The sequence below is a fragment of the Lactuca saligna genome, chromosome 3 (genome assembly GCF_052625555.1).
Source record: "Lactuca saligna cultivar CGN05327 chromosome 3, ASM5262555v1, whole genome shotgun sequence".
In the NCBI taxonomy this organism is placed as follows: Eukaryota; Viridiplantae; Streptophyta; class Magnoliopsida; order Asterales; family Asteraceae; genus Lactuca; species Lactuca saligna.
The window spans coordinates 212,249,156-212,321,244 of NC_136419.1; the positions used below are offsets into that span (position 1 = coordinate 212,249,156).

A 72,089-nucleotide genomic window follows, 5' to 3' on the forward strand; every position below is an offset into this window, starting at 1 on the left:
CAGCCAAATCTGAACACGAGGCAGAGGCGATGGTTGGATGTGTTGAAGGATTATGACTGTGAGATCCTTTATCACCCGAGGAAAGCCAACGTAGTGGCCGACGCCTTGAGCCACAAGGCAGTAGCGGCCCTGATCAGAGACATTTGTTTGAGGATGACGGTGATTGCTCCATTATTGGAGCAAATTAAGGAGGCACGGGTAGAAGGCCTCAAGGAGGAGAGACAGAAGTGTGAAAGAATCGTGGGCCAGGTAGCTTCTTTTGACTATGATAGTAGAGGATTGTTGACCCTTCACGGTAGAGTTTGGGTGTCGTACTGGGGAGGAGTATGAAAAGTGTTGATGGATGAGGCCCATAAGTCTCGATTTTCCATTCATCCAGGGGCTACGAAGATGTATAGAGATCTTCGACCCTATTATTGGTGGCCCTGCATGAAGCGGGATGTCGCCTGGTATGTGGAGAGGTGCCTGACCTGCATGAAGGTTAAGGCAGAACACCAGAGACCTAACGGCAAGATGCAACCGTTAGACATTTCGGTGTGGAAATGGGAAGACATTAGCATGGATTTCATTACAAAGCTTCCCAGGACTGCGCGTGGAGTGGATTCTATATGGGTTATTGTGGATCGGTTGACGAAGAGTGCACATGTTATACCGATCCAGTAGAGCATATCAGGAGAAAAGTTAGTTGACATTTATGTGAGGGAGGTGGTGGCACGTCATGGAGTGCTTGTTTCAGTGGTGTTAGACCGAGATGTCCGTTTCACTTCCAGATTCTAGAAGCGGTTTCACGACGAGATGGGTACTCATCTCCATTTTAGCACCGCTTTCCATCCTCAGACGGACGGACAAAGCGAGAGAACGATTCAGACCATTGAGGACATGCTGCGGGAATGTGTTATAGACTTCGGTGGCAGTTGGGATACGTACCTTCCGTTAGCGGAATTTTCGTATAACAACAGTTACCACGCGAGTATCGATCGACCTCCTTTCGAAATGCTCTATGGGAGGAAGTGTAGGACCCCAATTTGTTGGGGTGAGGTCGGTCAGCGAGTCATTGGGAGCACCGAGGTGGTGCTCAAGACGACAGAATTGATCTAGCAGGTTCGTGGCAGACTGCAGACTACTCAGAGTTGGCAGAAGAGTTACGCCGATAGGAGGCATTTAGATTTGGAGTTTCAGGTGGGCGATATGGTCCTCCTGAAGGTATCGCCCTGGAAGGGTGTTATCAGGTTTTCGGAAGAGGGGCAAGCTGGGCCCCAGGTTCATTGGTCCTTTTAGGGTTTTGGCCCGGGTGGGTTGGGTTGCTTATCGGTTGGATCTTCCATAAGAGCTTAGCTATATCCACAACACTTTCCATGTTTCTCAGCTGAGGAAGTGTTTGGTGGACGAGTCAACAATAGAGCCTATTGACGATATTCATGTTAATAGCAGCCTGAATTATGTTGAGAAGCCAGTTGCGGTCTTGGATCGAAAGGTGAAGACCTTGAGGAACAAGGTAATTCAGTTGGTAAAGGTACAGTGGCAGCACCGGAAGGGTTCTGAGTGGACGTGGGAATCCGAGGAGGAGATGCGGGGGCATTACCCCGAGTTGATCTTAGATTCAGCAGTAGCAGACATCGAGGACGAAGTCTGAGACAAGTGGGGGAGGCTTGTAACACCCCAATTCTGGTATGATATTTACATTGTTATTTATTGTTATATTTCTTCAAGTGTTAAGGGGAACTCGACGAGTCAGTAGCCGGACTCGTCGAGTTGGGTCGCGATTTCGAGCACGTTTAAGTTGGCGACTCGGCGAGTCCATATCCCGGACTCGGCGAGTCCGCCAGTCTGGATGAAGCCCTAATTTCAAGGGTTTGCACCCTATATAAACAACTTTTGGGGGCCTCAAGTCGGCCCCCATCACCCCTCAGAGCATCATACTCGAACCCTAGATCCCTCTATGCATTTTGTGTGATTTTGGTGTGTTCTTTGAAGATTTTGAGAGATAAAGGAAGGTAAATCAAGAAGAGAAGAAGGAGATTCTAGATCCTTGAGGAATTTTAGAAGAAAGTAAGGTATATCTTGGCCCTTTTCTGTTTCTATGCTTAAATCTCCTTTGAGAAGCCATTCTTGAACCATTTCTTAGCTTAGTAGTAGCATAGAGGACTCATGGAGTTGATTAACCTTCACATCTAGCTAGATTTGATTTCAAGGAGCTTAGATCTAGCACCTTTATGGATTCATTTTGCATGAAAGCTCTAGATCTGCTATTATAGTGTGCTTTTAACCTTAAAACCTTCATTTGATGTTATTTACATGTAAAGATGGAAACTTTACATGTAAATCAAGTCCCAAGAACCCAGATCTATTAATGGCATGGACTAGTTTCAAGCAGAATCGAGTGTATAGTATTTGCATGCATACGACTCGGCGAGTCGAGTCACGAGTCCCTTGTGTTTCCTTTTTCGAGTTATGCCGAGTGGAACCAGTGAGTGAGAAGTGGACTCGGTGAGCTAGAGGGTTAGACTCATTCGTGGAAGAACTCGACGAGTCAATGCCAAGACTCAGCGAGTCCAAGGCCATCTTCATACTTCAAGAACAGACTCGACGAGTTGTTCATACAACTCGCCGAGTCATATCTAGAATGATCATCTGAGGAAGGAGAACTCGGCGAGTTGTTCATACAACTCGGCGAGTCAGATGCAGATTGACAGAGTGTTAGTAGCGAAGAGGAACTCACCGAGTTTGCACCAAGACTCGACGAGTAGTAGCGAGAGGAATCAAGGAAGTAAGAGTAAGGACTCGACGAGTTGGCGGCACAAATCGACGAGTCAGGTCAACTGAATGTTGACTTTGTTAGTTAGGTTGACTTGGACCAGGGGTAGGAGAGTCATTTTACCCTCAGTATTATTATTATCAGTAATTGATTGATGGTACTCATGGATATTGTAGCCGGGGTGAAACCGGAGACGCAACAAACAGATTCCGGAGCAGTCCTTTCTGCATCTAGGCAACGAGGTGAGTTTCCTTCCAGTAGGAACGGGTCTACGGCCACAATGCCGGCCCGTTTAGTTAGCAGTAGTTTCCGGACTTCGGTCTGATGCAGTTGTTAGTGTGTTTGATGCCTTCGTGCTCACACAGGATTTGTGTGTTATATGTTATGGGCTACGGCATGATGTAGTATGCAGTATATGAGTTTATGATCATGTGTGTTATGCTAGTTAATATGTGTTTATGCTATGCTATGATCTGTTAGTTTCAGACTTCGGTCCGATGCAGTCAGTTCTGGATTTTGGTCCGATGCAGCTAGTTTCGGACATCGGTCCGATGTAGGGGACAAGGTCTCAGTCAATTCCGGACTATGGTCCGATGTAGTTTCCGGGCTTCGGCCCAATGTAGTGGGATAGGCCCAGTACGTGTTTATATGTTATTGTATGGTATGTGGTAGTTTGGGGGAGCTCACTAAGCTTTGTGCTTACAGTTTTAGTTTTGGTTTCAGGTACTTCCGGAATTAAGGGGAAGAGCTCAGGATGATGGCATTACACACACCACAACTTCAGTCTTTATCCTGGGAGTTTATTTTGATTTGTAATTTGATTTGATACAGTTGTTTCACGACATTTTATTATGAGTTGAGATATTTGACACATGGTCTTTATGATATGACAAACAGTATATGATTTTTATTACTATTTAAACAAAAAATTTTGGGTCGTATTTTGGGATGTTACAGGGTAATTGTCGATCGTTTGAAAAAATTCACTCACTTCCTTCCGTTTAAAGAATCATTCAAGATGGAAAGACTTACGCGAATCTACATCCAAGAGATAGTCCGACTGCATGGTGTACTTGTGTCCATTATCTCCGATCGAGATAGCAGGTTTACCTTATGGTTTTGGCAGTCCCTTCAGAAAGCTCTTGGAACTAAGTTGGATATGAGTACAGCTTATCTTCCTTAACCAGACGGACATAATGAGAGAAAAATCCAAACCCTATAAGACATGTTGAGAGCATGTGTCATTGATTTCGAAAGTCATGGGACACCCATTTCCCCTTAATCGAGTTCTCATATAAGAACAGCTACCACACCAGTATCAAGGCTGACCTGTTCGAAGCCCTCTACGGTCGTAAGTGCAGATCCCCTCTATGCTGGGCCGAGGTAGGGGACACGCAGCTTGCCAGGAGTTGAGTCCCATACAGTTCTCTCACTGGTCCTGAAATCATCCATGAAACCTCCGAGAAGATCATCCAAATCCGAGAACGACTGAAAGCTTCACGAGATAGACAAAAGAGTTACACGGATAATCGACGAAAACCCTTGGAATTCCAGGTTTAGAGATCGTGTCCTGTTAAGGTCTCGCCCTGGAAAGGAATGACACACTTTGGAAAGCGTGGAAAACATAACCTGAGGTACATAGGACCTTTTGAGATCCTCGCTAGGATCGGTCCCGTAGCGTACAAACTCCGACTACCTCAAGAACCTGGCAACATCCACCCTGTATTCCACGTCTCTAACCTAAAGTAGTGCCTATCCGATGAAACCCTCGTGATCCCTCTTGATGAGATCAAGATCAATGAAAATGTGAACTTTGTGGAAGAACCAATCAAAATGATTGATCGAGAGATCAAACATACGAAACAAAGCCGCATCCCGATAGTGAAGGTTCGTTGGAATGCCAAGTAGGGACCCGAATTCACTTAGGAGCATGAAGACTCGATGAAACAAAAATATCCGCATGTCTTTCCAAATCCATGATTTGTATCTTAATTCTAAATTTCGGGACGAAATTCCCTCTAACGGGGGTATAATGTGACAACCTGGAATTTATTCCTACCTGTAACCCGTTTCCGTTAATAAAACCCGTTTGTATTTCAATTTTTCCGTTAACAATTTGAATTAGGTTAATTGAATTAAGACTTTTATTATGTCTTCATGAGTGTCCAAACGCATTAGAAACATGTGAAAACACCCTCAATATTGATTTGGAATACTTTTAGTTACGACCACGTCGGGTTACGACAAGTTAATTGGGTACGACCATAAGCCCTGTCTAACGTCGGTATTGGGTACATTTCCACCAAGTCTCAAACTCAAACCCTATATAAGGTTGAGTGGACTTCATTTGAAGCTTCTTCACTCTCTCTCACTACTCTCTCTACAAGCCAAACTTTGATCCAAAACCACCCGTTTCAAGCTCCAAATTGGTAAGTGATTTATCCTAGTTTAAAGTTTAGCTTGTTTAACATTCAAATTTGTTTTTAAATCATCCAAAAGTGTCAAAAACTTGTGTTTATGGCCCAGGAACAACCTCAAACCGCAAACACCCATAAATGGGGTTTTGAAGCCCTAAAACCCTTCCAAATCACTTATTGTGCTTACCTACGACTTAGGGACTTACATGTACGAGATTAGAACACCAAAAACTTGTTATTTGGGGAGTAAACATGAGTTGACAGCCCAAGATCATTCTTGGACCGTAAACCCTCCTTCATAGGCCGTAAACACCATTTAAGGTGTTAAATTGCCCCTTAAACACCTCCTATGGCTTGGAATAATGTCTAGCACCAACCACCATCGAAGTAGGGACCTTAAAACATCAAGGAAACCATGTCCTTAGGAGATTACGGCCGTAAACCCCCCAAGGAATGGTCCCTTGGCCAAAAACTCCCCTAAAGAGGTCAAATGGTGCCCTAACTTCCTTGCATGGCTTGTATATTGGACTAGAAACATATGTGCTTAACCTAGGACCATCAAAACACAAAAGGAAAGGGCAAGTAAGAGTTTACGACCATAAAATATATGTTTACAGTCGTAAACTCCCCATAATGGTCCATTTGATGATTTAATCACTTCCTATGCCCTAGAACTAAACCTAACCTAAATCCACAAGTGTTGTATGACCTTTTAACATCCATGAATACACCACCCATGATTTTACAGCCTTAAACTCATGGGGATATGGTCTATGGGCCATAATCCCTTCCAAGAGTTTACTCTTGAAGAGTAAACTCCATATCTAGGCCCTACACCCCCTTAGATGCAACATGTATCACTCCTAACACTTGAATTAAAGTGTTTTCGCATCTCGGAGTGTATTATCTTAATTAATTAATAGTTTAAAGTCTAATTAGATACAATTATTTATCTCCTCATGTTACATAGGAACCTCACGCGTGTTCAAGCCTTAAACTGATACTTAGCATCCTAACCGACACATTTCTCGTATGGTGAGTTCATACCCTTACACTTTTCCAAGTTTTTCATGTTTTCAGCGGGGGGGGGGGGGGGGGGGAATACAACCAAATCATAAAGGTTTTCAAAACTTAAAACTGATGTAATTATATGATTTTCTGACAAACTTTTAAATACTTAATCCCTTTTGTAATATGCGGAGCATAAGGGAGATTTTCTGAATATAATTACATGGTATTCAAACGATGTTGGAACTTATCAAATCATCCAAATTATAACTTATCAAATCTTTCAAATTATTATGGGAATAATTTGGGATCATCATCACTTGTTTTATGGATTCAAATTTCGTGCAAAGTCAATAATATAAACTAATCTGATTTAGTTTATCTATGTTTAATCTAGAGTATCTTGTTAAATAAATATCTCGTATTTGATTATTTATTTCTTTACCTTGTACCAAGTTATTTCGAAACTCGAGAACGATCTATTGTCCCGTGAATTAGTGATACTAGTTTGTGAGATTTGTCTGCATTATACCCTTCAGGGTACCAGTAAATGCTCTTCGGAAGTATAACCAGAGTCTCTTGGAGGGAGAACATGAAATTTGTGGATAGATCTATTCGGGACTGACAATCCCACACCTTAACTGCTAGCTACAGTTAGGCGGGCACGCCTGGGGTGACAAATTTTGGAATCGAACGACGCTTGAAGAACGTCAACGAGGTCACGGGGTCAAATTAGTATGGTTATATGACTCACAATCCGTATTAAATTAACTAACTTTATTCACGGATTCATTTCTTTCTTCTATAATTGTATTTTTTAAAACTACCTACTTATTAGTCTTATATACGTGTTAAAACTAATGTACTTTTCAAGGATAACCAGGCTTCAGGAAACTTCACTTAAACGCTACAAATATGGTAGATATTTGTACACTACAATCCGAATCGATAATCAACCACCAATTTTTAAGGAAAATAAGGGTTTTTCTGGGATAACTTAATTTCTCTTAACCAGACTGTTTAACAAATAGATAACTAAACTTCTGTTATAAGAAAATATGGGATTTTCTTAGATAACAACTTTTTCAGTAAACCAAAGGAAACTTGTTCTTTTACCAGAAATAAACTACTTATGAACTCACCAGCTTTATGCTGATATTTTTAAAACTGCTTGTATTCTCAGGTCCTCGTTAGACAGGTATCTTGCGATCTTTTAGAGAAGACGGAGCATTTTAGTAGTCTCGTCTTACTTTTGTTATACTATTGTATATATAAATCATGTATTATCTTTGCTTTCAAACAAATGTAAATATTCTTATGTAATGTATTGGTTGTGTTTACTATGCTTGCTATGTATATTGGTTGTGATACTTTACATGACGTACTCCACCCCGGAACGTTTCCGCCTTTGGTTTCGGGGTGTGACAGTAAATACCCCATTTGTCATCATTATTACCATTAGCAACAACATGTAGCCGCTATTACGCCGCCGATAATAATTTGTCGCTAAAATGAAATAATCGTCAGTGTTGTTGTCGTCGATAATATATGTCACCGGAAAGAAATCCATCACCAGAATAGTAGATTGACATTAATACATGTCGTCGGAAATACGCTTTGTCGTCATTAATGTTGTCGCCAGTAATTCTAACATTTTTTAATAAATCCACTGATATATGTTAATAAAAATACATAAATTGCATAAAATATAGAATCTACATTTTCAACACAAAATACATAATAGGAATCCATGACATACATTGTCAACCCAAAATACTTGACATACTTAAGAAAAATCTAACGATAAAGGATTTAGTCATTAACAAATACACAACATAATAAAAATAAGCTGACATAATCCTTGTAATTGTCTTCGGCCCAATCGGTCTCCTCATCATCAACATCGGTATCATCTCCATCTCCACCGCACATTTTTTTTTTGACATTGATCGAAACCAATTAAACAGTTTTCTTGCAATATGTCGTGTTTTTAATAATAGCATCAACGGGATCTTCCACCTACAAAATAAATATGCACATTAGTAATAAGAATTGTCAACATAGTAAAATACCAATAAATTCAAACCAAACAAGGTAACAAACTTCCTATTAAAATTTCCAATTACAAAAGATATCATCAAACCAAACTACATATACATATCACAATTACCAAAGATATAAAAAGACCACACTACCAAATTATCAATATAACTCCTGATTTTGGAAATTTAGGTAATTTTTCCATCTAATATGAGGACTTGGAGTGTTTTGAGTTCATATAGAGGTTGGAACTTCAAATCTAGACCATGTAAGGTCCCTAGAGTCCAAAAGTCTTTAGTTTATTCAGCCACAATAGAGCTTTTGAGTGAAAAATCCTTAATAGAGCATGTTTTTGGCATTTTAAGCCCTAAGTGTCATGCATGGATGTAAAGCTCGTGACTTGAAATCGTCTTAATGAGAAATGAGTCTAAATGAGAAATGATTTTGAATGGACTCGCCGAGTCGATAAGACGACTCGACGAGTCGGTTAGGGTTAGTACCGATGGGCTTGATCATGCGATGACTCGGCGAGTTGGGGGTCAACTCGACAAGCTGAACTGGACCTTCACAAGAATTGTGAGGAAATGAGTGAACTCGACGAGTCACATGGGTGCACTCGGGGAATCGGGTCAAACATGGTCTGATGTCTTGAGTTGATTTCTGTTAACCTTAGGGTTTGGTTATTCATGAGTAATGGAGACCATAAAGGGGTAAAATGGTCTTTTACCCACTTCTAGAGTTAGAGAGAGATATATATATAGAGAGAGAGAGAGTAAGCTTTGGTTTATGTAGCAACCTGTTATTTCAAATTTCTGTATTAGTATAGATGAACTTGTAACTAGTTCTTTTTAAAGTAATAGAGATAAATTTTTAAATACTAAGTACATTTACATAATCAACCATCAAAAATGAAATGTTAAATAAACTTATCTGGTATCAATAAAGTGGTAGAAATCGTATCAAGGATTTAAAAAATATAAAGAACTCCCAAATTTGAGTTATAACAAAGGAGTTATGACTAATCGAAGATCCGCAGCAAAACCGGCAAAACACTTTAAGCGTAAAAATTAAGTTTTCAATAAAATAATTTCTAGCCTTAACTATGTAAGGGTTGTTAGGTTGTAAAGAGTCGAAGTCTAATTTGTACTCTTCGTAAGTTTTGATATCTATTTTACTAAGACATTTTATACGAAGCTTTAATGTCTCGTCCTTAGTATATTTTTTTGTACGCTTTTACTTTCCTATGAATAGGAGTCTTTACTAGAGTTAGAGTAGGTCTTTTACAGTCTTGTCTAGTTTTGTAGTCTGTAAAACCAAATCATAATTTTGAGTAGAAACGAGATCTTATTTACATTGGTGTTCAATCTTTCATACAAATCTTGATTACTTACTCTAATTAATATTCAAACTCGATTCATAGATTCTACAATAGGTATCAGAGCAGGAATCATATCTCTGATCTGATTTTTATCATTTCAAAAGTTTTTAAATCAATTTTTTGGTTTAAAAGTTTCCGCACTTTTTGAAAAGTGAAAAGTTCATTGGATCTAAATTTGTGTTTCGATTCTGCACTTGAATTGTTGAATCGAGTGATCTCCTAGTTGTTTCAATTTGAATCAACTAATTTGCTGTTAAAAATCTCAATTTTTCTTCAAAATTCTCAAAGTTTTCTTCCATACAATAATGGCGTCATTCAATCTTAATTCCATGGCTTCATTCTCTCATTTGTTGGGATCTTCAACAAAAATTCCAATGCTAATTCCTGAGTATTACGATTTGTGGGCTGATCGTACGGAGGATTATCTCAATGGTTTAGATGAAGAACTGTGGACTTGTATTTATGGTAATATCAATCCTCCATCAAATGTTCAACCACTTGGAGTGTCTTCTACAAGTTCTGGAGTTGAGAATCAAACTGAAAGTATGAAAAGGATGGAGAAGAAATGCATGAGAGAGCTGAGAGGAGCTTTGCCTCTACTTGTTTACAACTATGTGAGGAGTTGTAAAACTGCAAAGGAAATCAGGAACAATCTAAAGGAGAAATTTCAAGGAAGTGAGAAGACAAGGGTTAATTCTATGAAACAATGTTTGGTGGAATTGAAAGACTTCAAACAGAAAGAAAGTGAAACAATAGAGGCTTATTACGATCGTTTGAATGAATTGATCTATTGATGCAATCGATATGGAATCACCAGATCAATCATGTAGTTCAGTCTCATCTTTTTTATGGGTATGAGAAAGGAGTGGCGAAATGTCATCTTGATGGTCAAAAATCAACAAAGCTTTGATACGTAAACTTTGAATGATGTGTACAATCAGTTAAAATCAAACGAAAATGAAGTGAATGAAATTGATAAAGGAAGGAAGGCGAGCTTGGGAGGTCCATTGGCTTTGGTTTCAAAAATGACTGAGAAAGAAGTTCATGAGAAAAGTGATTATGATGGAGAAGATGGATTCATCATGAATTCTTATGATGAAGCAATAGCATTTTATTCAAACAATCGCATCAAAAAGTTCTTCAAAAAGCCATTCAATTCAAAGATCAAGTCATCTGAGATTAAAGGAAGTTTTGTGAATAAAACTGCGAGTGATGAGAAGAAGAAGGAAGAGAAGAAGGATGCGAAGAATGTTAAGGGAAAGATTCAGAAGAAATCGAAAGGAGATGCTGGAGTAGACTGTCACTACTGTAATGGTGCCAATCATTTAGCCAATGATTGCATGTTGCGGAAGAAAGATGAGAAGAAAAATAATGTAAAAGATGAAGCTTACTATGATGAAAGACTGGAAGAGGTACGTGCGAAGGCAAACAACTTGTCATTGGTTGCCATGGGAGAACAAGATTATGATGTAACTTATCAAGTCTGGTCATCTGGATCAGATGATGAGGAGATGCGAAATCCAACACATGGAGCAGTGTTTGAGAAGATGGAGGAGGAATCGGACGTGGAAGCATACGGAGTTAAAGGCAGATGCTTCATATCAAAGGCTGCAGACAAATCTCCAATGACAACAAAGGTACGCAACATTCTTGAATCTTTTGATATTCCAATACATGCTTATAATTCTGAATTGATATCTTTTGATAAAACTGTTACCTATTTTGATTCAATTGTGGTGTCTGCTAGCAATGAGGCTAAGAAGCTTTCTATGCAGTTGTTAGAGACAAAGAAGAAGTTAGAATTGAAAAACACAAAAGTAGATTGTTTGGAACTTCAAATTACAAACATTATGGTTGATAGGGATAATTTGGCAAGTGAAATAAAATTATTGTTAGTACAAAGAAACATTTATTTTAATTCAGCTAAAAGATTATATGGGAAATTAACAGAATTACATCATTCTTGTGAGATAAGTAAAGAACAACATACAAAGTTATTGCCTTTTTTAGCTTACGGAAGAGCTAAGGTATATAATATTTCGTATGACTGTAAGAAAGAACTAGCTGAATTTGACAAAGTTCCTAATGATAGATATAGATATGGAATACTCAAAGTAGATAAATGTCTTAATGATACTGAATTAGTTGAAATTGTAAATGATACTTTGAATAAGTCTGAACGAATTCACATTTTGAAAAAGACTGAAACTCTACTTCTGATGCTCAATCTAATTTTGCTGATATTGAAGATAATTTTGATAATATAAGTGAAATTAGTGATCTTGAGGATGTTGATTGTTCTCAGTTGTCTATTGTTAATATTACATCTTCATCTAAAGGGAAATAAAAAGTTAATGGTTTGTTGGTTAAGAATCATACTTGTCAACCTTCAACTTCGAAAGTTTGTATTTTGGACTTCATGGAAATCAGAGACAGTCAAATAGATTATAATGATGATGAAAAAGATGAGCAACATTTGAAGGAAAAGGTATTTTCAAAGAATGAAGAAATTCCTCGAATTGTAGTTGACCAGGTGTATGGTGATACACAAAAGTATGGCAAAGTGCTGAAAGAACAAGGTGCTTATTACCTTGACACAAATACTATGGTGTATCCCATTTTCAAGTGCTCAGATGATGTTCTGTTTCCAAACCAAGTATTCGTAACAACTGGAAATGTTGACAATGTCAAACCAGAATTCAAGACATTGGTGGAACAAGACAATTTGAAAACATCTGATGAAGGGTTCTTCACAAACCAAAGCACAATTGAACGCAACCTAACGAAGAATTCATATGTTTTTCAAAGACAAAAATCTCAAAGAAAATGGGTTGAAAAATCAAAACTTGAGAAAGAAGTCACCAAACCAATTTTTGAGGAAACGAAAAATGGGGTCAAATTAAATTCAAAAGAATTTAAAGAAAAAATTGAAAATTTTTCAAAAGAAAATAATGTTTCAAAAATTTTGGCAAACAATCGAGTCTCGAAAAATGATAACTGAATTGTCGAAACCAGTTAAGTCTGTGAATTCAGACAATTATTCAAACAATAAGAAAAATCCTGATCATTCAAGCAAAAATGTGTCTGAATCAAAGTCATCAAAATATATTTTCAAAGTGAAAAATTCATCTTTTTCAAAAGTTAAACAAGTTTATCGTCCAAAAACTCATACTAAGTTTGAAGAGAAAACAACCCTAAAGTTTTCGAAAGTGTCAAAATCTAAAATTTGAAGCAAGATTTCTGATAATTCATTGAATTCTAATTCAACAACGTTTTTTACTCCACGTCAACATTTAAATCAACAGTTGATGCTTCCTATGCTGAATCATTTGTTTCAAAACCAAAAAATGATTTTGTTCCTTAAAAGCTAAATTTTCCTAATCATACGAACAAACAAACATTGAAAGCTTCGCATGAAAAGGAGATAACTTCACGAAAGAATATTGATCACTGGCTCGAAGGAAGAGGAAGAATTTATCAATAAAGTAAACATTCGAAAGATCAAATCAATGAAGCTTATGGGAAGTATGTAAATACTTCTTCAAATGGCAGTTCATCATCAAAGGATTCGAATATTGTGGTAAAAGCATGGAAACCAGTCACAAAAGTGAAGACTGAACAATCACAAACTCAGAATGTGAAGGGTGATATAAGTAATCATACAAAACAAACAAAACCTTATGTTTCAATCCCTACAAATGAAGATGTAGACATTATTAATAGTCTCAAAAGTAAAGTTTGTGATTTAGTCAACAGTTATTCTTTCAAATCTTTGTTGAAATCTAATTTCCAAGGACCCAAAAAGCCTTGGGTACATAAATTCTTTCAATGATTGCAGATACTTTGTGAAGAGAAATATGATAATAAATGGTATATCGATGGTGGTTGCTCTCGTCACATGACCGGGAAGAAGGAGAATCTTAGAGACTTTCGAAGATTGGAAAATGTTGGAGTTGTTAAGTTTGGTAATAATCAAAAGTGTCAAGTCAAAGGATATGGGAAAATTACGAATGGACAATTCACAATGAATCGAGTAGCGTATGGCGAAGGTTTACAACACAACTTGATAAGTGTATCACAACTTGTGGTAGACACTGGAAATCAATTACTTTTTAACGAAGAAGGAAGCATAATTTCAAATATATACATAAAAGAAGTTTTGCTGAAATCCACACGAAAGGGTGATATGTTTACTTTGGACATGAATCTGATTGTGGGTAAACCTACAGTATGTCTTCTTTCGAAAGCTACATCAGATCTGAGCTGGCTATGGCATTGTAGACTGTCACATCTCAACTTCAGAAATATCAACAAACTTATTGTGCAAGATTTGGTAAGAGGTTTACCTGTACTTAAGTTTGATGATGATTCCTTATGTGCAGCTTGTGAAGTTGGCAAGCAACATAAACAAGGTCATCCGATCACAATTAATTTAAAAATTGTCGAACCACTGGAGCTTTTACATATTGATTTATGTGGTCCTTCGACTGTTTCAACTCTCAACAACAAACACTATATCTTAGTTATTGTTGATGATTTTTCCAGATTCACATGGGTTTATTTTCTCAGATTAAAATCCGAACTGGCACACATCATGATCGACTTTATCAAGAAAATAGAAATAACATTGAAAAAGCTTGCTCGCAAAATCAAGAGTGATCATGGAACTAAGTTTAAGAACAATGTTCTTGATTCATTTCTAGTGGAAAAAGGCATTTCGCATAATTTCTCTTCACCATACACTCTACAACAGAATGGTATTGTTGAACGACGAAATCGATCTTTATGTGAACCTGCAAGGACTATGTTGGTATATGTGAACTTACCACAATATCTTTGGGATGAGGCTGCATCCACTTCGTGTTTTACACAAAATAGATATTTCATTCATCGACGTTTTAATATTACACCTTACGAAATTATAATAATCGGAAACCTAATGTGAAATTCTTTCATGTCTTCGGATGCAGATGTTCTATTACGAATCTCAAGGATAATCTTTTGTAATTTCAACCTAAAGCTGATGAACGGATTTTCCTGGGGTACTCGCATAATTCTGTGGCATATCGTGTATTGAACAAACGTACACGAAAAGTGGAAGAAACTTTTAATCTTATGTTTGATGATTATTATATCAAACAATCACAACAAGTTCAACATCTTCCAACTTTAAAAGAATATCAAGATGAATGTGAACCAATGCAAATGTTGGATATTGATTATGATTTGACATTTGGACTTTCAGATCATGCTAGAAATGTTGAAGAAAACCTCCTGATAATCATATTCCTGAACTTTCAAAGCTTACTGATAATTCAACATCATCTCCTCAAGAAATAGGCGAAAGTATGAAAAATGATCCAATGGAGGGGGAGCATTTGGATTCGAACACTCTGATGGATGGGGAGCATTCTTTCGAGGGGGTGAATGAGAGAGATAATGTTGATGTTGAGGGGGAGAGATCAAATGTACACAATAATGAAAATGATCATGATGTTACTGATGATTGTTCAATTGCAGGTTCAGATAATGATGAATTATACAAAGATGCACTTTTTGACTTCGATCCAGCTTATCCTCCAATGGATAAATGGATAAAAGATCATACGAAGGAGCAAATAATTGTTAATCCACAAGAAGGAGTTTTAACAATGGCTCAAATTCATGCAAAGAATGAGGTATTAAATATTCATCAAGAGTTTTGCATGTTCAATGTTTTCATTTCTAAAATTGAAACAAAGACTGTAAGGATTGCAATGGAACACTAAGATTGGGTTGTTGCAATGCAATCTGAATTGTTTGAATTTGAAAGAAATAAGGTTTGGAGATGAATTTCTAAGCAAAATGATGTTTCAATTGTTGGCCAAAGATGGAAATATCATTCGAAACAAAGCCAGACCTGTTGTTAAAAGATACTCTAAACAAGAAGGAATTGATTATGAAGAAACTTTTTCCCTTGTCGCAAGACTCGGGGAAGTTCGTATATTTTTGGCTTATGCAGCTCACAAAGACTTTGATGTTTATCAAATGGATGTGAAGTGATCTTTTCTGAATGGAGAACTCGAAGAAACTGTCTATGTGGAACAACCTCCAGGTTTTGTTAATGAAGAACATCCTGATTATGTTTATATTTTAGATAAGGCAGTTTATGGTTTCTAACAAGCACCACGAGCCTGGTATGCAACTCTTACTTCATTTTTGAAGAAGTCTAAATTTAAATAAGGATTAGTTGACCCCACATTGTTTTGTAAGAAAGTTGGGAGTCATCTTATACTTGTTCAAATTTATGTTGATGATATTATCTTTGGCTCAACTAACCCTGCATCGTCTAAAGAATTCGAAGAGTTGATGAAAAGTAAGTTCGAAATGAGCATGATGGGAAAAATTAATAATTTTCTTGGTCTAAACATTCGTCAAAGCAGAGAAGGAATCTTAATTAATCAATAAATGTATACGAAGAATCTGCTAGAGAAGTTTGGATTAACGAATAGCACAAAGTTACGAGTTCCAATGGCAACTGGGATCAAACTAAATCCTTCGTTAAATAAACCTGCAGTTGATCTTACTTTATATAGAAGCATGATTGGATCTTTACTTTATTTAACTACTATTAGACCTGATATCATGTAGAACAACCTCCAGGTTTTGTTAACGAAGAACATCCTAATTATATTTATATTTTAGATAAGGCAGTTTATGGTTTGAAACAAGCACCACGAGCCTGGTATGCAACTCTTACTTCATTTTTGAAGAAATCTAAATTTAAACAAGGATCAGTTGACCCCACATTATTTTGTAAGAAAGCTGGGAGTCATCTTATGCTTGTTCAAATTTATGTTGATCATATTATCTTTGGCTCAACTGACCCGCATTGTCTAAAGAATTCGAAGACTTGATGAAAAGTAAGTTCGAAATGAGCATGATAGGAAAAATTAATAATTTTCTTGGTCTAAACATTCATCAAAGAAGAGAAGGAATCTTCATTAATCAAGAAATGTATACGAAGAATCTGCTAGAGAAGTTTGGATTAACGAATAGCACAAAGTTACGAGTTCCAATGGCAACTAGGATCAAACTAACTCCTTTGTTAGATAAACTTGCAGTTGATCTTACTTTATATAGAATCATGATTGGATATTTACTTTATTTAACTGCTAGTAGACCTGATATCATGTTTTCTGAATGTAATTGTGCTAGGTATCAAGCAAATCCATGAGAACCACATCTCACTGCTATATAGAATATCTTTCATTATCTCAAATGAACTTCTTCGCTAGGATTTTGGTATCCTTCAAATACAAGGTTCTTTATTCAAGCATACATGGATGCAGATTTGGGAGGTTGTAATCTTGACAAAAAAGCACAAGTGGAGGGTGTCAATTACTTGATGGTAAGTTGGAGCTGGAAATCTAAAAAACAGACATGTGTTTCAATCTCAACGGTTGAAGCTGAATATGTTGTTGCTGCTGCATGCACTTCACAGATAATATGGATTCAAAGTCAATTACGTGATTATGCAATTAACATGAAATATATTCCTTTATATTGTGATTCACAAAGTGCAATAAGAATTTTTCATAATCCTGTGCAACATTCAAAGACGAAACATATAGCTCTTCGTTATCACTTCATTAAAGATCATATGGAGGAAGGAAATATTGAAGTACATTTTGTGAAAACAATGGATTAGTTGGATGATATTTTCACAAAAGCTTTGGATGCAAAATTGTTTGTACAAATTTTGGAAGGGCTGGGAATGATTGATGGAAATTCAGTTCCATGCGAAAAACACAATCAGTGATTACAAGAAAATGACAAAGAAAAATCATTAAGTATTCAGAGGTTATTGTTCACAGTCAACTCTTCGAATGCTTCGAATTCGTATGATTGGTATTTTTAAAACTTTCAATGTTTGCAATGAGTACTTTTAATTGTTTTATTCTTAATTTTTGAAAAATCAAAAAAACTAAAAAGATTTTCTTATTATTTTGTTCTTAATTTTTGAAAAATCAAAAACATCAAAAAGATTTTCTTATTATATTGTTCTTCATTTTTAAAATCAAAAACAACAAAAAGATTTTGTTTTCTTCTTTCTTTTCAAGTATGATGTTGCAGATTTTCATGAAGATACAAAGTCGATAAGGTTTACAGTTCTAGGGTGAGGTACATTTTTCATTCTATTCTTTCAATTTCAAATTTTTGAGTAGTTAGGATATCCCTAGAAGCATGGTGGTACTTGTTGTCCGAAGCCTCAAAATGACTCAATTTTTGAAAGCCTTAATGAAATTTTCATACGATGATTTTTTAACAATTAGGCTTACATTCGCATTAGTCAAATGAGCTACCTTACTCTTCTCAAATGAGTTAAGAGTTTTCTGTTTGGTCCAATATAACAGAGGTACATGATCCTTCATATACCAATCTTTTTCATCTCAAAGTTATTACACCATCACACACGAAGACATATGTCCAAGAGGTTTCTGATCAAACCAATCGAAACTTAGATATATCACAAATCTTTGTTTATGATCAGACGTCATGAGACTGTGATGGATGTGAAACCCAATGTAATCAACCTTTAAGGAATTGATAGGGAACTTAGTTCCAGATTTTAACGAAACAATTGTTTTGTACCTTCCTTCGAAAGTCCAAATCATATTCAATTCTTATGTGTGGTCTTGATCAAACATTCGAAACCCATGATGTTTGTTACCCAACAGGATCCAGAATACAATTTTTCTTTAAAATGATTTCAGTGTGAGTTTTATCTAAAATTCCTTGTTACTTAAAAGTTTTTCAAAGCAAACTTATCACTGACTACACTGGTCAAACAAGTAATTTTTGTTACAATTACTCACCTTATATTTAGGTTGATATGTAACGAAATTCATTAAACCACCTCAAAAGCCTTTTAAAAGAAGCCCTTTGATACATCTATACAAGTATTTGATTGTAATTCACGGGAACATATACAAGCTGTTGACTATCTCTCTTGATAATTAACGAAGCAATCTTTGATCGGGGTTTTATCTACCTTCGTGTCACATTGAATTTTTGACATCACTGAATATACAAAAAAAATTTAATTCTTTCTTATCTTTATTCTTTGACACACTTTACACACACGAAATCTGTTAAAGAATCTACATCAGCAAAGAGTCCAAAGAAAGTACCAATCTCAGAGTCTGAGTCAATCCAACAAGACGTTTTTATTGCTGATACCCCTTCGATTCAAAAAGAAATTATTCCTTCGAAGATGGGAGTTTATCGAAGAATTAAGATGAAGTCTAAGAACAAGAATCTCTCACCTTTGACCAATGTTGTTCGTAAACCGCAAGTTTCGCATCAAGGAGTCATTTTTTGTGAGATTCCTGCTCCTGAAGGACTTAAAGTCAGTTGTGAAGGAGAGACACATTTTGTTCATTCAGGATGTGAAGAAGGTGCAAGAAGATGCCAATTACAAACTCCAAGAACTGCGCCAAGATATGGAGAAAGAGATTGCAAATGTTCGTACTGAATTTGCATCTTTGAATCAAAAGGTGGATATCATGTGCGATCCTGTTACTAAATTCGCAAAGTTGTACGAAAGTTTGAGTCCTCAAATTACTCAAATTTCTATTACTGAGAATAAAAATTTCATTAGGTATTTTCAATGCTAAAGGAGCTTAAAGCTTTATCTTCTGCACCTGCTTTGTCTTCCTTACTATCTTCTGAAGATCTTATAACAAATTTTCCAAATTTGAAGCCTTACTTATTCAGCAGTTGGCTCCTCTTTCTATAATATCAAGCCTTCTTCCTACTACGGATGCCCCGCCTACTAGCACAGGGGTGCAAGGGGGACAAAAAAAAGGTGAAGGTACGAAGGCTAGTGCTGAAGATGTGAAGGTTTTGGGTAAGGTGTTTCCTTCCAAAATCTTAACTTCAAAACCAGTGATAGAAACTTCTGGTCCTATTACTTCTATAATTGCTACAAATGTGGCAATTACAAGACTTATTTCGAAAGGTATTGTGATTGGTAAATCTATTGATTCTGGTAGAAGTGAAGTGATAGAGGAATCATGTTCGAAAACAAGGGGAAAGTCAATTTTAATCGAAAATTCTAAAGAATAGAAAAGGGCAGAGGCTGAGGAAGAAGTAGAGAAAATGGGGATGATACAAAGCATCATGACTCAGAGAGCCAGTGATCCTCCTAGCATGAACAAGGTTGATCCATCAAAGAACTACAACTATGAAACAATTGAAGCCAAGTTTGCATTCAATCACATGTATTCGTTTGAGAAGAAGCCTAAACAGAGTTATATTGTCACGAATACGGATGCAAGCCAGTTGCAGTTTCCAATTAACGAAATGATGTTTATCATGCCTCAGTTCAAAGTTGAAAGTAAATTCAAGGAGAAGGATGAAGGCACACATATGAAGATAAGATTTCATATAGTTCTTGCCAAGCCTGCAGAAGAAGTGTGGTCCTTAATCAAAATCAAAAATGTCATCAGTATAAAGAAGGATGTGGTCTTCGAAAACACAGTCCAAAACATGAGGTATATTGCAACCAGGGAAAATGGAGATGTGTGTGAGTTTATGATAGCAGACTTTCCTTTGATGAACTTGTATGATCTTATACAAGTTGCATTATTGTTAAAGGAAAGATGATTTTCATATCTTCAAAACACTGAGCCTAACGAATACAAGCTGGGAGTTACTCACATCAAAATTTTTATCGAGAATTATTATGAATGTATGGCAATGACAGATGTGGAGTTGGCTATAGCAAAAGTTTTGGAAATTACAACACCCATGGCTTCTTCGAAGACTCAAGTAGAATTGAAGAAATTTGCAGATGGTGAAATATGCTTGAAGCCTTTTGGCTTAGTCTTCTCTGGGAAGGATAAGTCTAGAAAGTCAAAGAGATTTTTGTTCGAGGTAAGTGAAGTTGAAAGATATTCTACTTCACAATATACGAACTTGATTGTTTGTATGAATCATTGCAAGAAGAATAATGAAAGTGACAAGAAGGAGCTGAAGAAGATAATCTCATGGTATAATGAAATATGAAGAGTAATGCTATACTCTATTCAACTGCGTACAAACTGAAGTCTCCGACTTTGTTTACAAAGGGGGAGAATGTAAGGGTTGTTAGGTTGTAAAGAGTCGAAGTCTTATTTGTACTCTTCGTATGTTTTGATATCTATTTTACTAAGGCATTTTATACGAAGCTTTAATGTCTAGTCCTTAGTATATTTTTTGTATGCTTTTGCTCTCCTATAAATAGGAGTCTTTACTAGAGTTAGAGAAGGTCTTTTATAGTCTTTTCTAGTTTTGCTCTGTAAAACCAAAGCGTAATATTGAGTAGAAATGAGATCTTATTTACATTGGTGTTCAATCTTTCATACAAATCTTGATTACTTACTCTGATTAATATTCAAACTCGATTCATAGATTCTACAAACTATCTAAATGGAAGTTGTAGTATACGTTTGTAACAACCCGATACTTTAGGTCAATATAATGTATCACCAGTGAAATGTAGGTCAAAATTTAACCTTCCTAAAAGCTCATTTGGGTTGAATGAAGTTGTAGATACCGTAACAAGGTTTTCGGAACTATAGAGAACACTAAAATCCGAGTTATAACGAAGAATTTATTACCAATCGAAGATCCGCGACAATACTGGTAAGACACTGTTAAGCGTAAAATGTGAAATTCCAATAAAATACTTTTTAGCCTTAGGTATCTAAATGAAAGTCGTAGATGTCCCAAAACCGTGAACATATATAAAAAAAACGCCCAAATCTGGCTTCATATGAGGAAGTTATGATTTTTCGAAGTTTCGGACGTAGAAGTAGACAGGTAAAAATCTAAATAGAGATTGAGCAACTTTTTTCCAACACGACTTAAACGGGAATCGAAGATTTCATCAATAGTATTACAATGGTAAAAAGTCTGACGAAAACGGACATCAGATGAAAAAGTTATGGATTTTTAACAGACTTTTCCTGTCCCGTCCTGTTAAAAATATAATATTAAAAATACATTCAAAATTTGCCGACTAAGTCTAAATGAAAGTTGTAGATGTTGTTTTTACCTACGCGTCAATATATAGAACGTCGAAAATGGAGTTCGTATGCGAAAGTTTTCACTTTCTGAAGTTCAGGGCACATTAGTGGCTCACAAGGTGAACAGATGATGGACGTGTTCCAGCGAAAGTGGCCATGATGAACGCAATGACATATCGAGCTCATGAGGTGAATATTAGAAACTCACGAGGTGAGCCAGTTCACGAGATGAAAATTAGAAGATCACGAGGTGAACCCAGAAAATTCAGCCTATAAATAGAAATCAAGGGTCAGCCGAGTTTGGTTGCTCATCTCTTACTCTCCCACTCCTGATACTCTCTTTAAGCCTTATTTTAACCCCCCGAAGTTCCGATATCATCCCGAGAAACGACGTAAGTCCTGAAGTCCTAAGATTTCCAAGTAATCGACTTCTTTCCAGTCGAAGTGCTGCCCGAGCAAAGCCTCATTTTCATCAAATTGTCACTCCTAACAAGTGATTTCATACCCTATAACAAAGTTTTCAAATGTTTTGTAAATGCTTTTATACACTTTGAAGGGGGGGGGGGGGGGGGGAATACAAGTAAACACACGGTTAAAATCGTGTGAAACACCAATCTTTTGCTATACTTTTCGTACTATCATTTTAATTATCATATGAAGTTGTTATCATGCAAAACACCTCACAAGACAACTATACCCTCTTGGCATACAATATATTTTATTAATAGAAATATGTTTTATTTATATGTTTGCATACTACATCATATCAAGGGTAACCATTTCAACTATAACATGATGCTTTTACAAGAAAACTCATCTCATCATCACGCCTTTGTAACATGGTAGAAAAGGAAATCATTTCATACAAACATTTTTTCATCATATTACTCGTGAACTTGTTGTTAGCAATCATGTGATGTCATATGGATTTGTTTGTACCAAACGAAAGTCCCCACCTATAACCAGAGTCTCTTAGAGGGAGAGTGTGAAAAGTGTGTATAGATCTATACGGGGCTAACGACTCCGCACCCTGACTGTTAGCTACAGTCCTAGGGGTGACAACTTTCAACATTATGTACTACATCTAGTATGGTTATGAGGAACTCACAACACGCAGAAACAATGACTCATGTGCGTAGTAATACACAACTCAATCATGCTTGGGGGGTAATAGCTATATTCTAGGGTATTATCAGCATGTTCAGAATTTAGGATAAACACTTCCACAAGTAGTTTTATTTTAATACTTAAACTATACATTGTCAGTTTAAGTATGGCATATTTACCTACATTCATGGTCTTGGTTCATTTAAGACTACAACTCACTTTTAGGAAAATATAGGATTTTCCTGGTTCAAACACATTCATTTGGTACAGCAACGATTTACAACGTCATTCTTTTGAGCAGGTCATAGTTGCTTATAGGTTATGGTCTTTGTCATTTGAGACTGCATCACTTTTAGGAAAATATAGGATTATCTTGGTTCAAATACATACAATTTATACAACAAACACTCATACTCATTTCATACACTCATAAGAAAATATCGGATTTTCTAGAAAACGAACATGAACTTTCGAATGGTATACATTTTCTCAAAACACTACTTATGAACTCACTAACTTAAATGTTGACACTTTTTCTTTGAAATAACTTGTATTCTCAGGAAATTGCTAAACCAGGTTAGCTACAACTTTTGAAGACTTACGCTCAGGCGTTAGTTTAATCTTTTGGACATCATATTGTAATTGACTTTTGCAAACATTGTAAAGTTTTCAATTATGTATATGATGGTTGTGTGTACATTCTTTACTATTCATTTGTTATGATACTGTATATGACGTCCTCCGCCCCCGAACGTTTCCTCCGTTCAGGTTTTGGGGTGTGACATATTGGTATCAGAGCATTGTTTATAGTGAACTAAATATATCAAAACCATTTTTGATATACAACTATAAATACAACTGGGCAAAAACACTATGATTAAGAGTTATACTTTTTTTAAATATAATTTTTACAAAAGTATACATGCATACACTACATAACAGGGTCAGTATCATAATAAAAAAACCAACATAGAAGTATAATAGATGAGTTGTGCACTACAGGTATGCCTTGGGATATGTAATCGGCTCCTCCCTCAATTTTGCCTCTCATGTTCACACATATACATATATACGTTCACCAAAAAACCTAAATCACACATCATCTAGCTCTTTCTGTAACAACCAAAACAATTGAATCTGTCCACACCTCTGTCACCATGCTTAACACTACCTGATTCTTGATGTATTTAGAGGAAACGACTGTAATCGCATATATCTGTCTATGTCTATCTCTCTATGTCTAAACAAATATCATCACAATAATTATGGTGTATAGATCACGAGCCCAAACCCTCTCTCACCATAGAGATCTCTCTATATCTCACTAATGGGCATATCCTCCCATTTTTTTTCATTTTCCGTTGTAATGTATGTTGGTTGGGTTCTCCGTGTTTTATTTCAATCAAAAAAGAACTATTATGAACGAATTTTATACTATGCTCTTTTCTATAGTTTCTATGATCCCATGAGCAACCACGAGTTTGGTTCTCTAATCTTTGTTGTGTAATTCCTAATTACACCATACATGTATCCATGTATCACGATTCTTTTTAGTTCATCCTTTTTTATGATTGTAGAATAACCATTCTACAACTCGACTCATCTAATATATTTTTTTTTGATTTATGTGTGAATATTCCATGAATTTTCTCACATATACTTACCCTTTAGCAATGAGATCAACCTCTACCAAAAGGATTAGTATGATTTTTGATTCAGTGTGGTTAAATGTCCATATTTATAAAATGTTATAAAACTTGTACTTTTGTTCTTGGTTCTTGCTCTTTAACAACATTACTATTTTATTTAGGAGTGGTCAATACATTTCAAAAAATCATTTATTATTTCATTTTTATTTTTTGTATAAACATTTTTTTGTTAATTGTATTTGATTAGTCGCTATAATTTAGTTTATTGGGATTATACGCAGGATTTAGACATCAGACTTTATCATAGTCCCATCAGCGGAAAGAAAAAAAGAGAATCACCAGGGTTTGAGCAATTCCTTGCTTATCATGGTGTTTATCATTACCTAAAGAAGTGAGAGAACAAGCTTTTATCTATTTATTATTTCGGCTCTTATTTGTGTATATATAGTTGGAATGACTGGTTTATTATTGTCAAGTTTAATTGTTGCTAATCAAATGTCGTATGGAAGAGCAACAAAGGACTGAACGGTAAGGTGTTTTTGATCATGATTTTTCCTGAGACAAATTGTGTTACTATCAAATAGATGATTTTTCCCAAAAATCTCATTTATAAAGTTAATGATGTGAAATTTTTACAAAGTTACCACTTATGATGTTAAATTTTCCAGGTGAGAAGGTTTTGGGTTGGCATGTAATCCACTCACCCCACCCCTATGTTACCATTTTCCTTTTGCTTTTAGCTTATTTTGAGCAATTTTTGGGCATTTTTTGTTTTAAGTTATAGGAATGTATTAACAAAAAAAATATTCATCTGGTTATAGGTTTAAGGTGTTAGATTATAGAAATGACATTCATTGATTGTTATCTGTTATTTTAGCATGCTTATTGAAGATTGTTACAAATTAATTATTTTGTCTATCATCTGTATTTAACATTCAAATCTTAAAATGTAATTTCTAGGACTTTGACCTGTTACCTTAAGTTTTTTGATTTTGTTTGTTATCTGTTATTAATTTTTCAAAATACTTACCGTAACAAAGGATATATTTGAACACTAAGAGATTAGACATGCCGGTATGCTTTATTCCTATTTAGTTTAATGGTTCTTTTTAGTATTTCAAATAATCAAATATCTATGCATCTTTATGTGAGTGGTTAACAACAAAATAATAATAATTTTGGGGTTAAGTTTACTGCAAAACATTTTAATTCGTTTGCTTAACTAAAGTTTGTGAGTTTGAACATCCTTTCAATTTTATTATGTCATAGATATTGAAAATATGATTTTAAACATTATAGGTAAAAGAAGAAAGTGAAACATATTTTGCTAAGATTTTTTTTTAAGTTTTAAACGAAAATCATATCTTTCAATAGACTTCAATTGGTGTGCAGTCATCATCACGCTTCGAACTTTACTCCAAGTCCAAACAAACATTCTCTCAAAATCATAGTACGTGCAGTCTCTTTTTATTTTCTATATTTGTTAAAATATGGATCATGATTATGTTTTTTTTTTTTTTTATCAAACTGTTGATTTAATTTTCTATTATTTATTCATGTTTTGTAATTTTGTACCAAACTAATCTAATGATTTTATAAAGTTAAATTAACAAAGTTCATACTTATATTATGTATTTATTTCTTTCAACAACATTGTTAACTTTTTATAATCTCAACATTCTCATTAATAAAAATAAATATTATGTATTACAAAAAAAATGAAAAATATTATCATAATATATGATTACATATCACGAGTATGATATAACTTACATTTAATTATAACATGTTAAATGGTTGAAATAAATATATTATTTAAAAATGGTTTCACCTAACCTTGAACAAATGGTTTAATATAATGGTTTAATCTTATATGAATAAACATATATCTTATTTCATTGTGGTTTTTTGGAAAGGGTCTCCCCTACATTACGCTCACATCGTGACTAATCTATCGTGCAAACAATAGGACATGCCTCATGTTCCGGAGTCACCGCAATTGGACCTTCATGATAACAGAAGTAAATACCAACAACCAAATTAGAACTCAAGTACATAAAATATTTGCTCATGGGTGGTGGTATCCTTTTTCTGTGAATTCTTTTTTATGAATATGGATCCCCTAAAACACTCATGTCGTACTTATTGTGATTTCTTCTTGTGAACATGGATTCCTATTGTGAATATGAATTATTATTGTGAATATGGAAAATGCAAATGACCACATTGCCAACAAGGACACCACCAAGTCTGCTTATGACATGAAGATCAATCAAACACTTTGGTGATATGGTCGTCTACTCTGCCCTAGCGGCGAATCATGAATGGGTGTAGCTAGAAACCATAGGTGAGGATGTTAACCCCGTATAAATCTATACATATGTATCTCACTATGTAGATTAGCGGTTATAGTAGTGTGGGTATGTTAAGTGTCTAGACTCAACTAATTGTGATTAAGTCACTAGGCATAATGAATTTCAGAGTATACAGTTTATAAAAATTGAGTATGCTTAGTATGTATGTAAAAGTGTAATGTACTCGCTTTTATAAAGATGTATGTTTTAAAGTAATAAACATATGTACATGTATAAACATTATGTATTTAAACATATAAATAAACATATATAGTAATAGTTTGAATCCTTGAAATACTACAAAGTTTTATGACATACTTTTTATGATATATAATGTCACATAAAAATCATATATTGTTGTGTGGACTAGTTATTTCACGATAAAATAACGATAATACGTATATGAAAAGTTTATACTACATTATTTGTAACAATATGTTCAATTGTTAAATAACATTTTTATAAAGTAGATTTATTATATTTTTACATAAAACATAATATATTTGTATAAACAAAGTATATATAGACACATGTATTAAAAGTTTGAAGATCGAGATTTATGTTGTTAAAAATAACCAAGTGAGGGGTTGTTTTGTTTAAAATACACCAAGGTTTTGGGGAAAGGGCTTATTTTAAAAAGAATATTGCAGCAAGGGGTCATTTGGTTATTTTATCGAAGTTGAAAGAATTCTAGGGTTTTTATTTGCCCTTGTCACTGATCGATCGGGCAATGGGAAAACAATAGGAACGAACGAAACAGATGGATGAAGACGTGAGAAGGAAAGCACAAAGTGGCGGCGCTGCATCCGGGCCCTTGCTCGTTTCAGGTCACGCTGAGGACCGAAGGAAGAAAAAGGTCGCAGGCGGCGAGGTCTCTTTCGATCGATCGCGAAGAGGGATCGTCTCCGGGGTTCAACGAGGCCAAAGGGGAGGAAGGGAGAAGCAGCGAAGCTGCGTTCTTCTCATCCGGTACGAGGTGCGAAGTCCGGGCGTTGCAAGCAGCAATAGCATCGAAGACGAGACCCTCGGAGGTCTGTGGTCAATGAGAATATAAGAGAAAGAACGCGAGGGGAAAGGGGTCTCCGGTCTTTGGTCGGTCGCGAAGGGGAAATGAAGGCATAACCGAAAAGAAGTTTTTGATGGGGCAAGGTAAGAAGCGACTTGCTTCATCTTTTTTTTTTTTTTTTTTTTTTCTGATTTGGCATCCAACCCAAAGGATGATGATGCAGGTAGAAAAGTCGATCAAAAGGGGGGGGGGGGGGTGTTTGTTTGATTTCTTTTAACAGGAAAAGATAGAGGGAAGAGGGAAAGGTTGTTACTGTCGTTGATCAAGGGAGGACCATTTGTGCTCTTGTTGTTGAGGAAAGAAGAAAGACGAAGAAGAGGTGGAGGTTTCTTTGCTTGTACTGAATAAGAAGGAGGGGGGAACAAGAACCGAAATTAGGTGGATGTTTGGGTTTGATTTTTTTTCTACAGAAAAAAATGAAGAGCGAATGATGATGATCTTTCTGCTCGCAATCGGTGTGAAGAAGAAGAAAACGGTGCTGGTACAATGAATACTCTGATTATTGTTTAGTTAAACCTGTGGGTTTTCCTTTGGCAGATGAACACTCGATATCTTTATAATTAATTTATTGGTAAGAAGTGTAAGAGCATCCATAGTAGTAGATTATACTCCTTTCAATTAGCCTTGCAAGTGTGATGGAGTTGCCACATATGTTCTCACATTACACATGTTCTCACATTTCACATTACATATGTTCTCACATTGCAAATATAGAAAGGCTTGCAACTTATTATTTATGAATATTTTAATATTAACCACACAACTTATATTTACATAATTAAATATTAATATTAAATGGAACACATTTACTATATAGTTAACACACTGTATCTAAATATAAATTACATTCAACGTTTTAACTATCTTAAATGCTTAATATTTAGATTCAGTAATATATATATATATATATATATATATATATATATAATTGTGGAGGTATTGATGGGGTCCACTTTTGAAAGAATAGTGTAATTGTAGTGGTGTGATGTGGCACACTTGAAACATGTGTGATATTGCACTCATATGGATATCCTAAGTCTTAATTTGTTTGGGTGTAAATTGTTTGGAAAAAGTGTGTGTGATGCTCCATATCTTTATAAATTAATTTATTGGTAAGAAGTGTAAGTCTTAATTTTTTTGGCTGTAAATTGTTTGGAAAAGTTGTGTGTGATGCTCCATATCTTTATAAATTAATTTATTGGTAAGAAGTGTATGACATTGTTTGATAGTTGTTGACTGGGAAAACGCTGTATGAGAAAGTTTTCTGATTAGGAAAGAAATCATGCTGTTTGATTGTACATCTGACTAGGGGTGTGCACGGTGCGGTTTAGAGTCAAAACCGCAAACCGCACCGCATATGCGGTTTGAATATTTTAGAACCGCAAACCGCACCACAGATGTTCAAAACCGCGTTATGCGGTGCGATTTGATGTGGGCAGTTTATGCGGTTTGGTTGTGGTTTGTGCGGTTTTTAATAAATTGATTCATGTTTCTATAGTTTTGTAAGTATCATTGTTATTGCTTTATATTGCCGTTATAGTCATTATATTCTTGTAAACCATGGGATCTTGATCCAATAATGATTTAATGTTACGTTATAGATATGTGGTTATTGAAAGAAATATATTTATATACATCGTTTCTAAATCGCGATTTGAAGTTATAACAAAGTAATGAAAAAAAAGTATATATATATATATATATATATATATATATATATATATATATATATATATATATATATATATATATATATATATATATATATATATATACACTAGCCGTTTACCCACGCTAAGCGCCGGGCGGCACAAAGTTTCTTTCGAAAGATAGTTTTAATGTGATGATTACTTTCCTTTACACGTGAGTTATTCATTGCGGCCATTTGGTAGACTATTTTGTGTCGAATAGTTCATTTCAACATATAGTTTCTTGCTAGGTGCATAGTCATAAAATACGACAAAAGTTGAGTCTACATCTCAAATAATTCATCTGATAGTTCATACTTGATTTTACAATATATAAATGACAACAATCTGCAACCATATAGCTTTCTACATTTATAGCATGTCCAATATGTAAGCTCCACCAATCTGCAATCATGTTGTTTCATCTGCTAGCCCTGCATTAAATATCAAATAAACATCTAAGATACATATTTGAATAAATTGTAAAATAATAAGTTGTTGATTGTACCTTGTTAATCACATAACACTTCTTTGTACACAACGTTTGATGTGTAGATTCCATCATTATCAAACGTTTTTTCCGGCTTTACTAATACCTTGGTATTGACACGTGATATTCCTCTGGACAACTCCACATAAAGCTGGCCATGTGAGAATACCGATTCTGGTAGATAAACACCCACATTTGGAATTGTTTGTCCTTGAGCTTTATTGATTGTCATAGAGAAACTAAGCTGAATTGGAAACTGCTTTCTCTTAAGTTTGAATGGGAACATCTCATCGTCAGACGGACATAGAGGAATTCTTGGTAAAAACACTCTTTTTCCAGCATGTTGGCTAACAGCTATCTCTACATCAATGACATTTTGTTGGAAAGCTCGACATATCAATCTGGTGCCATTACATAACCCATTTGAAGGATCGATATTTCGCAAAAGTATTATAGGGCACCCAGTTTTAAGCGAAGATAATGCGGGGGTACACCGCTAACATTTAGCGAGTTCAAGTACTCCATCGGATATAAGTTATTTTTGTCATCTTCCGCTTCATCAAAACTATAGTAAACTTTTTGCTCGCCAGAAAATCGTTCGATCAACTTATTATTAATCTCATCAACACTTTCATTTTTAGTTAACAATATCGCCCTCGAAATGATAAATTTTGAATCGGCGCCGTTGGATTCCAAAGAAGGAAATATTGCATCAATCAGAGCGTCCACTGATTTAGTTTTATCAGTGTACCGAATGGACATGTTATCAGGTATACGAATATAGGACTCGTCCAATGTTTCCTCCTTTCCATCACCAACTCGTAATAAAAAATCAGAAAACCATGGGTCATTTACCGCTCTCATGTTGATACTTAATCGAAGCCTTTTAACTGAAGCCCATAGAGGTGACATTCGTAAGCTAGAGTCGACAATTTGTGCTCAAGCGCCACGTCTCACGACCGGCAACACTTGTCTAAAGTCACCTCCCATAACCATTATCTTTCCATCGAAAGGGAGCTTCTCATCTGTGATGTCTTGCATTGTGCGATCAACTGCTTCTACTGCCTGCCTCTTAGCCATTGCTGCTTCATCCCATATGATTACCTTTGCCTCGCGAAGTATCTGAACCTTCCCACTTTGTTTACTGATCTTGCACATCGAGTTATTATCAAGATTGAGAGGAATTCCAAATCGTGAATGAGCTGTTCTCCCTCGTGGCATGTTGTTAGCCGCACCACTTGACGTGGCAGTTGCAAGTGCAATAAGACCACGGGCACGAATATTAGCCAACAAAGCTTTGTACAAAAATGTCTTTCCAGTTCCACCGGGACCATCTATGAAGAAGACAGCCGAAATATTTTGATCCACATGCCTCATTATCTCATCATATGCATGTTGGATACAGTGTCTAAGTCCATAACTTTATTTGGTATGAACTTGACCCGACCCGGCATGGTCCATTTGGGTTGCATGGCATTGCAATACTTGGATAGACTAAATGAGAGAATAAGGTACTTATGATTATTAATATATTATAAGTTCTAATATATTAATAATAGTATTATTTAATTAGTATTTGATCAAGTATTAATCTAGTATTAATTTGGTGATCAAAGTGAAACTAATTAAATATGTATGGGTTGATTATGACAATCATAAATTCTTTTATGGTGGATTAATGATCCATGGTTTATGGGTTATGGATGTAACCATTTGGAGCTCCATGGATAGTCCATGGGAGTTACAAACCCATGGGTCATGAGAAATGAAGAGTCATGATAATTATGGGTCTTCTTAATGAAACCCTAATTGTGACACCACTATAAAAGAAACCCTTTGGCTAGTAAAATCGGACCTAAGAGGTTACTAGAGAGGGCATAACCGATTTTGAGTGCTACAAGTATTCTCTCAAGTTATTCCAAGTTTTGTGGTGTTGTGTGAAGCATTTGAGGCACAAGATTTGGTGTGCTAGGCTCACAAAGTCTTGAAGGAATCCAAGCAACAACAAGGTATGTATTTCTACTAGTTTTATGTTTTATGTAATCCCCATGCCATGCTAGATAGGAAATAACCTTGAAAAAGAAATTTGCATGTATATAGAGAAAACATAGATTCAAGGTTATTAGGGTTGAATGTACACTTAGGAAGTGTTAGAATGCTCAAAACCCATTAGTGGTATCAGAGCCTAGGATTGTTTTCTGTATACTTGATGCAAAACTGCTTGAAAAACAAAAATTCTGCATTCTGACGACTGTACTCGCCGAGTCCATGGGGAGGACTCGTCGAGTCCATGAACAAATTCATCCTACTCGCCGAGTAGGATAATGCACTCACTGAGTAGGATCGAGCTGGGCAGATTTTTCGAGTTTTTGTTACTGGAAATGGATTAGAATCATTATCCCAATCTGTTTTGGACTTGTAAAATCTGTTTTTTCAAAATGATAATGATTATGTTAATCCATTTTACATGACTTTTAACAATTTCAAAGTATTATATATGTTTATATGATTTCTTGAAATTGCTTGACATGAATTTGTGTTCTTATGAGTTTTAAAAGATCATAGGAATTATGTGTAACCACAATGTGTGTTTAATTATTGATCTTAATTGTATTGATGGTGTCCATAACTTGTGCTCAAGTTATGGATAACCAAAGGTCACTTCTTTAATTTGTGTTTAAAGAACTAAAGAGGTTTCATAAAATGAAGAGTCTTCATTTTTTATGAACCAATAAAACTCATAAGTTACAAAATTGAAGAGACTTGGAATAGTTTCAATTCTTGCCCTCAAGATTTGGAATTTGAAAAGTCTTACACTTTAATTCCAAATTATACCTTAGATTTTTAAAAGGTTTAAAAATCAACCCTTATACTATTATTATAATTTTATTATATAGATATGCATAAGAATATGTCATTCTTACCGTTAGTAGGCCTCATTCACGAAGCCGGTCTATAAGGGGGGGGGTATAAGGTTGTTGCCTATAAAATGGTGACTTAATGGGTGTCCACTCTCACCCACCGCTTCCTTGATCGGTGGAAGGTCGTTAGCCGAACGGGTAGGATACGACTTTAAATTCTCATTAAAAGTATAATGAATTATAAAGTAACTATACATTATAAATTCCTAATCTTAGTTACTTTAGGAAAATGTGAAATTGGTGCTAGCCCATAAAATTACACTTTGTACCTTACCAAGTCGTTAGTGGACCGTGCGTGATTAACCGGCACACTAACATGGACTAGTAAGAGTGGCAAAGGGTAACTTGACTTTATTATAGATCGGTGGAGCATGTGTGGTTAACCGGCACATCGATTAGGTAATATTGTTAAGGGTACCAAGTCAATTTGTATGGTTATTCACACCTTGTTTGTGATCCTCGGCATCCCAATCACAAACTTGAGAGGGCACATTCGAGATTCAAACATGCCATTGAAAAGTTCCATGTATCTCAAAAGATCTAGGAGTTTCAAAAACCAATAAAACCTAATAATAAAATATTTCGTTCTTATGGTGGAAATTGGTAAATCGTCATTTACCTACCTTCAAATATTTTATAGTGTGGATTACGGCATCCCTCTTCAACCTATAAATAGTTTGTTGGATCCTAGCCTTAATATCTCATTTGGGTGACTTATTAAGGACTTTTAATCTAATGAAACTTATCTTCCTTCTATTCCAGATGTCTTCCAATAACGTTGCTGGCTCAAACCCTTCAGGCTCCTTTTCCCTAATGAACTTGTGTGGTAAGGTCATCTTTGATGGATCCAACTTCAATGAGTGGATCAGAAACATCAGGATGATTACCCACTATGAGGACAAATAATATGTCCTTGATAGGGAGCTTAAGGTTGTTAATGAAGCCACTGCTACTCCAAAAGAGCTTGCGGAGTTCATTGCAGATGAGAAGGATGCCACCAAGGTGTCATGCATCATGATGGCCACAATGACTCCGGAACTCCAAAAATCTTATGAAGATTTCTACCCCTACGAGATGCACCTAGATCTAATAGAAAGGTACCATCAGAGCGCGCGTCAAGAGAGGTATGAAATCATTTCCTCCATGATAACCGCAAGGATGAAGGATGGTGAACCCATCACCGGTCACTTGCAGAAGATGCAGAGGTTTATTGACTGGTTGCTAAAGCTCAATGTTGACTTTCCTGAGGAATTGGCGATTGACATCATTCTCCATTCCTTACCTTCAAGTTATGATCAGTTTCGTATGAATTATCATATGAATAAGGAGGAAGTCACACTTAGCAAACTTCAAGGACTCTTAAGGATAGCTGAAAATGGCCTTAAGGGTAAAGCGGTTGTTACTTCTACTCCTTTAACAGCCCCTGTTCTTGCAATTGGGCAAGGGAAGAGTAAGAAGAGGAAAAGCCCTTCAAAGGGTACCAAGGGTAAGACTCTTGATGGTTCCTCTTCAAGTGGGACAAAGAAAGGTCCTATTACTCCTTCTTCGAACCTAAAGGAAGCACAGTGCTTCTATTGCCAAGATAAGGGACACTTCAAGCGAAGCTGCACCAAATATCTGCAAGATGTAAAGGATGGGAAGGTTAAACCCACCCATGTAGGTATTTACACAATATTGTCTAACAACTCATCTAATGCTAATTCTTGGGTGCTTGATACAGGATGTGGTATTCACATTTGTACTGATTTGCAGGCACTAAGAAGAAGTGAGCATGTGGAGCATGGGAAGATAAACTTAGTCATGGGCAACAGGAAAGCATCACATGTTACCAAGATAGGAGTTTATTCTTTATTGCTTAATAATGGGTTAATGTTAGATTTGAATAAGTGTTGTTACTCGCCCGAAATGGCGAGAAATATTATTTCCTTTCATGGCTTGTACAAACAAGGTTTTACATTTTCATTTGATAATAAAAATGGTGCTATTAATGTTTATTACAATGATGTATTTTACTTTAAAGCAATACCTTGTGATGGTGTATATGAAGCCGTGAATGTTGTAGACAATCTAGGAAATAATGTGTTGTATATTGATTCTTCTGATAGCTTGGATAAAGCATCTTTGTGGCATTGTCGTCTTGGACATGTTAGCAAGAAACGCATAGGCCAACTCCAAAAGATTGGAGTCTTGGAATCGTTTGACCTCAAGTCAGATGATAGTTGCGAGTCTTGTTTACTTGGAAAAATGACAAAGTCACCCTTCATAGGTACTTGTGATAGGGGTGAAGGTTTGTTGGACCTTGTACACACGGATGTGTGTGGGCCCTTCAGAGTTGCTACAAGAGATGCTAATTGTTATTATGTGACTTTTACTGATGATTACAATAGATATGGATATATATACTTAATCAAGCATAAGTCAGAAACCTTTGAAAAGTTCAAAGAGTTTAAGCAGGAAGTTGAGAATCAATTGGGCAGGAACATCAAGATGCTCCGATCCGATCGGGGAGGAGAGTATCTTAGCATTGAGTTCCTTGACTATCTTAAGGAATGTGGGATTGTCTCACAATTGACACCTCCCAGGACACCACAGTTAAATGGTGTGGTTGAGAGGCGCAATCGAACCCTGCTAGATATGGTTCATTCCATGATGAGTCGAACTTCGTTACCAATCTCTTTCTGGGGGTATGCCTTAGAGACTGCATCCTATATCCTTAATCTAGTCCCTACTAAAAAGGTTGCCAAAACACCTCACGAGATGTGGACTGGGAAAGTGCCCAATTTGGACCACATCAAGATTTGGGGTTGTGAAGCTTTTGTGAGGCGTGAGACTCATGATAAGCTTGAGCCCCGAAGCGAGAGGTGTATTTTCATCGGCTCCCCACAGAGATCCTTTGGTTACCTCTTCTACAGACCTAGTGATAATGTGGTATTTGTAGCAAGAAGAGGAGTCTTTCGTGAGAGAGAATTAATAAGCCCAGGGGACAGTGGGAGGCAAATTGACCTTGAAGAGCTTCAATAGTCAAGTGGTGAAGGAACCTCAAATACTATCAGCCAACCTAATGAGGAAACTCATGTTGAGCCGATAGACGAGTCTGTACCTCCAAGATGTTCCACTAGGGTGAGGAACACACTTGAATTTTATTATGGTTATCACATCACCACTGAAGGTGATACATTTATCAGTGATAGTACACTGATAGATTTGGATGAAACTAATAATTATAAGGAAGCCATGGAAAGCCCTGAGTCTGCGAAATGGAAGGAGGCTATGGACAGCGAGATTCAGTCCATGTATGACAATCAAGTTTGGAACTTGGTTGACAATGCACCAGGTCGTAAGACAGTTGGGTGCAAATGGATCTTCAAGAAGAAGACCGACATGGATGGGAAAGTACACACTTATAAAGTGCGACTGGTTGCGAAGGGCTTTACTCAAACTCCGGGAGTTGACTATGATGAGACCTTCTCACCAGTGGCCAAGATTAAGTCTATTAGAGTGCTGTTAGCCATAGCTGCATTTCATGACTATGAGATATGGCAAATGGATGTCAAAACCGCTTTCCTTAATAGGAAGTTGGCTGAGGATGTTTACATGGATCAGCCAGAGGGTTTTGTCAATCTAAAGTACCCTAATAGAGTGTGTAAGCTTGAAAAATCCATTTATGGATTGAAACAAGCATCTCGCAGGAGGAATCTTTGCTTTGATGAGAAAGTCAAAGAGTTTGGCTTTTCTAGAAGTGAGGATGAGTCTTGTGTATATGTCAGGGCTAGTGGGAGCATAGTTAGCTTCTTGGTGTTGTATGTGGATGACATACTTCTCATAGGAAACAGCATCCCAACTTTGCAGGAGGTTAAGGCCTGGCATGGGAAGTGTTTTGCTATGAAGGACCTTGGGGAAGCTGCCTATATCCTAGGGATAAGGATATTGAGAGATATGAGTAAGAGACTAATTGGACTTAGTCAAAGTACTTATGTGGATAAGGTACTGAAGAGGTTCAATATGCAAGATTCCTAGAAAGGAGAGTTACCAATACAGTGTAATGCCAAGCTAAGTAAGACTCAGAGTCCGAGTACAAAGGCTGAGATAGCTGAAATGAGTCAGATACCATATGCTTCCGCTGTGGGCTCGATCATGTATGCTATGAATTGTACTCGCCCTGATGTGGCCTTTGCTTTGAGCATGCTCAGTAGATATCAAGGGAACCCTGGCAAGGCACACTGGATAGTGGTAAAGAACATTCTCAAGTATTTGCGGAGGACTAAGGACTGGGTCCTTACCCTCGGAGGCAGTGATGACTTGAGAGTGGAAGGATATAATGATGCTAGCTTTCAAACTGACAGGGATAATTTTCGCTCTCAGTCAGGCTGGGTCTTTATCCTAAATGGAGGAGCCATTACTTGGAAAAGTTCCAAGCAGGAAACAGTAGCTGAATCGACTTGTGAATCAGAGTACATAACAGCAAGCGAGGCAGCAAAAGAGGTGATATGGCTAAAGAACTTCATCAGAGACCTTGGATTTGTACCAGCTATAAAGGAGCCAATGGAAATTTTCTGTGACAGTGAAAGTGCGGTTGCTTTGGCAAAGGATCCAAGAGATCACAGGAGATCTAGGCACATTGATAGAAAATACCATTTCATCAGACATAGAATAGAAGAAGGACTCCTCGTGGCAAAGAGGGTATCATCAAATGAGAACCCGGCAGATCCCCTCACGAAGGGACTGAGCAGGGTTAAGCATTTACAGCATGCAAGGCGCATTGGGCTGAAGGATGATATTAGTTTCGATAATTAGAATCCTGAAACTTGTAAAATGTAATTGACATTTGATGATAAATAAAAGTTGTTATTTATTTATGAGTAAGGTGTTACTATCTTATGTTGATTCTTTACTATGTTTCAATTTTGCATGTTTTTACTTCCAGAATAATTATGTTATGGTATATATCATATTATTCAAACCATCCACAATCAGTCAAACTTTGGAAGTAAGAATTGATTTAAGACTGTCATGAATTTGGCTTGTACGATTTGTCTGAAGTGCTTTGGACAATGCAATGGTTGCTACAACATTCATGAGTACTCATAAGGGCTGAGTATTGGATTCAACCCACGCTCACTTGCATCACTTCATGGAATTTATCTCGAGTGATCGTGAGACGGTAATATCATATAAACCTTCAAACCTAGAGATATGAGTTGTTGACTATGAGTTGATTATTCATTGATTGTACGAAAACGCGTTGGTAACTCGATGTTATAAAACGTGCCTTTGTGAGTAATTCAACAAGTAGTTAGTACAAGCATATCAGTCGAAGTTTATCTGTTCCTTCTAGAAATAGAAGCGATATCTGGGCCCCTCGATGATTTGGTTTTGACCCATGTACCGGGCCCGGTCAGAACATAATTGATGTGTTCAATTTAGTTCTATGTCGAAACAAATCGGAGATCGAGAAACAAATGCTGGACAATAAGTAAGACCATGTTCCATGTGTTTATCCAGCTGATATCATGAGAGCAGAGGATTATATGATCACTTATCTTAAATGGCGTATCATCATCATCTCAGTTCTGAGAGACTTTGAAAGAGCTACGATTGCTAGTCAGGTTTTGAAGTCATATTTGCAAACATAGTTATTAGACTTATCCAAGTGGGAGACTATTGGATATAGTGTCTAAGTCCATAACTTTATTTGATATGAACTTGACCCGACCCGGCATGGTCCATTTGGGTTGCATGGTATTGCAATACTTGGATAGACTAAATGAGAGAATAAGTTACTTATGATTATTAATATATTATAAGTTCTAATATATTAATAATAGTATTATTTAATTAGTATTTGATCAAGTATTAATCTAGTATTAATTTGGTGATCAAAGTGAAACTAATTAAATATGTATGGGTTGATTATGACAATCATAAATTCTTTTATGGTGGATTAATGATCCATGGTTTATGGGTTATGGATGTAACCATTTGGAGCTCCATGGATAGTCCATGGGAGTTACAAACCCATGGGTCATGAGAAATGAAGAGTCATGATAATTATGGGTCTTCTTAATGAATCCCAAATTGTGACACCACTATAAAAGGAACCCTTTAGCTAGTAAAATCGGACCTAAGAGGTTACTAGAGAGGGCATAACCGATTTTGAGTGCTACAAGTATTCTCTCAAGTTATTCCAAGTTTTGTGGTGTTGTGTGAAGCATTTGAGGCACAAGATTTGGTGTGCTAGGCTCACAAAGTCTTGAAGGAATCCAAGCAACAACAAGGTATGTATTTCTACTAGTTTTATGTTTTATGTAATCCCCATGCCATGCTAGATAGGAAATAACCTTGAAAAAGAAATTTGCATGTATATAGAGAAAACATAGATTCAAGGTTATTAGGGTTGCATGTACACTTAGGAAGTGTTAGAATGCTCAAAACCCATAAATGCAAACTTCTGGTATGGATTGAGAGAGTCTCGCGCATGTAAGTTTTCATATTCCACATTAATAGAGTATTCTTCTTGCACCTCACGATAGTCTCTTGATTGTAAATCGATGTGTGCACTAACATTTGGAAGGTCGTAATCACTAAGCTTTTTACTCATAGATTCTAGGAAGAATCTAATGTCGATGAGGACCATATTTTGCACTTGCTCGGCGCATCCATATTGTTTCCTATAATCTTCAGAAAGAGAATCATAGTGGTCGTCCCATAACTTGCGAACATTTCCTGGTTCACAAAAAATCAGCATCGTCGCAAATAACCTTCTAAGTGCGCTGGCAAATTGAAATAAGGAAGCCTCTTCAAGACATTGTGATAAATTATCATCCGTCTCTATTAAACCTCTTTCAAGAGCTACTTTTCGAAATGTAGGGTGTAATACACCATTGGCTGTGTATAAATCTTCAAAGCAGGTAGGCCCGGTGATATGACATAAAAGCAGGCGTAGGTAGTTTGGTTCTAGTTGGTCTTTGTCTTATCCAAGACATCACAACTTACCAATTTCAAATGTGCAAGAATAAGAAAAACTTTTCCCAAATTCCACATTTGATGAATGTTACTAACCTTCTTAAGATTTGTCACTCAATTCACAATCTTGGAGTATTACTCTAAGACTTGATAATGGAATGAAGTATGATTGACTTCTTGATTTAACCATTTCCACAATTCTCGATTCCTCTTCTTAGACATACAAATTGTAATAAGACTCACTTAGAGGATCAATTGAGATATGGTTCTTAATCATTAAGACCTATCATAATAAAATTTACTCTCCGTTTTTCTTAGAATAGAGAAACTTTTATCTTTCTGCCTGCTTGATTCTTCTTATTCGTTCTGTTATTAATTGAACTCTTTTAATCAACCCAGAATTATACTCAATCTTATAAGTATAACCATATTCACTAAACTTTAGTAAATCATGACGAATATCTTTGTCACTCTTATGGTAGACTTGATCAACGTACGACCTGGTGTACTCCATCTCTTAGTCCTTAAATTGACACTTTGTCATAAATTAGTCTAAATTTCCCAAATGTGAATGTTTTTCATTCATCATGAAATACTTGTTGCACAATTCCAAGTTCCTATCCGCTTGAAACTTGGGCAATGAGAAACTCTCCCTATTTGGTAAACTCTTGACACTTCCACAAATAACCTAATTAAGAATCAAATCCATTTTGCTAAGTGCACAAACATCAAATTTTGATATACGCTATTGTAAGGATAAACAAATAAGATAAAACCACAATTTATTTTATTTATAAAAGCAGCGGAAAACATGTCCTTTCAATGCAAAATTCGAATGAAAAACTATGTAACCAAATAATCCTAACAAATATATCATAAATTCCTAAGCTCAAAATATGATCTTCGAATCAAGCGATCGTAATCCATTTCTTCTTGATCAGACTCATCTTACTCTTCCATCAAACTTCCTCTCTTTTCTCTAATCCTGCAAAATATGCAAATGTAATCTTATCACATTATGTATAAAGAATAGGAATTTAAAGGGGTTAGATAGTGGATTTTATACCTGAAGTAGACCCATACTTCTTGACTCTCTCATCTCTTAAACTCTTCAGTTCCTTTGAGCAGCTTTGTATCCATTGCCCCTTCTCTTGGCAGCAGAAACAGGTGGGTTCTTCTAGAGTGTCCACGGAAGCATGGTTGGTTTAATTAACAGACAAATATGCTCCATTACTTTGCCAAATCATTTCTGATTCAGCAACCATAAGCATGTAAGTTAAGTCAATAAGGGTCACGTCAAGATCCATCATATAACACTCTCTTATGAACTTATCATATGATTTAGGGAGTGACTGAAGAACCCAGTCCACAGCTAACTTACTGGGAAAAGACGCATCCAACATAATCAACCTATCAATGTGTGATTTCATCCCTAGGATGTGAGCACACACGGGTTTACCATCTTCATGTTCCATTGCCAATAGGGTTTCGGTGATCTTGAACCTTTCAAATCTTCGATCTTGTAGTTCGGGGAGAACAACGGGAGGAGGAGGAGGGAGTGAAATCAAGCTAGTCCACATTGACCCTTCATATTGAAACAAGCTTTTACTTTCAACAGGACCACCTTTTCCTTGGGATTCGGGAAGACCACGGTTAGAGTCAGACATCTACAAAACGGGAGAAATTTCAAGTTAGTTGATTAAATCCTTAATGAAACACCCAAATGAGACATTAAGTCTAGGATCCAACAACATTATTTACACATTAGAAGAGGGATGCCGTAATCCAACATGCAAATAATTTGGAGGTAAGTGAATGACGATTCACTAATTCTTCACCATTAAAAACATAAAGGCTTAAGTTTTAAATGTATTGAGAATTCATATATTTCCTTTGAGATTCATTGAACTTTTCAACGACATGTTTAAATCTCGATATGCCCCTATCGTTTCTGACTAGGATGTCGAGGATCACAAAGTGGGTGTGAATAACCATGCAAATGTACATGGTGCCCTCATTGTTACAGACACCTATTCGATGTGCCGGTAAATCACACACGCTCCACTAACGTCTTAGCAATGGCACAAAGTGTAATTTCATGGGATTGCATCAATTTCACTTTTGCCTAAAGTAACTAGGATTGGGAATTTGTAAAAGCGTTTAGTTACATTACATAGTTTCATTATACTTATTCATGAAGAGAGGATTGTCATATCCTACCCGTTCCGCTAACGACCCTCCACCAATCAAGGAAGCGGTGGGTAAGAGTGGATACCCATTAAACGGCCATTTTATAGGTCATAACCTTATACCCCCCTTATAGATCGGTTTCGTGAATGAGGCCTACTAACGGTAAGACTAGCATTTTAGTTATACATATATAATATTAGACTTTTAATGTTATACGTAGTATAAGGGTGTATTATACACTTTTAAAGTACTAGGTGGTTTAAATTTTATAAATTACACTTTTAATAAAATATAAACCTCATCATTATGGATTTATTAACTCTCTTTTAATTATACACTTAATTAATTTAATAAAGTCATAAGGGTGTAATTTGAACTTTTCAAAAATTAGGGTTTTAGAATTTAGCATTTTTCAAAATTAAACTTTTAATCAAACAATTTAAATTCCAAAGGGCAAGTTTTTGAAACTTTTCAAAACAATTAGGTTTTAATCTCACTTTAAAATTTTCGAATTTAAGACTATTTAAATTAAAATTTTAAATATTAAAACTCTTGATTTAATAATTATCTTGAATCAAACTATTAATTTAAATTATTGAATCATAAGGGATTATCTAAATCATAAAGGATAATTAAACAATTAATTTATCCAAATCTGTTTAATCCCTCTAAATTTTGAAACTCATGGGATAGGGTAATTCAAAATCTTTAATTACCATATATAACCATTAAAGGATAATTACAAGATATGGGATAATCGAAATCCCTAAAATTTAGGATCTTATCTTGGGGAGGAGGCTAATTTTGAAAATCATAGGGTTTTTCAAACCCTAGATTTTGAAATCTTGAGGCTTAAGGAAAGTATTTGAAAACCCTTTCAAATTTTCGCAAATTAGGGTATAGAAACCCTAATCTCGAAATTTCTAGCCTCCTAGGGTTTATTGGCTATAAACCCTAATATGTCAAGTTCATACAATTGTATAATACTAATTGAAAACAAGTTAACCAAAGGCTCTGATACCACTGATGGGTTTTGTACAAACAACCATATGTGTGCATACAACCCTAGAATTGGATCTATGTTTTCACTATTAGATACACAACATTATGAACACATAAAGAAACCCTAGTATGCCCTAGTATTTTCGAAATTCATATTGTAGATTAGATTACAGACCTTTTGTTGTTATATTGCAATAACAACTCAAATCTTCAAACCCTAACTCTTGAAAGCAAGTACCACAAGTATAATACCTCTAACGGCTCACAAACACTACAAGCAATTGGAGAGGCTATAGAGAGAGAATGGAGGAGGTAAAAATCGGATCTAGATACCTTAGGGATCAAGTGGATGATTTCTTATGCCTTAAGAGTCTTTATATAGGGTTGAGATTAGGGTTTCAGTCCTTTTCCTTATCTAGTTGTTTGCCCACCAGGCAATCATAAGACAAGTCTTGATAACCCTTATCTCTTGGACCTTTGGATGATTTCAAGGATATCCTATCCCTTGAATTCGTCCATCCTATTACTAGGATAACGATTGCCCTATTTTGCAATGGTCACATAATTACAATTTAGCCCCTCTAGTTTAATTAATTACACTTGATCACAAAACTAATTCCTAATTAATTATTGACCAATATTAATTAAACAAATATAATTTCTCCATTAATATATTATTCGTATAACATATTAATAAATCATAATAACCTATTTCTCTATTTATTTCTCCAGTCAAGTTGCTTTGGTGAAAGCAACCCAAAAGGACCATGCACAATCGGGTCAAGTGCTTACCAAATATGGTTATGGGCTTAGACACTAATCCAACATATATATTCCCCTCCATTGTCAGATTCTAATATTTGAATTTCCTTTCGATACTATGATTTGATGATGTGGTATAGTTAATTGAATGCATAGTGTACTTTCCCCTTGTTTTTTAGAAGTGAGATCGGAATCATTTTTGTGCATTCATCAACAAAGATTACAAAATACAGAACACCACTAGGCGTGGTAATCTGAGTCGGACCTCATAAATTGGAATGTATAGTCTTAAAAGGAGTTAACGTTTTATTAAAACCAGGAACATACAAGATTTTTTTGTTTTTTGCTAACTCATAAGTGCCATACTTAAAATCATTGTCCATTACATTCAAAAATAAATTTGGTTTAAGCTTCCTAAGGCAATTAAAGGATAGATGTCCAAGCCAACAATTCCACAACCAAGCCACAAACTGGTTTGCTTGACTTATTCCAGTATGATGCACTTGAATTTTATGGTTTTCTTCAAGATAGTACAACCGCCCCCGCCTAGTACCATAGCAAGAATCTGAAGTGTTCTCATATACTAAAATATAAAATCATTTGGCCAAAAAATCACATAAAAGTTAATAGCTTCCATAATCTGACTAACAAATAGTAATTGTTTTAGGAAACGACAAACGAATTAAGTGGAAGCCTACTCGTAATATTTCAATGAACACCCCGGGTTCAAGCTCCTTTACAGGAAAACCCAACCCCCATAGTGATTTCTAGAGAAAAATTCTCACCACAAGAGGTAGTTTAAGGGAATCAAACTCCCAACCTCATGCCCCACATGGTTATAAAACCCGGTGCATCACCACAGCTAGGCTAGACATCACTTTCGATACCTAGTAAATTAGAGTATAAGGATGGAACCACTAGGACGGAATCAATATCCATTGACCATGAAATTTTCGTGGATCCTTCACCTGTTATAGGTGCAGTACTCCATTCACGTTGCATATGTTTCTTTATTTTATCGGAAAATTTGTCATTATTTTTTAGTCATTCGTCATATCGTCGGTGGCACCAATATCAATTATCCAACCTTTATTTGAGGTGTGGTTAAGATGTGACATACCAGAGTTGGTTGACGTGTTAGCTGCTATTTGAGTGATAACTTCGTCATATTGAGATTAGTTTGCAACAGTTGTCTGACTGATCTTTTTCTGTGGTTTCTTAGTGAAATCTCACCATTCTAGCTATCCGATAATCTAATAGCATCAGAGTTTTGAGTGACCTTCTTCCCTACAATGCGTAAATGTAACTGTATTCCCCTTCTCGTTTGTTTTTTTCTTCTTTGTGTTACGATTTCGAGTGACTAGATGAACCACACTATCTAATTCGGGTTTTGGTTCTTCCATGGTTTCTCTTTGATTTTGATCTTTTCAGGTGTAGGTATAGCATGAATCCAGATCAATGGGTGGGTCTTTTAGAAGGATTTCGCTCCTTGCTTGATTATATTCCGGATCTAGTACAACAAAGAAGATGTGCACATGAAGGCGTGATAATGTTTCGTTTAGGGTAGTATTTTTAGTGACAGTGTCTTCTTGAACAATTAAGAGGGTATCGATTTCATGAAATACGCTTACCAGTTCATTGAAGTAAACAAATAGAGATCTTCCGTTCTGGCGGGTGGTGAAGGACCTCCGGTTCAGCTCAAACAATTGAGTTTTATCCATTCCATCATAAATGGTTTTTCTGACTACATCCTAGATCTTAACCTCCATTTGCAAACAAATAAAACGACCATCAGTGGTGGACTCATCAAGTTAGTTAACCAACTTTCAGATCAATGATTGTCGATGAGCCATGCTTCAATCTTCTTTTTATCACTCTTCGGTTTCAGTGTCGCTCCAGTGATGTAATCGAATTTGTTTCGTGCTCCAATCCGCATCTCCATAAATTGCACCCACAAATGATAGTTATTGTCATCAAGAATGACTTTGGTGGGGAAATATGTGTCTTGAAAATTCGGAACAATGACTTACGAAGTGTTCGATGCTTCCCCCATGGATACGAGAATTCTGAGGTCTCTCTAGGATATCAAGGTGATGAGGTATGTTATGATACCATGTAATTTCGTGAGTTTTGGTAGAAGAAATATTATGTATATATCACCAAAGAAGAGTACAAATATTTACACAGGGGATCAACTAACTATCTATGGTACAACCTTAAATGAAGGAACAAGAAAGGAAATACACACCAATGTAGAGATAAGCACAACTAATATTCCATGTTTGACTCTCGCTAACAGTATTGGTGCTGCCGATATTGATTAAACGAGACAGACGACCTCAACCCTTGGATCGTAGACAAATCGAACGGATGTGGTTTGACAAAACGGATTGATGCAGATTGTTATTATCCAGGTGTTGTCGACAACATTTTTACCGGCGATAGTGACTTTTAGCAGCGGCATAACCTTAAGTGGCCGCTAAAAGTCAGTGTTGCCGCCAAAAGTGTAACCGGCAAGGGTGGAGGTTGGTTCAAAAGGTATCACTACATCATCGGTTTCAAGCTGATGATTCTCTTATTCTTGGTAAATGGTCTAGGCAGAATATAAATAATCTTGTTTCTATTTTGTATTGCTTGTGCCAAGCCTCAGTTTAGTAGTTTAAATTATAAAAATCTAGACCATTTGGAGTGGATGTAGCAGAGACGGGGATACACTACTAGAAAAACAGCCTTTTATGACGCGCGAACCATGACACGTGCTCTTTTATGATACGCATTAGTGTGTGCCCTATAAATAATGTCTACTCTCAGAAAATTAGAAGGATTTAGGTTACGCATTTTCGCGTGTGCTAAAATAAGTGTCACATTGAAAAAAAATAAAAACACGGAGGGCACATAACATAAAATGGGCGTCCTCTATGTATGTCGCTTTATATTTTTTTAATGAAACGCGGGGTTAGTTCTTTTGGGGGAAATGAAATTCCGAAAAGTTTGAAAGGCCCGTCATGAAGGGACGATTCTACTTCTTTTTTCAAAAATCCTATTCAACATATGTTGATTCTCACACGCACAGACTTATCGCTATCTCTATCTCTATCTATCTCTCTCTCTCAAACACACATCTCTATCTCTATCTCTCTCTCTCAAACACACACACACACACACAAAATTGAAGGGACGATTCTAGGGTTTTTTTCAAGAACCATTCAAAACACAAAGGATTCCTCTTTACAATAGGTTGGTGACATCGTGTCACCTCACCTCGTCGGCGATTGTGACTCCTCGAAGATTTAGGGTTGTGCTCGGTGTTGTGCTCGGTGATTCAGCAACTAACTGAGGTCTAAGGTTACGTGGTTGTGTTTGGTAATAATGGAAATAGAGAATATATTGTTTTTACAATCAGATAAGCCTTCTGCTAACCGGTATGCCCCCTCTTCTCTTTTTAATTCGATCACAGCTCCGTCCTTACCCTTCTTCTTCTTATTATTTTTTGGCTGATGTTTTACCTTGAGGAATATACTATGGAGGCGATTTCGGGTGCAAAGAAGGAATTTCAGCGGTGGAACTTATTCCATCTGATGGAGGAGATGCCTAAACAGTGGCATTTTCAGGGGCATTTTCGGAAATATGAAGTTTTTCCAATATATCAGAACAGTTAGTCTTCCAAAAATTCATGGAGGTACTTCCATCTGGCATTCTTTTTGATGAACTATTACCATTTATCAGGGTCCTCATTGATGTATATTGCATGGGAAATCTTGGTGTTGTTTTTGATGTGCCAAGACAATGGGACTTTTGACAGCAAAAAGCATTGGAAGATCTTGTGATGTGCCTCATTTTACCTGTGTATGTGTTGCTATGCCCCTCATTTGAGCCCGACTACTTTGTAGGTTGGCTATTTTTTGTCTATGCCTGATCAATTGGCATGCTAAAATATTTGTTGATGCCTAATCAAACCACATGTTACTAGTCATTAATAGTTAGATGTGATCAAAAAACTTAGGAATCCTAATTTAAGTAGATCTTTATTGCACACCAATTGTTTGATGATATGCCTTAGTGACAATGTGTATGATTTTTTCTTCTTATATGATAATCAGCAATCTTACTGCTATAAGAGAGATGATCGGATGGCTAAAGGTAATTAAGAGACATGATTAATTATAGAATGTTGAAATAGGACAAGAAGAAGAAAATGTTCTACAGTCCTAATGCTTTATGTATGTTCTAGTTGATTCTCAATTTGGGATCCCATTAATGGATCTCAACTATAATTTGATAGTGGTCATTGCAGAATGTTTTTAGAATAAGAGGAATCGGAAAGCTTGATAATTATTATTCTCATGTTTGTGTGTATGTATACTTCATGAATCATGATTTATTATTTTTCCTATATTTCTTATGCATTAATTAACAAGTCTGACTTGTCAACATCTGTAGAATGAAAATGATCCCACAATAGGATTCTTGTATGATGGAATGGACCATCTTTGCTAACTAGTATGAAAATACATTGCAGGTGAAGCTTTAAAGGTTTAATTACCATTTTGCCCTTGACAATCGTTGGGTAATTATACTAAACAATCGTTGGGGAATTATAATCATCAATCGCCATGCGGTTAAACTAGGTAAGATGAGAGCTTTATTTTCTTATTCTTTTATTGGGTTTCAAAGTTTTCTTATTCTTTTATTGGGTTTCAAAGATTCAGAGTCAGAAGCTCAGAACTAGATTTTACTAAAACCCGGTTCTATTTACTGTTAGCACCCCATTTATGAATGCCCTGTTCTCTCCAATATTGAACCCAAACAGATCAAAGTTTGGTTCCAAGATCAATGGTATGATTATGAATATTGCAATTTTTTCTTCCAAATCTCTTTTCAAATGGTTGTGTAGGTTTAACTTTGAACATTGTAGTTGTTAATGATCTTTACAAATGCAAGGAGAAAAAGGGAAATAGGCTTCCCATCTTTAGTTTCTGAATCCAAAGCTTTTAATGGAGGAAAATTATAGCTTTTAATGGAGGAAAATGATAGGTTGCAGAAGCAAGTGTCACACCTGTATATATAATGTTTGACAATTTTATTGATATTGTGGTAAGCAACAATGAATCAAAATTACACATATGATGGATTGTACAAGGTAAACTAATAGACACTTTGGGATTTCTTTTAGAATAAATAGGTAATAATTTTATATAAACATTAAAATTATACTTGTTTTTCTTTTTCAGGTTGTCAAATATTGGGCGGAAAAGGGGTTTCAGGTTTCTATGTTTACAAGTTTCGTCTCAAGCGTATGGAAGGGCAGCCTTCTTTAGTGACTGACATGGCTAATTTGTTGTTTTTAATGTTAGGATGGTATGTGAAGACATCAGTAGAGGCCTTGATAATATTCCCATTCCAGCAACAAATTTAGTTGATGATCCACCTGTTCCCCTAACTGGCATGTTACTTACACTGCCTCAATTTTTTTTATTAAATTAAACTACATCTATGATCCATGATCTATGATTACGATGATGTGTTATTAATTTTTTTTTTATTGCAATGTGAATGTGATAACATGACAGGTTACAAGTATATTAAGTATATTAAAGTTTCAAACAATGTTGTGGTCCCTGGTAGTGCCTCTAGATGCACCTGCATTAAAGAAGGCAGATATAGGAATTGCCATGGACTCAGGCACAACAGTTGCAAAGGTATGTTTGATGACTTTTTGACTAGTCCACTCTTTCTTAGGTTGACTTTATGGTTATAATATAGCAAATTAATAATAATTATTATCAGAGTGCTTCATATGTGGTTTTGACTGATGACAATTTTGCTACAATAGTTGCAGTAATGAGACTTTTTAAAGGCCCATAACATGTCATTAGTTTAGTATATTAATACCTTTGTATGGTTGGGATATTGATTTAGTCGGATCAAATATAGTCATAATAATGTTTTATAGTGCACGAAGTCTTGAAATTGAGCACTTCAGTAACATTGACTCCATTAGACTTTACAGCATATCCAGAAATGTACAAATGTTGTTTTCCATCGTAATGGCCCATAGCATATCAGATTAGTATAGTATATTTATGCAGTTATAAAATTATCATAGGCTAATCGACACTCTTGTTTCAATCGGTTGTTGTTCTGTTCCAATCCACGTGAAAATAATGTTATGTTAAATCTGTTTATTATGTGAAATTAATGCTACAACATATCATGAATGACTTAAATAGCAAAATTCATGGCATACTTTTTGTTGTTTTTTACAGTTGATGAACGTTGTGATATGGGGTTGGAAGAAAAGTTCCTAGATAATTTCACCTCTCAGCCTTCTTTGAAGTCAAGGGGTCCAAATACAGGTTACAAATCTTCTACAATTACAGACAATGGTCTGAGTGTTTTTCTAGTAGTGTGTGTGCAGGAATTAACCATGCTTTGTGCTAAACCTAATCACTTGGTGTTAAGTATTTACAGAATTTTACTGTCTCTGTGGACGAATTAGCTAAAGACATGTTATGTTGTATACTTTTATTTTCCCTATGCTATAGATCTGATTTTCACTTTCTGGAATGTTTTCTGTTTTGTGATGGAATTATTTTCCAAAAATACCCCATGGATTGGATCCTGTCTCTAGTATGTTTAAACAGGTTTGTGATTTAGGAGTTGGATTCTATTTTTTTTTTTTAAGTAGAATGCAATTATTTGTATTTGTTGTCATCTGTTTTTATCTTTTTGACGCAATGCAGCATGTTGCTGCTGAAGGCACAACCTTGGTCAAACAGGTAGAAGATGCTGCAAGTAATAAGAAGGCAGAAAAAAGATTGCAGGTTGATCCTGCTACGTGGCCAATAATGATCTTTAGGTTCTGCTAGAAGGATTGGAGATTCCAGTTAAGCTTCTATCTAAGACTTCGCGCCAAGGACTTGATGAATTTAAGATATCATATTTTGGCATGGCTAGAAGCTTTGGAGGAAATGAGACTCAAGCAAAAGTAAACACACAGAGAGTTGCTGACACATAGTAAGCTAGATAATGCAATTGTATATACATGAGTTCATTTTTTTATAAGATTTACTCAGTATTGGAATAATAATTTGTATTTGACATATTAGTGAAACGAATTATATTTGTTATTTATGGTATTTTATTTTGTATTATGAGATTTATAATGTATTATTTAATTTGAAAATTAGTAAATCTATAAATAATATTTTTTTTAAACATTTAAAATTATGATACGCAAAAATGTGTGTCATCTTCATTTATGACATGGTCTTTTTTGACAGGGGCTTTCTTGATACGCATTGCGTGTCATTAACACGCGCGTCGTAAGGTTACGACACGTGAATGCGTGTCGTCTTTCTTTATGACAGGGCCTTCCTTGATACGCATTGCGTGTCGTAAACGCGCGTCATAATTGCGTGTCGTAAATGAGCGACGTAAATGCGCGTCTTCTATAGACGACGCGCAAAAGCGCGTCGTCTCTCTTTATGACAGGGCCTTCCTTGACACGCATTTGCGCGTCGTCTGAGCCTTTTATGACGCGCAATGAGCGTCGTAAAAAGCTGTTTTTCTAGTAGTGATACAAGATTATGGTATATCAATGGGGTGTTGCAAGGTAACATTACCGTTTTCTTATTTTAGTTCCCTATCAGTTAAAGCATGGGGCGGGAAAGTAGTTGGAAGGTAATTCTAGATAGAATTCAAAAGAAAATATCTAAATGAAAATTTTATTTCCTTGGTGGCGGATGTTACTAAAGTCAATGATCGGCTCCCTTGGAAATTATTTTTTTCTTTTAAGATGCCAAAAAAGTTGTGGAACCTATAGAATCTATTATAGCGGACATTTTTGGGGTGGGGTGGGGTGAAATTTGATAATGATTTTTTTTTATCTTTTATTTTAATTTCATCAAATAGCTAGATAAGATATTTGCTACTATGGTAAATGGTGTTCAGGACTTGGAACTCTTAAGGATTTTAATGATGCTCTTATACAAAAAGCAAGGTGGATAGTGGCTTCGGTCCCTTATTCGATGGCATAAAGATGGCATAAAGGTGGTAGGAGTACTGAATCACATTGTTGGTTCGTTAAATATTCTTCATGATAAGAGTATTATACCACATTGTTTTTTTCAAAAAAAAAAAAAAAAAAGGAAAAAAAAAAAAAAGGAAAAAAAAAAAAAGGAGTGGGAAATGGGACTCTAACTATTTTGGAAATATAAATTAGGTTGGAGATTCCCCGTTGCTATGTCTTTTTCCATGGTTATTTTTCATGGAAAAAAAAGTGAGTACGATAAAATATCATAGGGTTTTGGGAGAGTGGCTGTGGCAGTGGAAAAGACCGATCAGGGTGGTATTGAACTGAACCAACTCCTTGCATGGAACTAGCTCTAGGTCACAACTGTCAAGCAAGACTCTTAACTATAATAAAATTCATTAGAAAAGGTCTTCATATTCCGTCAATTGTGTGTCAGATTTGTTCTAGTTATTTTGAAAATGTGACACTTGTTTAAAGTTTGTGAAGTGGTCAACCAATTATGAAAGAGGACTTTTTATTTCTTTTTTACACATCACTCTCTTAAACACCAGCCTACTATACAATTATTAACTAATCATTTTTATTAATAAATTGTTTTGATTACATAGTTTTTAAAAAAATTAAGTTTCTTGCAATCGCCGGCGGGATCAAACGTCGTTGAATCCTCGATTTCCTCTGCAATATGGGAGCAAATTCTTGGACAACAGTCATCGCAATCGTAATGTCAAAGTGCATGGTAATCGTAGGGATCATCATAATAGTCAAGAACCAAAAACTAATTACGTAAGGTCAGATACATTCTCCCTCTTCATCACTAATTTTCCGGATTAGTTCAAGCAGAAGACATTTATAGGGTATGTAGTCGTGCATGTAGTCGCTTAGGTAAAATTTTCGGAGTTTTATGGCTAAAAAACTATCAAAATTTGGGAAACGATTTGGTTTTATTCGATTTTCAGGCGATGGTAATTGTGACTCTCTGATAAAACAGCTCCGTGAAGTTTGGTTTGGATTATATATATTGTTTGCCTCCCTCCCTCGATCCCTGGGAAATAATGATCGATCCCCCCAACATGCTGGTCTCTTCACAACAGGCCATTGTTATGAGAATGTTAAATCCTATGCAAATGTCGTCCGAGGTCACCCTAATAATACGAGAAACAGGAGATCATTGATCTTCCTTCTGATGACTACATAGTTGAAAACAAACAAAGGGCTTGCCTTGTTAAGGCAAGAGATTTTCTGACACTTCCTAATCTCCGGGTCTTATGTTTGGACGAGGGATTCGATAACTTTGAGATGAAATATGTTGGAGGTCTGTGGGTGCTAATTTAATTCAACTCAAATAATGCATGTAAAAACTTCATGAATAGTGAAGCTATGGATCATTGGCTTTTAGAAAAGAGAGCGTCGGATCGAAATTTTATTCCCCCAGAATGTTTATTATGGGTGGATGTTGAAGGAGTCCGTTTATCTACTTGGAGTAAAGAGTCATTTAGAAAAGTCCTCTCTAAATGGGGAACAATAGTACAGTTAGATGACAACCTGGGAGAAGATATTTAGAAGAATAGGATCTGCATACTTACAACTATCCAATCTATCATTTCAGAAGTGATCAAAGTATGTGTTGCTGGGACTATACATTGGATTAGAGTCAATGAAGCTCCGGGGTGGACCACAACCTTTGTTCATCATCTTCCAGCTCAAGACTTAGCCGAGAGTGAAATACAAGAATCTGAACAAAATGAAGAAAGGAATGATGAGGTTTCATTGGATCCCTTTGGTATTGAAAAAATAAAAAAAGATGAGGTCAATAATGATATTAATAAAGGATTTAACTGCTGGGGTAATGGCAAAAAACACAACAATAATAGAGACAAACCTTAGGGGCAAAACAGGAACTCAGCAATGAATTTTTTTCTCATGATGTTCCTGCTGACCGATGTGCTTCAAGCTCCCCTGCTGCTTCACAAACTCGCCCATCTGCTACCCCCAGACCTGCTGTCGAACCCACAGACAATGCACCAACTGTTTTGGTCCCTAATATTGTTCTGAATGTCGCTACTGTACAATCCGCCTCAGCTGAAGAACCTGCTGCAACAACTGACTCGCAATCAGCATTGCCTGCTCACACTGTTCTTGTTCATTCTGTTGATCCTGGGCCTCTTCAAGTTGAAAAAGAAAACTCAAACAAACAAGCTCTGGTTGGTTTCTCAGGTGGCTTTATTCTTATGTCGGGCATCCCATCTATGGATGATTCTCTATCTCATCCACCTGGTTTTTCAAATTTCAATCAAAGAGATAATGATCTTTTCTCAGAGGGTTCTTTCAACACTGACTCAATAGAGGTCGAATCACGAAAAACAATTGCTGTAGGAGGGAGTATTGGTTTAAATTTGAATAGTTGTTCTGAGCACGTGAAAAATACTATTCAAGAGGAGCGATTTAACAAAATTTAGATATGAATTGTTTATCTATTAATATCCAAGGAGCGGGTTCTTATGAGAAACGGGTGTGGATAAAATCTCTTTGTGTCAAATATAAGATAAATTTTCTAGCTATTCAAGAAACGAAGAAAGAACTAATAGACCTTTCTCTTGTTCGTTCATTGTGGGGTAACCTCGCATTCTCTCATGCTTTCTCTCCTTCTCATGGTGCTTCTGGCGGTATTCTAGTTATCTGGGACCCAAATATTTTTATTTATAATAAAGTTCCATCTCGGATTGGTATGCCGCGGTGGAGGGGGTTTGGGCTGTCTCTAACATGGATGTTATGCTAATTTCTGTATATGCTCTCCAAAAAGATGATAGTAAAAGACAAGTGTGGGATGAAATCTCACGCTTAATTGCTTCTTTCTCTGGAGAATGTGTGCTTATGGGGGACTTTAACGAAGTCAGAACTGAGTCTGAAAGGTTTGGTTCCCAGTTTCATCATGTTCCTGCTAGATTCTTTAATCAATTTATTGATCAGGCTGATTTAGTTGATATTCCTATGGATGGGCCCCAATATACGTGGAGCAATAAATGGGGATCCAAGTTTTCTAAACTAGATCGTTTTTTGGTCATCGAAGGTTTCTTGCAGCGTTATCCTCATCTTATGGGATTGGTTCTGGAGAAAAATATCCCTGATCACTGCCTATTGTCTTACTAGAGCACCGCATTGACTATGGTCCTTCTCCCTTCCGTATATACCATTCTTGGTTTGAGCTTGAGGGTTTTGATGATATGGTACATAATTCATGGAACTCCAATTTTGTTGAAAATGGGATCAATAATCCTTGGGTTATTTTTAAGAAGAAGCTCCAACTTCTCAAATCTAATTTAAGATTATGGAATTCTACTACTCGTGATCGTATGATTACCAAAAAGAAACTTCTTCAAGACAAAGTTGAAGAGATTGATGCCTCTCTTATGCTTGATGGTGGTAATGCTGCTCTTCGTGAACAAAGAGTTTCGGCTATTAAAGAACTAACGGACTTAGATCATCTTTCTAGAATTGACTCGGCTCAGAAAGCGAAAATTAAGTGGGCCATTGAAGGGGATGAGAATTCTAGTTTTTTTTTTATGGTACTATCAATCGGAAGAGATGTCAAAATGCTATAAGGGGTATCATGATCGATGGTGTTTGGGAGGATGACTCTGGGAAGGTTAAGAAGGAGTTCCAAAGTTACTATAAAAATCTTTTCTTGAAGAAAAAAGGAATACGCCCTACAACTGAACCTAGTCTGTTTCATACCCTCACGGATGATCAAGTCATCCTTCTTCATGATCCTTTTTCTCGTGATGAGATTAATAGGGCTGTTTGGGATTATGGTTCCGATCGGACTCCTGGCCCTGACAGTTTTTCTTTTGGTTTATTGAAAAAATACTGGAATTTTATTTCGGATGATTTGGTGTCTTTCATTCATCACTTTCACAACCATTGCTCGATCCCAAAAGGTTGTAATGCTTCTTTCTTTACGATTATTCCTAAAGTTCAAGACCCTAAGCATATTAAAGACTTTAGACCTATTAGTCTTATAGGGTGCCAATACAAAATAATTGGTAAATTATTAGCTAATAGGCTGGCGGAGGTTATTGGTTCTATTGTTAGTCTGGAGGAGTCTGCCTTCGTCAAAGGTAGACAAATCTTGGATGGTCCATTTCTTCTAAATGAGGTTGTGGCTTGGATTAAGTCCTTGAATAATCCTCTCATGATTTTCAAAGTGGATTTTGAGAAGGCTTTTGATTCCGTATCGTGGGAGTATCTTTTGGAGATTATGCACATTATGGGCTTTGGCAATCTGTGGTGTGACTGGATCATGGAGCTTCTTAGATCTGCTAGGGCTTCGGTTCTTGTTAACGAGTCCCCTATTGATGAATTTCAAATTCAACGTGGCCTGCGACAAGGTTGAGGTGGCGGCACGTAAAGTTGGGTGTACTCCTGATTCTTGTCCTTTTATTCATCTTGGAGTTCCTATTGGCCACAACATGTCTCGGATCACTGCTTGGTCTTCAGTAGTTGATCGATTTTAGTCGAAGCTCTCAGGCTGGAAAGCTAATTGTCTTTCTTCTGGAGGACGCCTAACTGTGATCAAATCGGTTCTTGGAAGTCTTGGAAGCTATTGGATGTCTATCTTTATGGTCCCTATCTCCGTTGTCAACACCTTGGAGTCTCTTCGAGCTAGGTTTTTTTGGGGTGCTGACAAGGGTGAGCGACGCATGCATTGGGTTTGCTGGGATAGGGTCTTAGCCCAAATAAAGAATGGGGGTCTTGGTGGTGGTAGTCTGTACTCCTTTAATTGGGCTATGCCCTATAAAAGGCGTTGGAGATTCTTTCATAATTCGGATTTGATATGGGTTAAAGTTGTTAAGGCTATTTATGGTCGGGATGGTGGTTGTAGCTCTTTCTCTCATAGAAGAGGTTCAATTGGTCCTTGGAATGGTGTTATTCAGATGCTTTCACATCTTCATAATCCTGATCTCGATCTTAGGCCTCTTAGTCCTATTAGAGTTGGTGATGGGAATAAAACTTCTTTTTGGCACGATGTTTGGAAGGGGGATACCCATTTGGCTGCTTCTTTTCATAGGATTTATGCTCTTGATCTTCATAAATCCATATCAGTCAGAGATAGGGTGCTTCTTGGTTGGAACTTAGATTGTCTTAGGCGTCCTCTTAGAGGGGGTATTGAGGAGCCCAATTGAATACTTTTATCTCCATAATGCAGGGAGTTCTTCTTCAATCCATAACTGACCGTTTGTGATGGACTATTGATGTCTCTGATTCTTTTATTGTTTCTTCTCTTCGAGCTTTTTTTGGATAATCATATGTTACATTCAGGGGGTCCTGAAACTCGTTGGAACAATTGAGTGCCTATCAAGCTGAATATATTTATTTGGAGATTGTAGTCTAGAAGCCTTCAGACTAGGGAAAATCTTTCGCTCCATGGGATTACTATGGACTCCATTCTCTGCCCTGTCTGCTCTAATACTGTTGAATCTATTGATCATCTTTTTCTCCATTGCAATCAGTTGATTGACTTATGGACTCGGTTAGCTATTTGGTGGGATGTTCAGCTTCCTCGGTTATCCTCTATTGATTCCCTTCTCTCGTGGTCTGATTCTCTTTCCCTCAAAAAAGGGCAGCGACAAGCTTTTGACACTGTTATCATCACTACCTTATGGTGTCTTTGGAATTTTCGTAACTCCTCCATTTTTTGTACGGCTCAACCCAAGAAGTCTCTCATTTTAGATGATGTGATTGATAGATCTTTCTTTTGGATTTCTAGTAGGCTTAGAAAAGTTAAAATTAGTTGGACCTCTTGCCTTTATAATCTTCTCTTAGCTTGTAATTTGTTGTGATGTTTTCTTTCCTCTAGCTTCTTGCTACTTTTTTAATAAAATTTGTGCCGTTCTAAAAAAAAATTAAGTTTCTTTCTTTCTCTATTTTTTTTCTCTCTTTCTCTCTCTTTTATATATTAATTCCAAAATATAAAAACTACTTTTTTTTTACTGCAATACAAAAATAAAAAAATATAAAAACTCCATTTTTTATTTTTGTTAGGAAGAGACTTTTTTTCTTTCTTTGCTTGGTAAGCATAAAAAATGAGAAACATGAGATAAAATTTTGTTGTCTTTTTTTTCTTTGTGTATCAATCCAGACGTGAAAGAAAACAAAAGTATACAATTTTTGTTAATATTAAAGATTTAAGATTCTATCTCCTATTAGTTTTATATTCATAAGGGTTCTTTAAGGTTAAATCTATACATATACCCTTTTATGTTTAGATCCTATCCCCTATTGTTTTTATTATTTTTTTATTATATAATACATTATAATGTTAATATTTTATTAAAAAAAATTGTCATAGACAAAATTTCAAATTATTTAAATATACTGAACAATCGTATTTTTCTTAAATATCTTTTTCGTTTATTATATACAACACAGTCTATGTTTTTTTTTTCTTAAACAAGAAACTAACAAAATAGTAATCATAATAATATTAGTTACAACTATTAATATATTTAAAAGAAACATCAATAATGATTATTATATTTATTTATTTAATCTTAAAACTCCTTAAAAGGTTTTACTTCTAAAGATTATTTTGAATAACTTATGTTTTAATAAAAATATATTTAAAATCTATATTTAATCAGTAACTTTGTATATTTAAGCTAAACAATTCAATTATCCAAATTAAAATTAGTTTATTTGTCGTTTATGTTACACGAGAAAAAATAATTAATAACTAAAGTTGCATACAACTAACAAAAAGTATAAATGTTATTAATTCGTTTGACTATTTTAATAAAAAAAATTATAATAATTTGTATGGACTATTTATATTATTATATAATAAAAACAATATTATTGTTGTTTTTTACGTGAATAAAAAAATAAGTTTAAAATTATTAATATTAATAAACTTAGTAATAATATAGTAATAATTTATCATCATTTACTTAAAAATAAGTCTAATTATATAGATTTGTTTGTCCATAATATGACCCGTTGTGAAATCGGGTTTCTTCTTGTTGCAATGTGGACCTCCCAAATGCACAATCATTGCATGTTTTTACTGGATGGATTCCTCACAGTTCTCGCAACATAAAAAAGATGTTGAAACTATTTTATCAGTAACTTTGTGGACGATTTGGAAGTACCAAAACTCAGTGAGCTTTGGAACGAAATCATTGGGAAAAGATGTATCGTTCTAAATATCATGGGAAAATGCTATTGTAATACAAGTAACTTTTTCGTTCGGTCCGATGTGACCAACTATATTAATTTTTTGCACAATTGACTATTAATATTTTACTGTAGATGTCGATTACACCATGTGACCGATTTTAGAAGGTTTCCCGGTTTCTCATCCTATCGGGGATCCGATGTGTACGGTAAGCTAATGGGAATTTGTCACGTTATTTCCACGTTGACTCCACATCAACTCCCCCTTATACAAAAACCTTAACACCCGTATATAGAACACCCTTACCTTCTTTCTTTCCATTTTCGTGTAAGCTTCTTTTAACCAAAGAACCAAAGCAATGTCTCGATCCTCGATTTTTTGTTCCAAAAACCCTCCCATGCAGATCGGTAACTTTAGGAAGTTAGATGAGTTGAAGACTTGTAGATGTGAGAAGTCGGCGAAGGAACGGACGAGCTGGAAATATCACAACCCATGAAGGCGGTTCTAGAACTATAGAAACAGTTTGGTAAGTTATCATGGTTACAATTTCTAGTAATGTTCAAAAATCGTACGATTTGTAGGATTTATGATGTTTAGATAAGCATGTGAAAACCCTAATAGTGTAATGTAGTTGATTATTGTGAAAATGTTAAAAGGAATAATTTGTTTGTAGGATCCCTTTGTTTGTATCGTTTATTTATTGTATCTAACTCTAAGATCTCATACTATTTGACAATGGTGTATATTTTGGTGTATATTTCAGACAATATTAAAAAGCTATGATTACTTCTTCTAGAAAGATGATGAGATATATGAGGAGTACTACAAGAAACTTATCAGAACAATGAAGCAACAGTTAGATTCAAAGGAGAAATATGTTGAGCTAATCAGCCTTAGGAAGAAGGTTGTGGAGTTGAAGTTTCTCCTTTCAAAAGAAAAGCCAGTGGTTGACAAGATTGAAAATAAGGTAACAAAGGAGAAGGAAGTTGTGATGATGCTTAACAACAAATTGAAACCTTCCATACAACAAAATTCCATGCTGAAAGTTCTGGTTATGATGATTCTATTGGTTGTTGCACTTTAGTGCTTTAAGTATAAGGGAATATTGTTGGATGTTTTGGTATATGTTGTTGTCTTTTGGTCGTTGATTTAGTTGTCTTTTGGTGTTTATGTACTAATTTTGGAAATTGCAAAGACCCATGTTGGTTGTAGAAGACAACATTTAGGAATTTATTTTGGAAACTGCAAGACCCATATTTATGGTGAATTTTGTAATTGTTACCTAATCTAACGACAACTTATTTAGTGGATAAGTATTTGTTTTTTATGTGTCGACCACTATCTTTTTGTCAACTATAGATCATATTGGTCATTAAAGTATGCATAGTCTATTTTGGAAACTGCTTATATCAAACACATTGTCTGTTTTAGTCATTAAATTATATACACATAGAACGATATTGGTCACTATTAGCCATGAAACATATAGCTTGACATCTTTCAAAAAATAGCAACCAACATTCATATTTTGTAATAGTGCAAAACTATATAAAAAACTTCCATTAAATACCAAAAATGCCCATAGTAATAGGCAGTTTTGTAATTGTATGCTACTGCATAGATTATACTAGTGGAAAACATAACAAATTCACATAAAAGTATCACAACATAACACAAATAAAAACATAAAAGATATTAATCCTAATCTACATGAAGTAGCTTATTCTTTGAATTTCCTAGAGCATCATCATCACCAACTCTCTTACCTAATTTCACCTTTATGATTCTTTATAGTTTTCTTTTCCTTATCCCCTTCAATATTTCAGAAATTGGTTTCACACGGATCCTCCTTTGCACTTGAACTTGTGAGCTACCACCAACTTCATCAACATGATCATTAACACCACCATCCTGAGTTAGAGTAAGTTACACATAAATTAGAGTAAGGCACACATCCTCATGTTCTTGCCCTCCTGAGCCACCTTCATTAACCTACAATTAATGTTCCATTAATATTTTGTTATAGTGAATATTAAACTCAAATTAACATTAAAGATAATACTTGTCCTCTAGTTGCGTTGACACTTGCTCCATTGTTTCCATTACTTCCACCTTCACTAACCTTTTATCTTTTTTTTTCTTCCTTGTGTTAACATCACTAGGTCTTTTTGTAGGGCAAGTGGCGTTGTTGTGACCAACCTCCTTGTAAATGGTACACTTGATTTTCATTCTAGCCTTAAATACCTTATGGATAGTAAGTCGTTTAAAAGCATCCCTCTTCCTTTTAGTCACTGGCCTCCCAGACATTCTTCTGCTAATAGGTAGCAAAGGTAGGATAAAATCTATTTGTAGCTACATGTCACTCCCATTCGTGGCTATAATTCTATATTTGTAACTTTTCATGTATGTGGTGGTACTAAACTTCACATCCACATATGATTCCACATCTATATTTACATATGAGATACATGTTGTAGAAAATACACATGCGTACCCATTCAATTGCCACAACCTACAAGAACATGTCCTTCTGTTAGGGTCAACCTCAAATGGCTCAGTTGTTTGCCTTACTTCAAATTGGTTTAAGCCACTTGCTAACACCTCAAAATTTCTCAGGTGATTTTTAAGCTCATTTACCCTATCCCTTATTTCTGGACAAATCTGGTTACCCCATTGTTGTCCTCTCGCCTTCATATTATATAATATCTCCATCATGTACAATCTCAACTCTTTAAACATTATTATAATGCTTCTTTATTGCATCAACAATTGCAACATTAAAGCTCTCACACATGTCATTTTGAATTAAGCCACAACATCTACCCGGTTTGGTAGTATTCCCTAGACCAAGTTTTTGGATGCTTGTCCATCAGGTACTTATGTGTCTTTGGGTTTAAAATTTCCAATTCTTTCATTGTAGCTTTAAATGTATTCTTTCATTGTAGCTTTAAATGTAAATCCATGAAGAGCCTAAGGGCTAATTTGTAATTTTGGGATCAGGAGAAGTACACCACGTGTACGTAGGGTACACAAGGTGTACTAGGGGCACCCTAGTACGCTGGGTGTACACAGTGTGTACGTTGGGCGTACTCATAAATGAAGGAAACCCTAATATCTTGGGTTAGGGACTATATAAACATCCTTATGGTTCATTTTATGTCATCATTCCCAGCCTCCATCTTCCAGAAACATCCCTAAACCCTAGTCCTTGTGTGAAGTTTGGACTTAATTGCTTAAACAATTAAGTACTTATGAGGATTTCTGTTCAGTTCACGTATGCCCCGTGTAGGAAGTTGTACGCTCATCGTACATGGTCAACGACCCCAGTTTTTAATCAACATGAGTTGAGGTACACCCCGCGTACCAGAGGAGTATGCCCAACGCACGTCCTCTGATTAGGCTTTTGAGTTTGGGCTTTGAGTTTTGGAGTGTTTATGGGCAAGCTGGACTTGGGCCTTTGCTGGTCATTATGGATTTGGTGTTTTGGGCCAAGTCTTGCTAATGGATCTTGGATTTCAGCCCAATTAGGTATTAGGCCCAATTTTGAAAGTTAGGACAGTAATGGGCCTTATTATATGGACTTATCGGTCATGGGTTTGGTTTTGTGCGATGACCGGAAATAAGAGGGAAGGCAATTTGGGCTATTGTTATAAGGGATTCTTGGTAAAAATTTATATTCCCTTTTTTTGACTTGTTATTTGCCATTTTGGATAGTTCGGGATTATCGGTGAGACTGTGGTTCAGGAATCTGCTTCTTTAGTTCAGATCAGCATTTCGAGATGAGTTATCCTCACTATATCAACTGGGTCTAAGGCACCAAGGTCGGCCCTTTCTCGGATTGTATATTGGTTTTGTTTGATATGCTTATTGATCTGTTAGATCTGCATCCTAGTAGTTGGGATGGTATGTTGTTGGTGACCGGTTAGGTCGGTATCCTGGTTAGTATGTTGTTATGCTATATGATCTGTTAGATTGGTTTGTTTTGTCTATGGATTGTTATGTAATTATATTTTATATGTGCACATGGTTGTATGTTTGCGTTTCGGTTGAGGTGGTTCCTGCTTTGTGCTATAGGTCGACATACCCACGGAAGACCGGATAGACTGCAGACCCAGAAGGGGCACATAGTTAGGTCGAAGGCCCAGCTAGCGGTCCAGATAGGCTGAAGGCCCAAGAGGGCGGTCCAGATGTGCCAAGGCTCGGAGAGTGGACCAGACAGAATGAAGGCCCGATGCGGGTATTCCAATCGTACTGTAGACTTCGGGAGTGGACCAGCTGGACTGAAGGCCTGGTGTGGACGGACCAGCCACACTGCAGAGTCGAGATGCTTGGTTCTTCTGTATTTGTCTATATCATATGGTTATGGTATTGTTGAGGTTGGTGTTTTAGGGGTAACTCACTAAGCTTTCAGGCTTACAGTTTTAGCTTATTGTTTCAGGTTCAGCAGATGGTCGTGTGAAGACGAAGGCATGATCGTACACTTCCTCGATTGATGATTATGATTACTGGGAACTCTGATGTTTAAACTATTTTGAAAACAAATTGTAATAATTGAATTCTTTTGTATGAATTAAAAAGTTTTAAATTGGTTCAAATTTTATAGATGCTACATCGTCAAGTTGCCATGGCAAATCATCGAGTTTCCCCAGTCTTAACCGATTCAACCATTTTCAGTCAAATCTATGGCTCCAAACTATAGATCCAGTCCCCTAGGGTTAATTTAACACGTAAAGTTGCTAACTTTACCTCCATGCAAGTCATCAAAGGGGTAGAAATGTTTAAACAAGCTTAGCTAGGGTATTCTAGCATGAAGGAGGGCCAAGACTTGATAAAGTGGGAAACTTTAAGTCCACAAAGGCCTTGGGATATCCATATCTGAAGCCAAATCTTCATATCATTCTAAAATCCACGAATAGTCCCAAACTAGGCTAATAATGGCCATAAACTTTCATAGACGAAGATCTATGCAATAAAAGGCCAAGGTTTAAACTTTATACTTGCATGTAGCTGCAACACCGGAGGAAATCTCGGATATACTTCCTTCTACTCAATCTATCCTCTTCAATCTTCTAGTTCCTTTGAATTTAACACCAAAGGTCACTACCAAAGCTCTCTCTCTCACACACACAAGAAGGTATAAGGTTTGAACTATGGTTTCTCTAGGTAGTCAATGTTGGATGAAATGTCTAACCCCATAACTATATTTGGTATGTAGTTAATTTGATTATGAGCATGGTCCTATTGGGTTGCCTTCACGCATGCAACTTGATAGAATGACTAGCGGAGAGAGACTGTGTAGGATTTATTATATGAATATTAAATTGTTACTAAGAATGATTATGTGTATATATATATATATATATATATATATATATATATATATATATAATCAGATTAATATATTATTTGGAAATTATATTATTAATTAGTAATTAATAAGAAATTAATTTGATATTAATTTCGGAATTAAAGGAACTCATTAATAATGGAGAGATTGTTTCGCAAATCATTTATAGTTAAAATTGGGCTAATGGAATCCACATAATGGAGTGGAAGAAATTTATGGGTAAGCCCAAGGGCTTTAAAGAGGAGGGTCATGGGCTGCTTAAGCCTTATGCAAGAAGTAGGGTTTCCTCCAGAAACCCTAGCAGTCCACCCAAGTATATAAGGAACCCTTCTACATAAGAATTTCGGACCTATGTTATAAAAACCCTAAAGATCGCTGATTTTTACCACTCTCCAAGTCATTCATTATATTGAGTTTTTGTGACTCCATTAGAAGTGCAACACTTGGGACACTAGGCTTTTAAAAGTGAAGATCAAGCAAGATTGTTCTTGTTATTACAATATAATGTAACGACCCAGAAATCAAGGGTTAAAATTTCATTTTTTAATGTAGCTAAAGCATTGATACCAGTTACTTCAAACATTTCAAATCATCATTATGTAAAATATTTAATAGAGTTTATCCCAAAATCATTCATTGCGGAAGTCATAGGTGTGCACACTGCAATCAATCCGAACCATTCTTTTCCAAATCGATGATACCTGAAACCATAAATAAAACCGTAAGCATGAAGCTTAGTGAGTTCCCCAGAGCTATCCATATCAAGTATAAAGGCTATATAAACCATAACAATCACATAAGCATTCATATATACATATGGAGATGCCATTGAAACCCTCCAAGGTCTTATTCACATAACCACATAAATCATATACACTACGCAAGCCATGCATATAAGCAAATATGAAAGGCATGGATACCCTCCAAGATCTTACGTCGGGTGCCCTGGAAACCCTCCAGGGTCTTAGCCCGCTGGCATGGGAACCGCTACATGGTCTTCGCTAACTAGCAATCAAAAGATACATACCAACATATACGCTGATCACGTAAACACATAAGGATGCCCTGGAAACCCTCGACGGTCTTACATCGGGTGCCATGGGAACCCTTACACGGTCTTAACTAAGGATGCCATGGAAACCCTCCAAGGTCTTATACCCTAGTTCCACGGGAACCCCCAAAGGTTTTTACCTAGGATGCCGTGGAAACCCTCCAAGGTCTTACACCTAAGTGACCTGCGAACCCCCGAGGTCTTCCATGCAAGTATCACAAAGACCACTAGCATATCACATAACACATTATCAATTAGCATCCCACATAATCACTAGCATACTCCCTATCACATAACCAGCTAACATGGCATATAATACATCGCCAACTAGTCTATCACATATAATAAAATGGGTTGGCATTGGTGCCTTAGACCCATTGGTATGGTGAGGAGACTTACCTAGCACTGCTAAAGTCCCACAAATAAAACTCCAGTGCTGGTTGACAGCTTCTCAAACTGTCAACATCAAACAATACCCAATTAATAGATGGGTTCCAATGCATAACCACAACTCTATCCTTGGGGTAAGAGACTAATTTACCCTAACTTATCCTTATTCAGTCCAAGGCCCAACTCAAAGGCCCAAAAGTCAAACCATGGACCAAAGCCCAACATATAGCCCAATTTTCCAAATTGGGCCCAACTTTTACATGGTCTCATTTAAAGCCCCAACAATTTAGTCTAATCGAACCGTTTGGCATTTCTAATGACCCAATATCTCATAATCATAAAGCCCAATTATGGCCCATCTATGGCCCAATTTTCCAAATTGGGCCCAAACCTTCACATAGGCATTACCCTAAAGTCCATTAAATAATTATAGTCCATATGATTCTTTTTGAATGGCCCATTAATATCCCAATCAAGAAATCCCAAAAGAAAGGCCCAACTCAAAGCCCAAGGGAAACTAGAGTTTCACATAAAATGATAATTAGGGTTAAGTGTTTCTTACTTAACCCATTAAGGACTTAAATCCATTAATGCCACCACTCTACTAGATAAATCATATGGTGTGATTGGTCATAATACATAGTCAAATTCCAATAGCCCAAATGTGGGTCCCAATAAGTCCAAAGCCCATAAATCCAATATTAGGGTTTTTTAAACCCTAATTAGGGTTTCCAACCCCAACTTAGCCAAATAGGCCCAATAGTTAGGTGTTTTGATCTATTAGGGTTCATTAGGCCCATTAGTCACATGTTTCGACTTTTAAGTCAATTATGACTTTATTGGGCTCATTAGGGTTTTAGTCACTTTGTCCAAACACCCCAAACGACTCACAATCCCAAATAGGCACACTGCCACCCGACATGGCAGCTGGTGGCAGTAAGAGGCGGCAGCCACCACCTCACGGTGGTGGTTAGCGTTTCTTTTTCATTATTTCACTATCTAATGCATTTTACAAGGCTTTAATCCTAAAATAGCACACACAGCTAAGCTAAACCCACACACACACACACACAGATAACCACCTTGTGGTGGTCGGCGGTGGTGAGTGGCGGCAGCCACCACCTCATGGTGGTGGTGACGCCTTTTCTGATAATTCCGGCTAAACACACACGCGCACAAACTGAAACATTCACATCTTCACATTTTTTTCTTGGAAGGAGAAGCCAACCGCCCATTTGTTAGCTTATGGTGGCAGTTGTGATTTTATGATGGCAACCACCACCTGACAGTGGTGGCGGCGGTTTTTGTTGGTTCCTAGTCAAACAGCCACAAACACACACGAATCTTAAAGCATAATCATGAGGGGTTTTATGCATAAGAACAATCTTATGTGCTCATACAAACCCTAATGCTGGGATCTAGGTTTCTCTGATTGTACATGCAATGAATCCCAGACTTATAAACCTTAATCTAGCATACAAATATCAAAATTAACATATAGAATCATATCTAGATGTTTACCTCTTCAATGGAAGCTTTATTCGTCTTTCTTGGAACTTAGAGTCACAATTGTAACTCCTCTAATGGCTTACAAACACCACAAGCAAGAAGGCAACTATATGAGAGAGGTGGGAGGATGCTAAATTCGGCCCTAGGGTTCCTTTGGAAGCAAGTGACCAAATTTCGGAGCTAGGGGTCCCTATTTAGACTGCTAGACGTTAGGGTTTCAGTCAAAATCCTAATGGATAACTTAGCCACCAAGCAGCCCAAGGAACCTTCTGGAATAAGGCCCTTGGACGAAAATATGATGATCCTTTATCATAATTTCCTTCCCCCTTAGTCCATTAGGTTTCCCTAGCCCAAAACTCAACTATCATACATTTGACTTTTTATACCCCTTTGTTTAATTAATATCTTTTAGTCACCAGATTAATTCTTAATTAATTTATGACCAATATTAATCAAATAATATGATTTCTCTTTTAATATATTAATCTTATAATATATTAATAAATCATAATATCCTCTCTCTATTTAAATTACCTTGTCAAGTTGCTCTGGTGAAGGCAACCCAAAAGGACCATGCAGAACCGGGTCAAGTACATACCAAATATAGTTACGGACTTAGACACTAATCCAATAGTCTCCCAATTGGATTAGTCTAGTAACTATATCTCATATATCACTGCAACATCTGATTAGCAATCGTAGCTCTTATACACTTCTATCAACTCTGATTAAAATTTAGTCCTTTAGATAAGCAAGCCTACAATCCTATGTTCTAGATATCATGTTGTCAATACTAGTTGTCCAAAATTTGTTTCTCGATCTCTGATTCGTTCGACATAGAATTTTAGTTGAACACATCAACCTCATTTTGACCGGGCCCGACATGTAAGTCATACCAAATCATCGAGTGGCCAGATATCGCTTTTATCCTCTTAGGAGAAAAGGAACAGAAAAACTTCGACTTATATTCTTTTATGATTCACTAGCTAAGTCACACACAATAATGTTTTTATAACATCAACTTACTGATGCGTTTTCACATTATCAATATACGATCAACTAGCAAACAGTAACCATATCTCTAGGTTCAAAGATCATATGATATTATCATCTTGCGATCACTCATCAACAATAGTGATACCAACAAGCATAGGTTTATACTTTGCAGTAAACCTTTGCTATGCCGAAAACCTTTTAGACAATCTACAAACAATTCATGATAGTCTTCATTCACATCTACTTCCAAAATATGAACGACTGTGGACTGTTCGAATAATCTTGTTATTCAGGAAGTCAAAACATGCAAAATTGAAACAATAGATAAATAACCAACACAAGATAGTAGCTTTAGTCATAAATAACACAACTTTATTTATTCATGAAAATGTCAAGTACAAAATTTCTATTACACGTTTCATATCTATCTAATCTGAACTTATATCATCCTTCAGCCCAATGCTCCTAGCGTGCTGCAAGTGTTTGACCCTACTCAGTCCCTTCATAAGGGGATCTGTTGGGTTTTCTTCAGATGATACCCTCTTCACAACAAGGAGTCCCTCTTCTACTCGATGTCTGATAAAGTGGTATTTTTTGTCGATATGTCGAGATCTACCATGATCTCTTGGTTCCTTGGTTTAGGCAACCACACCTTCATTATCACAGAAAATTTCCATCAACTCCTTTATGGATGTCATAACTCCAAGGTCTCCAATGAAGTTCTTCAACCATATAGCTTCCTTTGACGCTTCACTCGTCGCAATGTACTCTGATTCGCACATTGAATCAGCTACGGTCTCCTTCTTGGAACTTTTCCATGTCACTGCTCCTCCATTTAGGGCAAAGACCGAGCTAGACTGCGATCGGTAACTATCCCAATCCGTCTGAAATCTTGCATCAATATACCCTTGTACTAGTAAGTCATCACTCCCACCGAGAACTAGAAACCATTCCTTGGTCCTTCGTAGGTACTTAAGAATATTCTTTACTGCAATCCAATGAGCTCTACCAGGATTCCCTTGATATCTGCTAACCATGCTCAAAGTGATCACCACATCAAGGCGAGTACAAGTCATAGCGTACATGATAGAGCTTACTGCGGAAGCATATGCTACTCAGTTAATATCAACTATCTTTGCCTCTGTACTCAGGATTTGAGTCTTACTCAACGTGGTATTGCTTTAGATTGGCAGCTCCCCTTTATTGGAATTTACCATACTAAAACTCTTTAGTACCTTATCAAAGTATGTATCCTGACTGAGTCCTATCAGTCTCTTTTCCCTGTGTCTCACTATCCTTATTCCCAGAATATAAGCAGCCTCTCCGAGGTCCTTCATAGCGAAACATTTCCCAAGCCAGGACTTGACTTCCTGCAACGTTGGGACATCGTTTCCTATGAGTAGTATGTCATCAACATACAATACGAGGAAGCTCACTATACTCCCACTGGCTTTGACATATACACAAGATTCATCTTTTCTTCGCAGAAAGCCAAACTCTTTAACTCACTCGTCAAAACAACGATTCCATCTACGAGACGCTTGTTTAATCTACAAATGGATTTCTCAAGCTTGCACACTCTATTTGGATGCTTTGCATTGACAAAGCCCTCTAGCTGATTCATCTACATATCCTTAACCAACTTCCCATTAAGGAAAGTGGTTTTCATGTCCATCTTCTAGATTTCATAATCATGAAAAGAAGCTATTGCTAGCATTACCCTAATAGACTTTATCTTTGCAACTGGTGAGAAGGTCTCATCATAGTAAACTCTGGGAGTTTTAGTAAAGCCCTTCGCAACCAATCATGCTTTATAAGTGTGCACTCTCCCGTCCATGTCTATCCTCTTCTTGAAGATCCACTTTCACCCGACTGTCTTACGACCCGGTACATTATCAACCAAATTCCAAACTTGGTTGTCGTACATGGACTGAATCTCGCTGTCCATCGCCTCTTTCCATTTAGCAGACTCGTGGCCTACCATGGCTTCCTTATAGCTGCTAGTTTCGTCCAAATTCATTAGTGTTTCATCACTAACAAACGTATCCCCTTCGGTAGTAATATGAAAACCATAAAACTGGGGTTGAACACTAACCCTACTAGAACATCTAAGAGGTAAGGACTCGTCAACGGGCTCAACAGGAGATTCCTCCTCGAGTTGAGTGCCAGTGTTAGAGGTTCTTTCATCGCTTTGCTCTTGAATCTCTTCAAGATCAATTCGCCTCCTATTGTCCTCTTGGCTTCTCAATCCCCTTTCTCGGAAAACTACTCTTGTAGCAATGACGACAACATTGTCACTCGGTCTATAGAAAAGATAGCCAAAAGACTTTTGTGGGTAGTCGATGAAATAACACTTCTCACTACGGGGTTCGAGCTTGTTGTGAGTCTCTCGTCTTATGAAATCCTCGCAACCCCAAACCTTAATATGTGCCAACAAGGGAGCTTTCCCTGTCAACATCTCGTGAGGAGTCTTGGCAATGTTCTTGGTGCGATCTAAGTTAAGGATATGGGCGGCAGTCTCTAAGGCATACCCCCAGAAATCTATTGGTAATGAAGCCCGAATCATCATAGAACGAACCATGTCTAACAAGTTCCAATTACATCTCTCAGCCACACCATTCAATTGTGGCGTTCTCGGAGGCGTCAATTGAGAATCAATTCCGCATTCCTTTAGATAGTCGTGAAATTCAAGACTTAGGTACTCCCCTCCTCGATCTGACCGAAGCATCTTGATTTTCCTGTCCAACTGATTCTCCACTTCATTCTTAAACTCTTTGAACTTTTCAAAGATTTCTGACTTTTGCTTGATTAAGTAGATATATCCATATCTGCTATAATCATCCGTAAAAGTCACGTAAAAGCCACAAGCATCCCTTGTGGTGGATCTAAAGTGCCCACATACAGTAGTGTGTATGAGATCCAATAGACCCTCACCCCTTTCACAAGTCCCAGTAAAGGGTGACTTGGTCATCTTCCCAAGTAAACAAGATTCACACATATCATCATCCCTAAGGTCGAATGACTCCAACACTCCATCCTTTTAGAGTTGGGCTATTCGTTTATTGTTTGACTTGGCCAAGGTGATAATACCACAAGCATGCTTTTTCTATTCTAGTAGATGAATCAATATTCAACACATCATTTCCTCAATTATCAACAACCATCAGAGATTCATAAATCCCATTATAAGGTAATACATTGAAATAAAAGACACCATTCAAATAAACATTAATAGAATCATTACTATTATCAAAAGAATATTTGAAACCTTCTCTAAAAAATCCATGAAATGAAATAATGTTTCATTTCATATCTGGCGAATAACAACAATTTTCTAAATCTTATCCTAACACATTACTCAACACCAAAGAATAAACTCCGAATCTGGTCACAGGAGATGATCTTCGGTTTCCCATAATCAAGTTTATCTTCCCATGTTCCATCTCCCTACTTCTTCTTAGGCCCTACAAATCAGAACAAATATGGTAACCACACACTGTATCAAGAACCCATTATTGAATCATAAAAAGTGACCCTCTTGAACTTCAGCTACCACAATCATCATGCCCTCGCAGTCAAGCTTCTTCATCAGCAACCGCTACCGCAGTCTCTATCTACCGCGGCAACTTTACTAGATTACTTTATTTGTCTTTTTGTAATACTCTCTATTATCTACTATGCCTTGCATGGCTACTATTGGGGATGTAATTTAGTGTAGTTCATGAGTCTCTATAAATAGAGCTCATT

At 36.3% G+C, this 72,089-nt stretch overlaps 4 protein-coding genes across 4 annotated transcripts; 2 read left to right on the forward strand and 2 right to left on the reverse strand.

The window, feature by feature from the left end:
• Positions 1-30,027: 30,027 nt before the first annotated feature.
• Positions 30,028-30,917, reverse strand: LOC145036356 (uncharacterized). Its single transcript, XM_078984802.1, has 2 exons — positions 30,526-30,917; positions 30,028-30,406 (listed from the first exon to the last, which is right to left on the reverse strand). The coding sequence occupies exons 1-2, from the start codon at positions 30,915-30,917 to the stop codon at positions 30,028-30,030; spliced, it is 771 nt and encodes a 256-aa protein (XP_078840928.1).
• A 27-nt stretch (positions 30,918-30,944) lies between these two features.
• Positions 30,945-31,382, reverse strand: LOC145036357 (uncharacterized). Its single transcript, XM_078984804.1, has one exon. It carries the CDS (start codon positions 31,380-31,382, stop codon positions 30,945-30,947), a length of 438 nt encoding a protein of 145 aa, XP_078840930.1.
• A 23,256-nt stretch (positions 31,383-54,638) lies between these two features.
• LOC145036358 (uncharacterized) lies at positions 54,639-55,477 on the forward strand. The gene is made up of 2 exons (XM_078984805.1): positions 54,639-54,945; positions 55,026-55,477. The coding sequence occupies exons 1-2, from the start codon at positions 54,639-54,641 to the stop codon at positions 55,475-55,477; spliced, it is 759 nt and encodes a 252-aa protein (XP_078840931.1).
• A 1,017-nt stretch (positions 55,478-56,494) lies between these two features.
• Positions 56,495-57,058, forward strand: LOC145036359 (putative mitochondrial protein AtMg00310). Its single transcript, XM_078984806.1, has one exon. It carries the CDS (start codon positions 56,495-56,497, stop codon positions 57,056-57,058), a length of 564 nt encoding a protein of 187 aa, XP_078840932.1.
• Positions 57,059-72,089: the final 15,031 nt, after the last annotated feature.

Coding starts and splice junctions, on each gene's coding strand:
- LOC145036358 (XM_078984805.1), top strand. CDS start 54,639: ATGGATGTTATGCTAATTTCTGTATATGCTCTCCAAAAAGATGATAGT. Junction 54,946..55,025: donor TCGTTTTTTGGTCATCGAAG/GTTTCTTGCAGC, acceptor TTGTCTTACTAG/AGCACCGCATTGACTATGGT.
- LOC145036359 (XM_078984806.1), top strand. CDS start 56,495: ATGGTCCCTATCTCCGTTGTCAACACCTTGGAGTCTCTTCGAGCTAGG.
- LOC145036356 (XM_078984802.1), bottom strand. CDS start 30,917: ATGTCACCTCTATGGGCTTCAGTTAAAAGGCTTCGATTAAGTATCAAC. Junction 30,407..30,525: donor AATAACTTATATCCGATGGA/GTACTTGAACTC, acceptor TAATGGCACCAG/ATTGATATGTCGAGCTTTCC.
- LOC145036357 (XM_078984804.1), bottom strand. CDS start 31,382: ATGAGGCATGTGGATCAAAATATTTCGGCTGTCTTCTTCATAGATGGT.